At 47.0% G+C, this 71,642-nt stretch overlaps 4 protein-coding genes across 8 annotated transcripts; 1 reads left to right on the forward strand and 3 right to left on the reverse strand.

The window, feature by feature from the left end:
* The first annotated feature begins 27,423 nt into the window (after positions 1–27,423).
* On the forward strand, positions 27,424–29,200 carry LOC123136196 (protein CANDIDATE G-PROTEIN COUPLED RECEPTOR 7). The gene has a single exon (XM_044555518.1). It carries the CDS (start codon positions 27,501–27,503, stop codon positions 28,872–28,874), a length of 1,374 nt encoding a protein of 457 aa, XP_044411453.1. The 5' UTR covers positions 27,424–27,500; the 3' UTR covers positions 28,875–29,200.
* Positions 29,201–30,333: 1,133 nt separating this feature from the next.
* Positions 30,334–40,080, reverse strand: LOC123136202 (SAC3 family protein A). Of its 5 annotated transcripts, none has more exons than XM_044555528.1 (14): positions 39,666–40,080; positions 38,302–39,135; positions 37,526–37,726; positions 37,248–37,460; positions 36,853–36,951; positions 34,616–34,719; positions 33,787–33,952; positions 33,134–33,601; positions 32,855–32,995; positions 32,287–32,346; positions 31,787–31,917; positions 31,575–31,708; positions 31,280–31,485; positions 30,334–30,967 (listed from the first exon to the last, which is right to left on the reverse strand). In XM_044555528.1, exons 1-14 carry the CDS (start codon positions 39,717–39,719, stop codon positions 30,869–30,871), a joined length of 2,910 nt encoding a protein of 969 aa, XP_044411463.1. In that variant the 5' UTR covers positions 39,720–40,080; the 3' UTR covers positions 30,334–30,868. The 5 variants fall into 5 exon arrangements, with proteins under 5 accessions (XP_044411463.1, XP_044411469.1, XP_044411492.1 ...); XM_044555534.1 differs by having other exon boundaries at positions 37,248–37,448; positions 39,666–40,079; XM_044555557.1 differs by lacking the exon at positions 39,666–40,080 and having other exon boundaries at positions 38,302–38,667; positions 38,760–39,047.
* Positions 40,081–40,389: 309 nt separating this feature from the next.
* Positions 40,390–51,099, reverse strand: LOC123136230 (histone H4). Its single transcript, XM_044555565.1, has 2 exons — positions 50,715–51,099; positions 40,390–40,620 (listed from the first exon to the last, which is right to left on the reverse strand). The coding sequence occupies exon 1, from the start codon at positions 51,024–51,026 to the stop codon at positions 50,715–50,717; it is 312 nt and encodes a 103-aa protein (XP_044411500.1). The 5' UTR covers positions 51,027–51,099; the 3' UTR covers positions 40,390–40,620.
* A 2,683-nt stretch (positions 51,100–53,782) lies between these two features.
* LOC123136237 (BTB/POZ domain-containing protein SR1IP1-like) lies at positions 53,783–55,136 on the reverse strand. The gene is made up of 2 exons (XM_044555571.1): positions 54,672–55,136; positions 53,783–54,578 (listed from the first exon to the last, which is right to left on the reverse strand). The coding sequence occupies exon 2, from the start codon at positions 54,489–54,491 to the stop codon at positions 54,189–54,191; it is 303 nt and encodes a 100-aa protein (XP_044411506.1). The 5' UTR covers positions 54,492–54,578; positions 54,672–55,136; the 3' UTR covers positions 53,783–54,188.
* Positions 55,137–71,642: the final 16,506 nt, after the last annotated feature.

The following is a 71,642-nucleotide window of genomic DNA, read 5'->3' on the forward strand; positions in this document are numbered from 1 at the left end:
ATTCATGACAGATTTTGCTTTTATCTCAAACCTTAACATGCAGCTCATGAGCGAATGGTTCCGCAGCATCAATGCAATTAGGTAACACTTTTCCAGGGTTAGAATCAACAAAATCAAGGCACTTAGATAACTCTTGGTCCACCAAAGACATGATAAAGGTACATTCATGCTCACACGAAACTACAAGGGAAAAGTACCTTATCCCTGCAAAGAACCAAAGACCACAACACTAATAACCAACCACACAATCAAGCCAAACAAACAATTTGAATAGAGATAAATACACCGGTGGTCACTAAAGTTGAGGTGAAAGCACACTACGGTCACTGGACTTCAGAATACGCTTAATACGGTCATTGAATACGAGTTGCAGTGATTATACGATCACTAGCTCATCGTATTTTATACGCATGGCACTTTGTTGACTGGTCAAATAGTCATGTGCTCTCTCTGTTCGGTGGGACCTGTCGGATATCGGGTTCCGGCAAAACCCTTAAGGTTCGAACACTGGGGTGCGCACGAAGATCTCCTCCTACCGAATCTCGCTCTCAGCCTCGCCGCAATCCCTAAGGTAGATCAATGAACAACACAAGAGACATGAGATTTATACTGGTTTGGGCCACCATTGTGGTGTAATACACTAATCCAATGTGTGGTGTGGTGGATTGCCTCTTGGGCTGATGATGAACAGTACAGAGGAAGAACAGCCTCGCGAGGAGAGGTGTTCTTGTGGTGGTGTGGTGTGCGGATGAACTTAACTTATTCCTTTACTGTGGTGGCTATCTCTATATATAGACCCTGGTCCTCTTCCCAAATATTGAGCGGGAAGGGATCCCACAACGGCCATTCCGAAAGGGGACAACTAGTACAAGCTATCCTGACTAAAGGTGGTCTTCGACTACCAAAGGTGCTGGTGATGATGCCGTCTTGGGATCCACGGTGACCTCCATCCTGCCGCTCTGCTGGTCTTGGTTTTGGTCTTGTTGCACCGATATGGAAACCTTTGTCTGATGCATCGGTACTCCGCACCTGCACTTGCCCACTTTGCACCAAAGAGGAAACAAGGGCACTGCGCAGGCAGGCGCCCGACTGGTCTTGATCGTCATGGCTTGCGTCATAAGCACCTTGCGAGGTACCCCTCACCTTAATCTCTCTGCCTCCTCACGAGCCTGCCTGGCGAGGCCACTCCTGAGGAGGCCTTGTGTCGTCCGCCCCGCGAGGCTTGGCCCCTCACGAGGGTCTTGAGTGTTGGTTGGTGAAGACGGGCCATACTGGGCCACTGGCTGAGCCACACAGCAGGACACAGGCAGGCAAGTCTGGGGACCCCCATTCCAAGAACGCCGACAGTAGCCCCCGGGCCCAAGGCGTGCTCGGACTTGGCTTAGCAGCAAAGCCAAAGGGCAATTGCGGAGCGCCGTGGGCCCCAACAGCCTGCGGCCTTGGGTGACGCGTGGCGACTGATTGGACGTGGGCGTCTCCGCTTCCCCATGCTGCCTCGGCAACTGCCCGACTGACAAAAGGCTGGCGTGGGCAAGGCTTGTCTTCATTGCTCCCCTTCGCCTTGCTCCAGATCCCCTTTCTTGCTTCCTTACTTCCGAAATCTCCAGATCTGCTCCACTCCTTCCCTTTCAGCAAGCAATGGCGCCCCACAAGGTCAAGGTCGACGCGCTGCCGGCTTGGTATTCGCCGGCCCTAGATGCCCCCAATATGTCAGAGAAGAATCTCACCGCCACTGCTTGAAGATGCGTTGAGAGGCTGGGGCTTGAGCTCCGCCCAAGATGCAAGCGATAGCGCGTGGCTCCTGGAAGCCCCCAGCCCCCTCGTCCTGGTGGTGGTCGTCTTTCCTTCTTGGCGGCGTGGGCAGAGGAGGAAGGCCTGCGTTGCCCTGCGGGCGGTCCTCACGAGGCTGATCCCTCCAGGCCGCCTCGCGAGGCTGGTCCTGCCAACGATCCTCGCGAGGTCGGTCACGCCACTCCTAGCGAGGGCCACGATCGTCCCATCGTCCTCCGCCGCGTCCTCCTCCCCGGCCGTAGCCCCGGTCGTTGCGCTCGGGCATCGACCGAAGCGTCCTTCTTGAACGGCCCTCAGCTCTTGGCATTCATTGGTGTTGTGGGTGTGGCGGTTGTGGTGGGCGCAGAACGGTCGGTTGCCCTTGGACGACTCCGGTTGATCCCTGCCGCGCTTCGTGTCTGGTTCTGCTGCGAGCACGGCTGCTCCTTTGCGCTTCAGGTCCTTGGCCTTGGCCTTCTTCTCTTCTGGGTCAGCGGCTGGAAGCTCGAGGAGGAAGAGGCGTCCCTTCTCAGCCATTCCGCACTTGGTCGTCAGGTTGAACAGCTCCAGGGATGTGCACAACTCCTCATGGATGGCGAGCTCCACCTTCATCTTGACATCGTGGACGCCATCAGAGAACGCTGAGATGATGGCCTCGTCCGTCACCTTGGGGATCTTGAGGCGGGCGCTGTTGAAGCGTTGGATGTATTTCTACAGGGTCTCCCCGGGCTGTTGCTTGATGTGGCGCAGGTCACCCGTGGCCGGGAGGGCGGTCGTGAGTGCCCTGGAAGTTAACGATGAAATGGCTGCGCATCTCGCCCCAGGAGGAGATCGAGACGGAAGGCAGGTTCAGGAGCCAGGTGCGGGCATCGTCCTTGAGCGCCATGGGAAATCAGTTTGCCATGACCTTCTCCTCTTCGTTGGCCGCCTCGATGCCCAGCTCGTAGAGCTGCAAGAACTCTGCAGGGTCGGCTGTACCGTTGTAGCAAGGAGGCAGGTCTGGCTTGAACTTGCCCGGCCAAGCGACGCTACGCAGCTCGGTGGTGAAGGCGCGGCAACCTGTTGTGGCCACCGGAGCCCTTTGCTGACGCGGGGCTTGCTCCTGATGGTACCCGCGCACTGCCGCCAGGGGCAGCACGGGATTTTAACGCGTCGGTGCCGGGACGCGGTCTTGTCGTGCTGGTGCAGGAAGCACGGGAGCACCTTCTTGAGGTCGAGGGATTTCTTGACAGCTTCTTTCTTGTCGCGCAGGCGCTGGACGCGGTGGGTCACGTCCAGGGGTCGCGCGCCTTGGAGCCAGGGCGCCGTCTTGGGGCGGAGGTGGCGGAGGCGCTCCTTGAGCCGCATCGCCCATGCCTGATGGAGGGCGAGACAGCGAGAGGGACGGAGCGGGAGAGCCCCCTGCGGCGCTGACGAGCTCGGTGATGCGAGCGAGCCATTCTTCGTATAGGTCATCGACGGGGCAGTAGTGCAGGAGCTCACGTGCCAGGAGCAACGCGGCCTGCGCGTACGTGGGGGCGCGACGAGTGTGAGACGACGAACCAGCTGGGGTCAGCGATGGAGTGGCAGTGCGGCCTTCCCGCTGCACCGAGAGATGCAGCGAAGATGCTTGCTGCTCATTCCCCGTCGGGCTGGTGGCGGCATTGGTGGCAGGCGATGGAGAATGACGAGGAGGCCCGCCGATGGGAGCCGTTTGGGCGACGCGGGCGGCGAGAGCAGCCCGGCGCTCGGTGCGAGCTCGTCGAGCGTCTGCCATGGATGCGACGAAGCGGTGGGACGCAGATCAGCGGAAGGAAGATTTTGGCGCACCCCTACCTGGCGCGCCAAATGTCGGATATCGGGTTCCGACAAAACCCTTAAGGTTCGAACACTGGGGTGCGCACGAAGATCTCCTCCTACCGAATCTCGCTCTCAGCCTTGCCGCAATCCCTAAGGTAGATCCATGAATAACACAAGAGACACGAGATTTATACTGGTTCGGGCCACCATTGTGGTGTAATACCCTAATCCAGTGTGTGGTGTGGTGGATTGTCTCTTGGGCTGATGATGAATAGTACAGAGGAAGAACAACCTCGCGAGGAGAGGTGTTCTTGTGGTGGTGTGGTGTGCGGATGAACTTAACTTGTTCCTCTACTGTGGTGGCTATCTCTATATATATAGGCCATGGTCCTCTTTCCAAATATTGAGCGGGAAGGGATCCAACAACGGCCATTTCGAAAGGGGACATCTAGTACAAGCTATCCTGACTAAAGGTGGTCTTTGACTACCAAAGATGCTGGTGATGACGCCGTCTTGGGCTCCACTGTGACCTCCGTCCTGCCGCTCTGCTCGTCTTGGTCTCGTTGCACCGATATGGAAACCTTTGCCTGATGCCTCGGTACTCCGTGCCTGCGCTTGCCCCCTTTGCACCAAAGAGGAAACAAGGACACTGCGCGGGCTGACGCCCGCCTGGTCTTGATCGTCATGGCTTGCGTCATGAGCACCTCGCGAGGTACCCCTAGCCTTGATCTCTCCGCCTCCTCACGAGCCTACCTGACGAGGCCACTCCTGAGGAGGTCTTGTGTCGTCCGTCCCACGAGGCTCGGCCTCTCGCGAGGGTCTTGAGTGTTGGTTAGTGAAGACGGGCTGTACTGGGCAATGACTCGGTCAATGACTACGATGGCTAACCACTAAGACACAATACATTCAGATGGTTACATGTAGATCATTCCTTTATTTATATAAGCACCAACGCGTGCACACACGCAAAGACAGCATGCACGCGCACAACGCATGCACATCACACACATACACAACGCATGCACACGCTGATGGCTGGTGCGACGCACAACGCATGCACACTCGGGTGCATGGAGGTGTGCGGCGACGTGTGGTTCATCGTCCTACAATGCCTTACGCCATTTGTTGCAGTACCTTTTTGTCGGCGTTGCTCGTTGATTGAATGTCAGGACCCCGACTCAATGCCACATCGATCTAGCATGTAACACCTCATATCACTTTGCGGCCTCACGCACGGTATTCCCATGGGTATCACCTTACCTTTTTCCGGGACCGTTTGCGCCTTTTGGCACACGTATATGATAGTGTCGCTAGCATCCATATGATAAGGAGCCCGGGCTGACATGACTAGTCGTAAACCCAAAGTGGCACAGACTTACAGGGACAGGCATCCATGACCCAGCATCGAACGTGTCGGTCATCAGCAAGTGGGTCCGGGCTGTAGCTCTGGACTAGCAGGACTCCGGTAAACCGGGCTGTAGCGGGCTAACAGGACTCCGGTACTCAATGCGTGACATTTCCCCGAAGGGACAGACACTGGAACGAAGAAGGACACATGCCGGCCAGCCTAAGTGTTCCGGAGCAGTAGCAAGCTACCAAGGCTCAATGGAAACACTAGGAGACATTTCCCGGTAAGAGAGGCTACTAAAGATAAACAACTAGATAGTCAGATCCCACACATACCAAGCATTTCAATCATACACACAATATGCTCGATATGTGCAAATACAACAAGGCATCACAACATGACTCTACGACACAAGTAAGTATTCATTAGGCTCCGAGGAGCGGAATATTACAAACAGGGGTCTCATGACCCAACATTCAGAGCATACAAATCAAAGCACAAGCGGAAGCTATGATGTCTGAGTACAGACATCTATAAATGAAAAAGGCTAAGAAGCCTGACTATCTACCAGATCCTGCCGAGGGCACAAGATCGTAGCTGAGGTAACAAGCTAAACGTCGAAGTCCACGCGGAACTACTAGCGAGACCGAAGTCTCTCTGCAAAAACGTAAAATAGGCAAACGTGAGTACAAATGTACCCAGCAAGACTTACATCAGAACTAACTACATATGCATCATTATCAACAAAGGGATGGTGGGGGTTTAACTGCAGCAAGCCAGCTTTGACTCGGTGGCTATCCTGAACTACGACTGCAAGTCACTCTTTTGAGGTGGCGCACACGAGTCCACATATTCACCATATCAATACACCACTATGGATCCGCTCCCTTCTCCCTACGAGAACGCCATCCATAGCACTCACGCTTATCTTGCGTATTTTAGGGTATCCACTTTCACTTGTCTATGAACTGATATAAGCAACCCAGAAGTCCTTTTCCGCGGACACGGCTATTCGAATAGATGATGTTAACCCTGCAGGGGTATACTTCTTCATACATGTTTCCACCACTTAGCGTCTGCACACGACATGTGCTCGGCAGACTTCAAGCGAAAGCCGACGTGGGTGTAGACCAGGACCTACCTAAACACTCAAGTCTCTAGTCCAGGTTTATCGCCTATTCGGGTTCCATCCATGAGGAGATCTGGCTGGAGTTTCGCTCACAGCCCCAAACGATGTGTGCAGGGTTCCCGAGATACCTAACAGGTATCCGGTACACCCGGCCACGTGCCTACCGCATCACAGCCCACCCCTACGGTCAGCGCTGTCCACGGCCTCCAGCATACTACAAACACCAGAAACTACTTGCAACTCCTGGACAGAGGACTAGGGTGAATAAGAAGTCGAGCGGGGTCATATTTCAGGGCCCAATGTATGGTAGTAGCTGAATCATGGATCACAAACACAGAACTCAGTTCCTGAGGACGGCTTCAATGAGACAACCCACCATGTACTCCTACATGGCCTCTCACCGTTACCTTTTACCAAATCGTGTTCACACACTTAGCTCACACACAGTAGGACATGTTCACACACCTCTGATTCATCCCCGATGAATCAGACCTGACTCAACTCTAAGCAATAGCAGGCATGACAAACAAACATGAATGAGTAGGCACAACAGGGCTCAAGCAACTCCTACTCATACTAGTGGGTTTCATCTATTTACTGTGGCAATGACAGGTCATGCAGAGGATAAAGGGGTTCAGCTACCGCAGCAAGTAATAAATGACTCATTGTTGTTCTAATGCAGTAAAAGAGAGCAGGGCGAGAGAATAGGATTGTATCGGAATGAACAAGGGGGTTTTGCTTGCCTGGCACTTCTGAAGATAATATAGTTCTTCATCGGTGTCATCGAACAATCGTCGGAACGTCGTCTACTGAGAGGGGACAATTACCGGCAAACAAGAAAGAACACAATCAATGCGATGCAACAATATGATGCATGATAATGACATGGCAATATGCTGGTGTTTTGAGCTAATGCAGCTGTAAGCCAAATTAATTGAAGTGGAATTCAAACAAGGTTAAACTCCAACTCCAAATGTTCTTTCACAAATTACCCTAATCATGATTCATCCTATTCAGTGAGGTTAACTTGTTCAAACATGCATGATCATGGCATAAACAGATTCTTCATATTTTTCTGATCATTTTTCATATATAAATTATTTCATTCTGAGCTACGGTTGAATTTATATGATTTTTAGAAGTTTGGGGTATTTTCTGAAATTTCCTGTATAAAAATAAATCCAGAAAATACTTATTGCGTCAGCATTGCGTCACTATGACGTCAGCAGGTCAACAGACGCTGCTGCTGGTCAAACCTGACCAGTGGGGTCCACTGGTCAGTGACTGGGGCTGGTTAGTGCCAATGACAGGTGGGTCCGGTCAATGCCCACGTCAGCGAAGTCAACATGACATGTGGGGCCAGCCAACAGCCACGTCAGCGCGGTCAAGGCTGACGCGTGGGTCCCACTAGGTTAACCTAAACTAACAGGAAAATTAATCTAACCTAAACAGGCGCATGGGCCCACGTGGCAGTGGCTTAAGGGGTTGATTAGAGGGGTCATTAGCTGGCAGGGTTAGCGCTAATGATGGCCACATTGGCAGTCGCCGGAGCCTGGCCGGCGGCGACCAAAACGACGGCGGCGCGGCTCGGATTTGAGCTTCGGGCGGTGGTTTGGCGCGCTGAGCGCACCGGGGAGGAGCTCTTGCACTCGCGCATCTAATGGACCAGACGGGTGGTCACGGGGCAGCCGGAATCTCGCCGGCGACGAGCTTTGGCGGCGACCGGAGTTTGGCGGGGAGGGAAGAAGGAGCTACGGTGCACTAGAGGAGAAACCGGAGGGTGCTACGTGCTCCTAGGGGTTTGCTGACGAGCTCCGTTGCGAGCTTGCGCGGCTGTGGCCACGGCTATGCCATGGCCGGCGGCGAGATGCTTCGGTCATGGTTGGGGATCGGGGCTAGAGCACGCAAGGGACGATGGGGCAAGGGGGAATCGGGTTAATGGCTCACCGTGGAGCTGCAGGGATGGTTAGTGGGCTCGGGGGCGCGCCGTAGTGGCCGAATCGACGGAGGCATTCGGCGGCCGTGGTCGGGAAGAAACCGCGGCATCGTCTTGGGGCATCCGGGCTTCAGTGGTCGACGTAGAGGGGCTTCGGGTCCGGGCGGAGCTCGGGGTCACGGCCACGGTGCAAGGGAACGGCGGTGGGCGCAGCGGCAGTGAGCGGCGGCGGCGGGCTCCGTTCGGTCACGGGAGGGAGAGAATAGAGGGCGAGGAAGGGAGTAGAGAGTGAGGGAGAGGAGCGAGGGGCCACGGGGCGTCTCCGTGGCGTCGCTAGAGGGCTTGGGGAGGAAGCAGGAGGTGGCCAGGGGCAAGCGCGCGCGGGCGACACGCCTCTGTCCTTCTGGCGAGGGAGGAAGACGACAGGGGGGGAAGTGGCGGTGGGTTGGGCCGTGTTGGGCCGGTTGGTGGCGCCAGGTAAGGCCCAGGTACTAACTCTCTCTTGTTTTTCTATTTTTTTTCTTCCTCTGTTTTGATTTAGTTTAGCAACTAAATCATTTTAATAAATTCTATAGGTTTTTATGTGGCTTGCTAAAATATATACAAAGCCACTCACAAACTTCCAGAATTATTGGAGTCATATTTAATATATATTAAATATAAATCCAAAGCAAATATTTATTGGATTAATTCAAATGGCCAAAATAAATATCTCTGTGACTCCAAAAATATTGGTTTAAATTTTTACCTCTTACCAATATTTCTATGGAATAACAGGAACATTTTCTTGGACTCATTTGAGAAGATTTAAATGTTGGTTATTTTTAGAGGTTTCCTGAGGCTTTTGAAAATTCCTCAATTCAAATTTCATTTGAATTTAAACATGATGCACACATGGAAGCAAGCATAGGTCAGGCCAGAACTAGGGATGTGACAACTCACCCCCACTAAACAAGAATCTCGTCCCGAGATTCAGGCGTAGGTAAGATGAAGGGGAAAACGCAACTAACGCAATCTTCACGATCCAGGTTGCACTTCAAATGAACGTTGATTCAATCACCATCTTTGTCTTGTCGTCTTGCTCTGAGAACTCCAGCCAACATGACAACGAGAGGAGAAGGGAACTCTAGAAGGATCAATCTTCTCGAAGATCGAACAACTCAGGATCAACTCATGGGATGAGACATTGTCACATCTCTCGAGCTGAGACACGAAGCATACATCTGAGGAAATGGAGTGAGACAGATGATGAGGGCTCGCTAGGTAGACAACAATTCCACACTTACGAGGGTGGTGAACGGTTGTCAACGTAGCGAGGTGTTGAGTTGCCATGATACCTCGGCGAGACATCCTGGAGGAGGGTGATTCGTAGATTATTACCTTAAGTGGCAAAAAGAATTACCTTTGATTCAGAGATCATTGAAACTCTTTATACCAGCTTAAGGCAAATCACAATCGATCATTTGGAGGAGTTCGGTAGAATGACATACTCGGACTAGAGTGGATGATGTGGATTACCTTGTTGAAGACAACGTAATGGATGAATTTGCTTACCACCGGAAATGGAAGGGACCCATGGTAGAATGGCTCATTGGCGGTGCAAGCTGGGAACAAAATGCAAATGTTGGGAATGATTCTGGTAACTGGGGAAGAACCCAACAATAGAGAGTGAATTCACTGTTTGAAAGGTCATAGCATTGCCGAGGAAACTGAGAGCATCCCAGTTAGTGTCGATGATAACACCTAGCGCTTGTGCGTGCTCTCAAGAACTTGAGCATTTCCATAATCATCAAGATTTTACCAATATCCGTGTCAAGGATCCTGGCAACACAACTTGCTATCATGATGAATGATGATGGATGATGCAGATGCAAAGGAAGATAACACTTTCTCAGATTTCACCCTTGGCGGGGCCAAGGAAATAAAATCTGGATGATCGACCGAGAGACATTTAGCACTCCGCTTCTAATGCTCTCCTTAATGTGCTAGCATAATCCATTTATTGAAATGGTCTGGTATCTAGAACATCAAGTAAGGGTCGGACTTCGGAAACACAAAAATCCATAAGGAACAACTACTAGAATAAGTTCTACGAGATCCTTATGGGGAGGTGGCCAACTTCTTCAATCAAGATACTACAACAATAGGTCTTCCGGCGGGGTGTGTTGGCCACGACATTCACTTTACCGGTTATCGAGGGACCAATATTATAGTTCTTGGGAAATGTTCCAATCATCATATCTGCCTGAGATTCAGACCTGATTGGTGTCAGAGTATTCCAGACTCATCGAGTTTAGGAAGAAAAATGAAAGTTTGCAACACAAATCGACGAGATGACGTTGCGAGATTCTCGGGGAATGAACTACGATAGTAAGCTCCAAAACATGAGCTGGTTCTGCTACAAACATGTGAACACGTTGTCCCAGACAAACATGATCACATGGTAGTCTTACAATAAAACACTACCGAGTTCCGGTGGGGAACCATCATCGAGGATATCAAAGTCCTTACGTAAGGTATACTCTTAAGAAGGAGCTTCTTCTCCTTGAACAAATCAATCAGTGGCTTGGTGTACTAGGGATACGTATAGAATGAAGATGATCAGTCTATCAGACCATAGAATACTTCGCACATGCATGACTGACTTGGGATGATTCCAAAGAAAACAAAAACAATCTTTCTCGAACTCACGGCGACAACTTGCACCAAATGCACGTGAATCAGAGGAAGTCACTTCTTTTATCCAAGCATATTCTTCATGAATGAAACACGAAGATAATGCTTACAAAAGTTTCCAGTACTAGCTTAATGTTCAGCAAAATCATGGAGGAGATAAGGATGTTGTCAATGGGCTCAACAACAATTCATCCAGGTTCCCATGGAGATGGAATTCCATAACTATGTGAACAAGGTGATAGTATTGGTCAGACCCAAAAGACATAATGGTGTATGCTCGAGGGAAAATCCACGAGTAATACAACATTACGAACATCGTTGGTTCTGATTTGATTTGAGAATAGCCCATACTCAAATCAAAGTTTTGGCAAGACAATAGCTCCAACAACTGGTCTTGAGGATCAATTGATGAGGATATCATCTTTCTTCAACACACATACAAGACATCCCTTAAGATGAACTAAGTCGGACAAGCTTCCATCTTCCAACTCTCCAAGTTGTTGTTTAGCTTGACCAAAGCGCTCAGGGGTACCCAACACAGACTCTTGGAGAAGGGGTGGTTTACAAGGAACCAACTTGATCACGAACTCAACATAGCGGTCAGGTGACAACCTGGTAATACTTCCGAGAAGATATTCGGAAAATTACGAACCACCAATATGTTATTAAGCTCGAGAACGACCTTGCTTTTCAGGGCAAGACGATATAATCAACAGAGCAAGGTATTGACACAATCCCAACTCATTGATCAGAGGGTGCACCAGAAATAAGGACTAGGTAGCACGATCAATCTTAGAATGATGACTCAATAATCAGCATGCTAAGAATGAGGTTGTTGTCCATTTAACTACCAAGCAACGGAGTTGCTAGCAGTATTGATTTCACACACCATGATTCACTTGTCGGCATTCCGGTTACAATAACACAGGAACCGAGGAATGAACAATGATGGCAAGAAGTATCACTGTACCAAGAGTTCATAGGATGGTGTGCAATTCCTATAACAATCCCGATATAAAGATGGTAATACTCCAAGGTAGAGCAGAACAAAAGCTGGATTAGCAATTTGATCTGCGGAGCACAACTTCTTTGACCCGATCCTAGATATGGATGAGGTACTGGAGTTTGTTTCTCATAGTCATTCCGGAATAGAATGGTTCGACGGACCACAAGAATAATAAGCATCGATAACACGAATGCACAATTACTCTTGACTATCAACGGATAGATGAAGACTGGAATACAACTAAAGAGGGACAACTCAATGGAACATACCATTTTCTGAGTTGTGGATACATGGATTAGTATGCCGAACAAATTCAGCATATTTCTTCCGGATAACCCATGCTGAAAAGGAAGGACATGCAGATTCACAATGTGGAATGGAGAACTCATCAAGAGCACTCTGGTTGTGATCTTTTGGTTCAAAAGAACTCCTGCCAAGAATGGTTCATAATATTTGGAAGAAGGAAATACCACGGACCTCGAGGACTATCGCAAAGTTACTAATATCCTAAAGGAACTAGCAAACACTATCAACATGAAGTAAGTAGAGGGAATCTCGGGTTCAAAACCCAGGAATAGAATACCTACTACTAAGTAGCATCACGGAATGCTTTCGAGAATAAAGACCAGAATCATCACACTGGGACACAAATCATGGCTAGCTTACTAGGTGACTCCCTAAAACTCCTAGGGTCATAATAGTAGCTCCAACATATATACCGAGGCAACAGAGTACCTCAACCGGCGATTAGTGTGCTTATTCTGACCAAACGGACACCAAAACAGAGGGAAAGGATTTTGCAAATGCTTCAGACTATTTAGAAACCTGGGATGACTCGGACAGCATAACGGCTGTAAATGCTCAGAAAAGACTTGAGACATTCACAAAAATGGTGGCATAACCACTCGGAAGCACAATATCAAGGTTTCGAGATCAACAGTTAACGTACGGAAGTAGTAGAAACTGAACAGAGGCTTAAGTCCAACAATTCTATAAGTCTGCGGATTAGTAACACGTGATCCTGACAGAAAGAAGAGATAGCCTAGTTCCTTAACCCCGTAGGAAAGATAAGATGACTCAGATCAGAAGGGCATAAGGTATAAGGAGTAAAAAGAGCCTTACGTTCCATCCCACAATCAATTCCCTTATATAACTAAAGAATTTCTAGACTCAACTTCGACCAGTTTGGCTTGGTAATCCTACAGGCAGTCAAGCTCTGATACCAATGCTGTCAGGACCCCGACTCAATGCCACATCGATCTAGCATGTAACACCTCATATCACTTTGCGGCCTCACGCACGGTATTCCCACGGGTGTCACCTTACCTTTTTCCGGGACCGTTTGCGCCTTTTGGCACACGTATATGATAGTGTCGCTAGCATCCATATGATAAGGAGCCCAGGCTGACATGACTAGTCGTAAACCCAAAGTGGCACAGACTTACAGGGACAGGCATCCATGACCCAGCATCGAACGTGTCGATCATCAGCAAGTGGGTCCGGGCTGTAGCTCTGGGCTAGCAGGACTCCGGTAAACCAGGCTGTAGCGGGCTAACAGGACTCCGGTACTCAATGCGTGACATTTCCCCGAAGGGACAGACACTGGAACGAAGAAGGACACGTGCCGGCCAGCCTAAGTGTTCTGGAGCAGTAGCAAGCTACCAAGGCTCAATGGAAACACTAGGAGACATTTCTCGGTAAGAGAGGCTACTAAAGATAAACAACTAGATAGTCAGATCCCACACATACCAAGCATTTCAATCATACACACAATATGCTTGATATGTGCAAATACAACAAGGCATCACAACATTACTCTACGACACAAGTAAGTATTCATTAGGCTCCGAGGAGCGGAATATTACAAACAGGGGTCTCATGACCCAACATTCAGAGCATACAAATCAAAGCACAGGCGGAAGCTATGATGTCTGAGTACAGACATCTATAAATGAAAAAGGCTGAGAAGCCTGACTATCTACCAGATCCTGCCGAGGGCACAAGATCGTAGCTGAGGTAACAAGCTAAACGTCGAAGTCCACGCGGAACTACTAGCGAGACCGAAGTCTCTCTGCAAAAACGTAAAATAGGCAAACATGAGTACAAATGTACCCAGCAAGACTTACATCAGAACTAACTACATATGCATCATTATCAACAAAGGGATGGTGGGGGTTTAACTGCAGCAAGCCAGCTTTGACTCGGTGGCTATCCTGAACTACGACTGCAAGTCACTCTTTTGAGGTGGCGCACACGAGTCCACATATTCACCATATCAATACACCACTATGGATCCGCTCCCGTCTCCCTACGAGAACGCCATCCATAGCACTCACGCTTATCTTGCGTATTTTAGGGTATCCACTTTCACTTGTCTATGAACTGATATAAGCAACCCAGAAGTCCTTTTCCACGAACACGGCTATTCGAATAGATGATGTTAACCCTGCAGGGGTGTACTTCTTCATACATGTTTCCACCACTTAGCGTCTGCACACGACATGTGCTCGGTAGACTTCAAGCGAAAGCCGACGTGGGTGTAGACCACGACCTACCTAAACACTCAAGTCTCTCGTCCAGGTTTATCGCCTATTTGGGTTCCATCCATGAGGAGATCCGGCCGGAGTTTCGCTCACAGCCCCAAACGATGTGTGCAGGGTTCCCGAGATACCTAACGGGTATCCGGTACACCCGGCCACGTGCCTACCGCATCACAGCCCACCCCTACGGTCAGCGCTGTCCACGGCCTCCAGCATACTACAAACACCAGAAACTACTTGCAACTCCTGGACAGAGGACTAGGGTGAATAAAAGTCGAGCGGGGTCATATTTCAGGGCCCAATGTATGGTAGTAGCTGAATCATGGATCACAAACACAGAACTCAGTTCCTGAGGACGGCTTCAATGAGACAACCCACCATGTACTCCTACATGGCCTCTCTGTTGGAAATATGCCCTAGAGGCAATAATAAATAAGTTATTATTATATTTCTTTGTTCATGATAATAGTCTTTTATTCATGCTATAACTGTATTATCCGGAAATCGTAATACACGTGTGAATACATAGACCACAATATGTCCCTAGTGAGCCTCTAGTTGACTAGCTCGTTGTGATCAACAGATAGTCATGGTTTCCTGGCTATGGACATTGGATGTCGTTGATAACGGGATCACATCATTAGGAGAATGATGTGATGGACAAGACCTAATCCTAAGCATAGCACAAAGATCGTGTAGTTCGTTTGCTAGAGCTTTGCCAATGTCAAGTATCTCTTCCTTTGACCATGAGAGCGTGTAACTCCTGGATACCGTAGGAGTGTTTTGGGTGTATCAAACGTCACAACGTAACTGGATGACTATAAAGGTGCACTACAGGTATCTCCGAAAGTATCTATTGTTTTATGCGAATCGAGACTGGGATTTGTCACTCCGTGTAAACGGAGAGGTATCTCTGGGCCCACTCGGTAGGACATCATCATATGCGCAATGTGACCAAGGAGTTGATCACGGGATGATGTGTTACGAAACGAGCAAAGTGACTTGCCGGTAACGAGATTGAACAAGGTATCGGTATACCGACGATCGAATCTCGGGCAAGTAAAATACCGCTAGACAAAGGGAATTGTATACGGGATCGATTGAGTCCTTGACATCGTGGTTCATCCGATGAGATCATCGTGGAACATGTGGGAGCCAACATGGGTATCCAGATCCCGCTGTTGGTTATTGACCGGAGAACGTCTCGGTCATGTCTGCATGTCTCCCGAACCCGTAGGGTCTACACACTTAAGGTTCGATGACGCTAGGGTTATAAAGGAAGCTTGTATGTGGTTACCGAATGTTGTTCGGAGTCCCGGATGAGATCCCGGACGTCACGAGGAGTTCCGGAATGGTCCGGAGGTAAAGATTTATATATAGGAAGTCCTGTTTCGGCCATCGGGACAAGTTTCGGGGTCATCGGTATTGTACCGGGACTACCGGAAGGGTCCCGGGGGCCCACCGGGTGGGGCCACCTGCCCCGGGGGGCCACATGGGCTGTAGGGGGTGCGCCTTGGCCTACATGGGCCAAGGGCACCAGCCCCAAGAGGCCCATGCGCCTAGGGAACCCTAGAGGGAAGAGTCCTCGAGGGGGAAGGCACCTCCGAGGTGCCTTGGGGAGGATGGACTCCTCCCCCCCTCTTGGCCGCACCCCTTTCTTGGAGTAGGGGGCAAGGCTGCGCCTCCCCCCTCTCCCCTGCCCCTATATATAGTGGAGGGGAGGGAGGGCATCCATACCTGAGCCCTTGGCGCCTCCCTCCCTCCCGTGACACCTCCTCCTCTCCCGTAGGTGCTTGGCGAAGCCCTGCAGGATTGCCACGCTCCTCCATCACCACCACGCCGTTGTGCTTCTGCTGGATGGAGTCTTCCTCAACCTCTCCCTCTCTCCTTGCTGGATCAAGGCGTGGGAGACGTCACCGGGCTGTACGTGTGTTGAACGCGGAGGTGCCGTCCGTTCGGCACTTGATCATCGGTGATCTGAATCACGACGAGTACGACTCCATCAACCCCGTTCACTTGAACGCTTCCGCTTAGCGATCTACAAGGGTATGTAGATGCACTCTCCTTTCTACTCGTTGCTGGTCTCTCCATAGATAGATCTTGGTGATACGCGTAGGAAAATTTTGAATTTCTGCTACGTTCCCCAACAGTGGCATCATGAGCTAGGTCTATTGCGTAGATTCTTTGCACGAGTAGAACACAAAGTAGTTGTGGGCGTTGATGTTGTTCAATATGCTTACCGTTACTAGTCCAATCTTGTTTCGACGGTATTGTGGGATGAAGCGGCCCGGACCGACCTTACACGTACTCTTACGTGAGACAGGTTCCACCGATTGACATGCACTTGGTGCATAAGGTGGCTAGCGGGTGCCAGTCTCTCCCACTTTAGTCGGAACGGATTCGATGAAAAGGGTCCTTATGAAGGGTAAATAGCAATTGGCATATCACGTTGTGGTCTTGCGTAGGTAAGAAACGTTCTTGCTAGAAACCCATAGCAGCCACGTAAAACATGCAACAACAATTAGAGGACGTCTAACTTGTTTTTGCAGGGTATGCTATGTGATGTGATATGGCCAAGAAGAATGTGATGAATGATATGTGATGTATGAGATTTCATGTTCTTGTAATAGGATTCACGACTTGCATGTCGATGAGTATGACAACCGGCAGGAGCCATAGGAGTTGTCTTTATTTTTTGTATGACCTGCGTGTCATTGAAGAACGCCATGTAAACTTACTTTACTTTATTGCTAAACGCGTTAGCCATAGAAGTAGAAGTAGTCGTTGGTGTGACAACTTCATGAAGACACGATGATGGAGATCATGATGATGGAGATCATGGTGTCATGCCGGTGACGATGATGATCATGGAGCCCCGAAGATGAAGATCAAAAGGAGCAAAATGATATTGGCCATATCATGTCACTATTTGATTGCATGTGATGTTTATCATGTTTATGCATCTTGTTTACTTAGGACGACGGTAGTAAATAAGATGATCCCTTACAAAATATCAAGAAGTGTTCTCCCCTAATTGTGCACCGTTGCTACAGTTCGTCGCTTCTAAGCACCACGTGATGATCGGGTGTGATGGATTCTTACGTTCACATACAACGGGTGTAAGACAGTTTTACACAGCGAAAACACTTAGGGTTAACTTGACGAGCCTAGCATGTGCAGACATGGCCTCGGAACACGGAGACCGAAAGGTCGAGCATGAGTCGTATAGTAGATACGATCAACATGAAGATGTTCACCGACGTTGGCTAGTCCGTCTCACGTGATGATCGGACACGGCCTAGTTGACTCGGATCATGTAATCACTTAGATGACCAGAGGGATGTCTATCTAAGTGGGAGTTCATAAGATGAACTTAATTATCCTGAACATAGTCAAAAGACCCTTTGCAAATTATGTCGTAGCTCGCGCTATAGTTCTACTGTTTAGATATGTTCCTAGAGAAAATTATAGTTGAAAGTTGATAGTAGCGATTATGCGGATAGTAGAAAGCTTATGTCCTTAATGCACTGCTCAATGTGCTGAACCCCAAACGTCGTTTGTGGATGTTTCGAACATCGAACATACACGTTTTGATAACTACGTGATAGTTCAGTTGAACGGTTTAGAATTGAGGCACCAAAGATGTTTTTGAAACATCGCGAAACATATGAGATGTTTTGAGGGCTGAAATTGGGATTTCAGGCTCGTGCCCACGTCAAGAGGTATAAGACCTCCAATGATTTTCTTAGCCTGCAAGCTAAGGGAGAAAAGCTCAATCGTTGAGCTTGTGCTCAGATTGTCTGAGTACAACAATCACTTGAATCGAGTGGGAGTTTATCTTCCAGATGAGATAGTGATGTTTCCCCAAAGTCATTGCCACCAAGCTGCTAGAGCTTCGTGATGAACTATAACATATCAAGGATAGAGATGATGATCCTTGAGGTATTCGCGTTGTTTGACATCGCGAAAGTAGAAATCAAGAAGGAGCATCAATTGTTGATGGTTGATGAAACCACTAGTTTCAAGAAGGGCAAGGGAAAGAAGGGATGCTTCATGAAACGGCAAATCAGCTGCTGCACCAGTGAAGAAACCCGAGGTTGAACCCAAACCCGAGACTAAGTGCTTCTGTGATAAGGGGAACAACCACTGGAGCAGCATTACCCTAGATACTTGGTAGATGAGAAGGCTGGCAAGGTCGATAGAAGTATATTGGATATACATTATGTTAATGTGTACTTTACTAGTACTCCTAGTAGCACCAGGGTATTAGATACCGGTTCGGTTGCTAAGTATTAGTAACTCAAAATAAAAGCTGCGGAATAAACGGAGACTAGCTAAAGGTGAGCTGACGATATGTGTTGGAAGTGTTTCCAATGTTGATATGATCAAGCATCGCACGCTCCCTCTACCATCGAGATTTGGTGTTTGCGTTGAGCATAGACATGATTGGATTATGTCTATCGCAATACGGTTATTCATTTAAAAAGAATAATGGTTACTCTATTTATTTGAAGAATACCTTCAATGGTCTTGCACCTAAAGGAATGGTTCATTGAATCTTGATCGTAGTGATACACATTTTCATGCCAAAAGATATAAGATAGTAATGATAGTACCACTTACTTGTGGCACTGCCATGTAAGTCATAATGGTATAAAACGCATGAAGAAGCTCCATGTTGATGGATCTTTGGACTCACTCGTTTTTGAAAAGTTTGAGACATGCGAACCATGTCTATTGGTGTATATGCATGAAGAAACTCCATGCAGATGGATCATTTGCACTCACTTGATTTTGAATCACTCGATATGCAAATCATACCACATGGGCAAGATGACTGAAAAGCCTCGTTTTCAGTAAGATGGAACAAGATAGCAACTTGTTGGAAGTAACACATTTTGATGTGTACAGTCCAATGAATGCTGAGGCATGCAGTGAATATCGTTATGTTCTTACTTCACAGATGATTCGAGTAGATGTTGAGAATATTTACTTGATGAAACACAAGTCTGAATTATTGAATGGTTCAAGTAATTTCAGAGTGAAGTAGAAGATCATTGTGACAAGAGGATATAATGTCTATGATATGATCATAGAGATGAATATCTGAGTTACGAGTTTTGGCACACAATTAAGACATTGTGGAAATTGTTTCGCAATTAATACCGCCTGGAACACCATAATGTGATGGTGTGTCCGAACATCATAGTTGCACCCTATTGGATATGGTGCGTACCATGATGTCTCTTATTGAATTACCACTATTGTCCATGGGTTAGGCATTAGAGACAACCACATTCACTTTAAATAGGGCACCACGTAATTCCGTTGAGATGACACCGTATGAATTATGGTTTAGAGAAACCTAAGTTGTCGTTTGTTAAAGGTTTGGGGCTGCGACGCTTATGTGAAAAAGTTTCAGGATTAAGCTCGAACCCAAAGCGGATAAAATGCATCTTCATAGGAAACCCAAAACAGTTGGGTATACCTCCTAATTCAGATCCGAAAGCAATATGGATTGTTTCTAGAATCGGGTCCTTTCTCGAGGAAAAGTTTCTCTCGAAAGAATTGAGTGGGAGGATGGTAGAGACTTGATGAGGTTATTGAACCGTCTCTTCAACTAGTGTGTGACAGGGCACAGGGAGTTGTTCCTGTGGCACCTACACCAATTGAAGTGGAAGCTTATGATATTGATCATGAAACTTCGGATCGAGTCACTCCCAAACCTCGTAGGATGACAAGGATGCGTACTACTTCAGAGTGGTACGTAATCCTGTCTTGAAGGTCATGTTGCTAGACAACAATGAACCTACGAGCTATGGAGAAGCGATGGTGGGCCCAAATTCCGACAAATGGTTATAAGCCATAAAATCCGAGAACGGATCCATGGACTTTGGTGGACTTACCCGATGATCGGCAAGCCATTAAGATAAATGGATCTTTAAGAAGAAGACGGACGTGGATGGTAATGTCACCGTCCATGAAGCTCGACTTGTGGCGAAAAGTTTTTCACAAGTTCAAGGAGTTGACTACGATGAGATTTTCTCACTCGTAGCGATGCTTAAAGTCCGTCGGAATCATGTTAGCATTAGCTGCATTTATGAAATCTGGCAGATGGATGTCAAGACAAGTTTCCTTACTAGTTTTCGTAAGGAAAGGTTGTATGCAATACAATCAGAAAAGTTTTGTCAATCCTGAGGATGCTAAAAGGTATGCTAGCTCCAGCGATCCTTCTAAGGACTGGAGTAAGCATCTCGGAGTTGGAATGTATGCTTTGATGATGATCAAAGATTTTGGGTTTGTACAAAGTTTATGAGAAACTTGTATTTCCAAAGAAGTGAGTGGGAGCACTATAGAATTTCTGATGAGTATATGTTGTTGACATATTGTTGATCAGAAATGACGTAGAATTTTTGGAAAGCATATAGGGTTATTTTGAAAGTGTTTTTCAATGGAAAGCCTGGATTAAGCTGCTTGAGCATTGAGCATCAAGATCTATAAGGATAGATCAAAACGCTTAATGGTACTTTCAAATGAGCACATACCTTGACATGATCTTGAAGATGTTCAAGATGGACCAGTCAAAGAAGGAGTTCTTGCCTGAGTTGTAAGGTACGAAGTTAGGACTTAAAGCTCGACCACGGCAGAAAAGAGAGAAAGGACGAAGGTCGTCCCCTATACTTTAGACGTAGGCTCTACAGTATGCCATGCTGAGTACCGCACCTGAAGTGTGCCTTGCCATGAGTCAGTCAAGGGGTACAAGAGTGATCCAAGAATGGATCACAGGACAGCGGTCAAAGTTATCCTTAGAAATTAGTGGACTAAGGAATTTTTCTCGATTATGGAGGTGGTAAAAGAGTTTGTCGTAAAGGGTTACGTCGATGCAAGCTTGACACCTATCCGGATAGCTCTGAGTAGAGATACCGGATACATATAATGGAGCAATAATTTAGAATAGCTCCAAGTAGAACAGTTATTTGGATTAGCTCCAAATAGAGCGTGGTAGCTGCATCTAGGAGATGACATAGAGATTTGTAAAACACACACGGATCTGAAAGGTTCAGACCCGTTGACTAAAACCTCTCTCACAAGCAACATGATCAAACATAAAACTCATTGAGTGTTAATCACATAGTGATGTGAACTAGACTACTGACTCTAGTAAACTCTTGGGTATTAGTCACATGGCGATGTGACCTGTGAGTGTTAATCACATGGCGATGTGAACTAGATTATTGACTCTAGTGCAAGTGGGAGACTGTTGGAAATATGCCCTAGAGGCAATAATAAATAAGTTATTATTATATTTCTTTGTTCATGATAATAGTCTTTTATTCATGCTATAACTGTATTATCCGGAAATCGTAATACACGTGTGAATACATAGACCACAATATGTCCCTAGTGAGCCTCTAGTTGACTAGCTCGTTGTGATCAACAGATAGTCATGGTTTCCTGGCTATGGACATTGGATGTCGTTGATAACGGGATCACATCATTAGGAGAATGATGTGATGGACAAGACCCAATCCTAAGCATAGCACAAAGATCGTGTAGTTCGTTTGCTAGAGCTTTGCCAATGTCAAGTATCTCTTCCTTTGACCATGAGAGCGTGTAACTCCTGGATACCGTAGGAGTGCTTTGGGTGTATGAAACGTCACAACGTAACTGGATGACTATAAAGGTGCACTACAGGTATCTCCGAAAGTATCTATTGTTTTATGCGAATCGAGACTGGGATTTGTCACTCCGTGTAAACGGAGAGGTATCTCTGGGCCCACTCGGTAGGACATCATCATATGCGCAATGTGACCAAGGAGTTGATCACGGGATGATGTGTTACGGAACGAGTAAAGTGACTTGCCGGTAACGAGATTGAACAAGGTATCGGTATACCGACGATCGAATCTCGGGCAAGTAAAATACCGCTAGACAAAGGGAATTGTATACGGGATCGATTGAGTCCTTGACATCGTGGTTCATCCGATGAGATCATCGTGGAACATGTGGGAGCCAACATGGGTATCCAGATCCCGCTGTTGGTTATTGACCGGAGAACGTCTCGGTCATGTCTGCATGTCTCCCGAACCCGTAGGGTCTACACACTTAAGGTTCGATGACGCTAGGGTTATAAAGGAAGCTTGTATGTGGTTACCGAATGTTGTTCGGAGTCCCGGATGAGATCCCGGACGTCACGAGGAGTTCCGGAATGGTCCGGAGGTAAAGATTTATATATAGGAAGTCCTGTTTCGGCCATCGGGACAAGTTTCGAGGTCATCGGTATTGTACCGGGACCACCGGAAGGGTCCCGGGGGCCCACCGGGTGGGGCCACCTGCCCCGGGGGGCCACATGGGCTGAAGTGGGAAGGGATCCAGCCCAAAGTGGGCTGGGGCGCCACTTCCCTCATGGCCCATGCGCCTAGGGTCAAAGGGGAACCCTAAGGAAGAGTCCTAGGAGGGGAAGGCACCTCCTAGGTGCCTTGGGGGGGAGGGAATCCTCCCTTGGCCGCCGCCCCTTTCCCATCTAGGGCTGGCCGCACCCCTTGGGGGTGGGAAACCCTAAAGGGGGCGCAGCCCTCCCCTTTCCCTATATATATTGAGGCATGGGGCTGCCCATAACACGCGATTTGATCTCTCGTTGGTGCAGCCCTGCCCCTCTCCCTCCTCCTCTTCTCCCATGGTGCTTGGCGAAGCCCTGCGGGATTGCCACGCTCCTCCATCACCACCACGTCGTTGTGCTGCTGCTGGATGGAGTCTTCCTCAACCTCTCCCTCTCTCCTTGCTGGATCAAGGCGTGGGAGACGTCACCGGGCTGTACGTGTGTTGAACGCGGAGGTGCCGTCCGTTCGGCACTTGATCATCGGTGATCTGAATCACGACGAGTACGACTCCATCAACCCCGTTCACTTGAACGCTTCCGCTTAGCGATCTACAAGGGTATGTAGATGCACTCTCCTTTCTACTCGTTGCTGGTCTCTCCATAGATAGATCTTGGTGATACGCGTAGGAAAATTTTGAATTTCTGCTACGTTCCCCAACACTCTCACCGTTACCTTTTACCAAATCGTGTTCACACACTTAGCTCACACACACTAGGACATGTTCACACACCTCTGATTCATCCCCGATGAATCAGACCTGACTCAACTCTAAGCAATAGCAGGCATGACAAACAAACATGAATGAGTAGGCACAACAGGGCTCAAGCAACTCCTACTCATACTAGTGGGTTTCATCTATTTACTGCGGCAATGACAGGTCATGCAGAGGATAAAGGGGTTCAGCTACCGCAGCAAGTAACAAATGACTCGTTGTTGTTCTAATGCAGTAAAAGAGAGCAGGGCGAGAGAGTAGGATTGTATCAGAATGAACAAGGGGGTTTTGCTTGCCTGGCACTTCTGAAGATAATATAGTTCTTCATCGGTGTCATCGAACAATCGTCGGAACGTCGTCTACTGAGAGGGGACAATTACCGGCAAACAAGAAAGAACACAATCAATGTGATGCAACAATATGATGCATGATAATAACATGGCAATATGCTGGTGTTTTGAGCTAATGCAGCTGTAAGCCAAATTAATTGAAGTGGAATTCAAACAAGGTTAAACTCCAACTCCAAATGTTCTTTCACAAATTACCCTAATCATGATTCATCCTATTCAGTGAGGTTAACTTGTTCAAACATGCATGATCATGGCATAAACAGATTCTTCATATTTTTCTGATCATTTTTCATATATAAATTATTTCATTCTGAGCTACGGTTGAATTTATATGATTTTTAGAAGTTTGGGGTATTTTCTGAAATTTCCTATATAAAAATAAATCCAGAAAATACTTATTGCGTTAGCATTGCGTCACTATGACGTCAGCAGGTCAACAGACGCTGCTGCTGGTCAAACCTGACCAGTGAGGTCCACTGGTCAGTGACTGGGGCTGGTTAGTGCCAATGACAGGTGGGTCCGGTCAATGCCCACGTCAGCAAAGTCAACATGACATGTGGGGCCAGTCAACAGCCACGTCAGCGCGGTCAAGGCTGACGCGTGGGTCCCACTAGGTTAACCTAAACTAACAGGAAAATTAATCTAACCTAAACAGGCGCATGGGCCCACGTGTCAGTGGCTTAAGGGGTTGATTAGAGGGGTCATTAGCTGGCAGGGTTAGCGCTAATGATGGCCACATCGGCAGTCGCCGGAGCCTGGCCGGCGGCGACCAAAACGACGGCGGCGCGGCTCGGATTTGAGCTTCGGGCGGTGGTTTGGCGCGCTGAGCGCACCGGGGAGGAGCTCTTGCACTCGCGCATCTAATGGACCAGACGGGTGGTCACGAGGCAGCCGGAATCTCGCCGGCGACGAGCTTTGGCGGCGACCAGAGTTCGGCGGGGAGGGAAGAAGGAGCTACGGTGCACTAGAGGTGAAACCGGAGGGTGCTACGTGCTCCTGGGGGTTCGCTGAGCACGCTGACGAGCTCCGTTGCGAGCTTGCGCGGCTGTGGCCACGGCTATGCCATGGCCGGCGGCGAGATGCTTCGGTCATGGTTGGGGATCGGGGCTAGAGCACGCGAGGGACGATGGGGCAAGGGGGAATCGGGTTAACGGCTCACCGTGGAGCTGCAGGGATGGTTAGTGGGCTCGGGGGCGCGCCGTAGTGGCCGAATCGACGGAGGCATTCGGCGGCCGTGGTCGGGAAGAAACCGCGGCATCGTCTTGGGGCATCCGGGCTTCAGTGGTCGACGTAGAGGGGCTTCGGGTCCGGGCGGAGCTCGGGGTCACGGCCACGGTGCAAGGGAACGGCGGTGGGCGCAGCGGCAGTGAGCGGCGGCGGCGGGCTCCGTTCGGTCGCGGGAGGGAGAGAATAGAGGGCGAGGAAGGGAGTAGAGAGTGAGGGAGAGGAGCGAGGGGCCACGGGGCGTCTCCGTGGCGTCGCTAGAGGGCTCGGGGAGGAAGCAGGAGGTGGCCAGGGGCAAGCGCGCGCAGGGGCGACACGCCTCTGTCCTTCTGGCGAGGGAGGAAGACGACAGGGGGGAAGCGGCGGTGGGCTGGGCCGTGCTGGGCCGGTTGGTGGCGCCAGGTAAGGCCCAGGTACTAACTCTCTCTTGTTTTTCTATTTTTTTTCTTCCTCTGTTTTGATTTAGTTTAGCAACTAAATCATCTTAATAAATTCTGTAGGTTTTTATGTGGCTTGCTAAAATATATACAAAGCCACTCACAAACTTCCAGAATTATTGGAGTCATATTTAATATATATTAAATATAAATTCAAAGCAAATAGTTATTGGATTAATTCAAATGGCCAAAATAAATATCTCTGTGACTCCAAAAATATTGGTTTAAATTTTTACCTCTTACCAATATTTCTATGGAATAACAGGAACATTTTCTTGGACTCATTTGAGAAGATTTAAATGTTGGTTATTTTTAGAGGTTTTCTGAGGCTTTTGAAAATTCCTCAATTCAAATTTCATTTGAATTTAAACATGATGCACACATGGAAGCAAGCATAGGTCAGACCAGAACTAGGGATGTGACATTGAAGGCACCCGCGACCTCGGCCTTAGAGCATCGATGGAACACACACGACAGTGGGCGTCGAGAGCTTCATAGACTCGGATGGAGAGGAGACTAGACAACCGACGACAAGAGGCACAAGAGGCAGGGCGGGACCTAGGGCCATCGTGGCAAGTCGACGAGGTTCTTCGATGGGCTGATTCAGCAGGTGATCAAGAGCGGCCCCTGCGCGAGTGGGACTCCATGCAGGAGCGCATTGACGTCGACCATGTCACGTGGAGAACGTTGGCCACGGCGAGCAAAAGAAAAACATGAGTGTGTCGAGAGCGATGAGGGCTTGGCCACTGCTAGGCGTGTTATGGCGTTGGTCGAGACGACGTTGTTGTCCGGCTTGCATGCAGGGGCGGGCACACTAATATGCATACAACATACGCACGCATGCACACATTACACACTCACAGCAGAAAATCGAAAGAAAGAAAAATCATAGATAACACACACTAACATGTACGCGCGCACACATAGCAAAACCAAAAAAGAAAAACATCCTCGCATGTGTTGTCAACAAAAAGAAACTTACACAGAGAGAACAGAACTCAACAAAATTAAGATAGTGTCGCAACATGATAGCTTATGTCCCCCGCAAAAAAAAAACATGATAGCTTATGTGCTCTTTTAAACTATGGTCCTCGGTCTTTTAAGTCGAAATGATGACGGCCCAGATGGTTAGCGGCGCGTCCTTTAACGACCTCAGGCCTCAAGTTCGAGTCTACACCCACGCACTAAATTATTTTCCTTCATTTTGCTTTTATACTCACTGACACATGGGACCCATCGAGTAGGGACACACAGTGCGGTCCTAAGTGGCAAGTAAAATTTGACCGGTCAACCATATAAAATACAATGCTATACGGTGATCCAGTGACCGTATAATCATCGCAACTCGTATTTAATGACCGTATTGAGCGTATTCTAAAGTCCAGTGACTGTACTATGCTTTCACCTCAACTTTAGTGACCACAAGTGCATTTATCTCATTTGAATAACCTATTTTCACTTTCACACCGATAAAAAAGGAAGCAACATGGCAGTGTGCGGTACTTTTAGCGTAGATGAAGCGAGGGTTGTTTTCTATTGGTCTCGCCGACTTACTTCAAAACCTCTTTGAAACGAGGTGCAAACCTTAAAACCATCCAATTTTGTTGAATCAGAGCCATGTGGGAGAGTATGGGCAGGCGAGAGAAGATTTCTTACACAGATGATTCAATCTACTTTCGTCCTGTTTATTAGTCCCTTTTGTATTTTGGGTCAAACTTTAACCTTTGACTTAACTACCAAAAACATAAGTTCTATACCACCAAAATAGTACCATCGAAAACCTTTTTCAAATATGAATCCAACAAAATAACTTTTGTGACATACTGTTTTACTTGGTTGTCAAATTTGTGATCAAAAATTGGTATAAAATATAAAGATGCCCCGTAAACCAACACGAAGGTAGTACTACAAGAATAGGTGGATCTAAAAAGAAATGACACTTGGTGGATCTCAGATTCTCAAAATGCTACACAAGCCGTTCAGTCCTCCTCAGTGTGACCCCGAAGTGTACAAAAAACTTTCCCATCGCACCGTCGGCTACGACTGCCCAAGTCAACCTCCTACCGAACTCTCACCAATCGCGAGGCAGATCCAACCCCCGCCCTTCCGCCACATAAGATGGCCGTGCTCCGCTGCCCCGCTCCACCCACCGCCCACGCGCACACCGACACACTCCCACGCATTCCGCCCCCCACAGGCCACAGATCTCGCCATGGCCGACGCCGGCGCTCGCCTCCCGCTGCTGCTGCTCCTCGCCGCCGCGGGGGCCCTCCTCCTCGCCTCCCCCGCCGCGGCGGAGATCCGGGCGGAGTCCTTCCGGGAGGACCCGCGCCACGCCATCCTGTTCGAGAAGTTCGGCTTCTCCAAGACCGGGGCCGTCCGCATCATCCTCTCCGGCGCCGCCGTCTCCTCCTCCTTCGCGCGGGCGGACCCCAAGCAGATCGGCTTCTTCCTCCTCGCCGACGAGTCCCTCCTGCAGGCCGCCTCCGAGTCGCGGCCGCCGGCGGAGAAGCGCGCGGAGCCGGACGACCCGACCGGCGCCGACGAGCCCGACCTGTCCGGGTGCGTCCTCTCCAGCCCCTACGTCAAGAAGCTCTTCACCTTCCACGACATGGAGGGCGGGCACTACAACAAGTCCTTCCCGGTCACCCACCCCGACGAGTACAGCCTCTACTTCGCCAACTGCGCGCCGGAGTCGCTCGTCTCCATGAACGTCCGCACCGAGATGTACAACGCCAACCCGGACGGCTCCAAGGACTACCTCCCCGTCGGCCAGGCGCCCGTCCCGGCCATCTACGGCTTCTTCGCCTTCGGCTACGCCGCGTTCCTCGCCGGCTGGGCCTACCTCACGCTCTCCCGCGACCGCGTGGCGGCCAACCAAATCCACCACCTCATGTCCGCGCTCCTCGTGGCGCGCCTGCTCTACTGCCTCTCGGCCGCCGAGGACCAGCACTACATCCGCGTCACCGGCACGCCGCACGGCTGGGACGTGGCCTTCTACCTCTTCCAGCTCATCAAGGGCGTCATCCTCTTCGCGGTCATCGTGCTGGTCGGCACGGGGTGGTCCTTCCTGAGGCCCTTCTTGCAGGACCGGGAGAAGAAGGTGCTCATGGTGGTGATCCCGCTGCAGGTCATGGCCAACATCGCCGACGCGGTCATCGGGGAGACCGGGCCGTTCATGCAGAGCTGGGTGACATGGAACCAGATCTTGCTGTTCGTCGACGTCGCCTGCTGCTGCGCCGTGCTCTTCCCGGTCGTCTGGTCCATGCGGTCGCTCCGGGAGACGTCCAAGACCGACGGCAAGGCGGCGCGGAATCTGTCCAAGCTCACTCTGTTCCGGCAGTTCTACACCGTGGTGATTGGGTACTTGTACTTCACCAGGATCGTGGTGTTTGCGCTGAGGACCATTGCCAGTTACCAGTACCGGTGGGTGAGCGTCTTGGCCGAGGAAGTGGCATCAATGGCGTTCTACATGTACATGTTCTACACATTCAGGCCGGCCGAGAGGAGCAAGTACTTCTCTCTCGACGACGACGATGAGGAGGCCGCCGAGATGGTGCTCCGGGAAGAGGAATTCGAGCTATGAACATTTGTAATTTTCCGCAGCAATGCCGTGAGCGGCAATTGCCATGATTGCTCTCTTAGCGCCCTGTTTATCTGATCTGATCTCCCCTCTTGAGACTTTAGCACACTATTTATACAGATACCAGGTAGCAGGTATAGCTCATCGTCTTGTATGTACCGCAGGCCTGTAAGATCATATTTGTTCCTCTTCCCTTGTAGCTTCAATTTTTGCCGATGAGACGCAGGATACTAAACTGGATACGTGCAAAGAGGTTCTTGCTTGAAAAGTGCATAGGGAATTAATTGACCAAGTGTTACAGTTCAGGCAATGTTTGAAATTTGCTGCAATTTTGTGTGGTAATCAGTCATTTCATTCTTTGACCATTGCTGATCCTTGTGTTTGTCCGTTAACTCAACTTGATGTGATGCTGTATCTTATGATTTGCCACTCATTCCAACGGAGATACCATTATTCATTTATGGGTTATCCTCCTTTTCAAAGAAAAAGATCATTTTATTTTATTTTCTAATTGCAAACTACTCCCTCCGTCCCATAATACAAGATCGTTTTTCAGGCTAGGCAGTAGGAAATAAGTAGTACAAGATTGGGGAAAAAATGTTAACTGGGCAAACTTGAGGGGGCAAGGAGGTCTACTTGAAGAGGAAAAGCCAGTGACGGCTCCATGAAGAAAGGTCTGTTGAAGGAGAACAGTCATTTTTTCAGTGCCCTCAAACATCTTCCGGATTAGGTGTAATTCTATTTACAGATTTGCATTTCTGAAACGCATTGTGGTTGGGCATTGTTTGAGATCCTCGTGGAAACTAAAATGAAGCAAAGCACGTTACTGGCTCCAGTTGGGCGTGTCTAGCGCATGGTACACAACTTTGTTTGGCAATGCATCACTGTCCAGCTTTTCCCGTTTCTGTTCCAATGATACAAGCACCTAACGGCTTAAAACAAAGCATGAACATAAATAAAAGTTTGAGGGGACAGTGCAGTGCATGGAAGGGAGGAGGATACCGACATCGACATGGCAATGCCGTCAGTGAGCTCCGAATGATCCATTCCTAACCGTAAACTACGTACATCTCAGAAATCGGAAGATGATAGCAGTGCACAGGATATAGTTGGTGACGAGTAGAATGAGAGCAGGAGCTAGCGACACTTGCCTAAAAGGGCACTCCTAAATGGAGGCAGTGAGTAAACATAGGTTGGGTGCCGGCAATTAGGCCAGTGGTTAACAACTAACGCCAGTGACCTACACCGGAGGTCTATGATCTTACAGTTCTTGTTACAGTAGTACCATATACAGAGTTACCGTTAGCTGCTGCCCCTTGAGTTTTGGCGCTCCTTCACCCAACTCTCCATTTTCTAAGCGGCGGCAGCACCGTACGTCTTGTGTCGGCCAACTTTCCAGTCCAATAGCTACACCAGAATTCACCGACACGTGCGAAACTTCATCAGCATTCGACCGGTTCCGTTGGCAAAAAGAAAAACAGAGATGTTTTCATAAATTAAGAGACTGGCTGTGTCTGTGTTACAAGTAAACTTCAAAAAAAATCTTGTCGCCCATCTTTTCCCCTACACCTAGTATAGCGTATAAATTGCATGATACAAACACAAAATTATAGTCACTCTGAAACTTTTACAAACAAATATGCGGTTTCTGTAACATTTCCCTCAGAGAGCGGCCCGGCAGATTTTTTTTTATTTTTTTTTGAGTCCAGAGCGGCCCGGCAGATAAACGCGCTGGTCCGCAGGTAGCCGTGGCTCCTGTTGGTCAATGCTCCCAATTTGCAACTGCAGCCACCGAGTGCACAGGCCGATCCTCGCCAGGATGTGGCTTTCTATCCTTGCTCCGACCTTCCAGGCAAAGAAGCACTCCTGGGCTTCTCGAGCTGATCGATTTCATGTTCCCGTCAGTCGCACACGACAGCGTATTCTCATCCGAGCATGTGCAATGCATCCATATGCACCAAACACGTCGATGAGTCTACACAGCCATACTACACCTTCTACAATGTACGTGCAAAGAAGTCGTTAACTGCAAGTGACGCGTCACCATGTGCAACCGCATTCTCTGGCTCCGGCATGAAAAGCGTACTAGAAGAAGCCTGTGCAGCAATGTAATGTAATGCCGGGGAAAAAGTGCCGCATTAGAACATCAAAATACATTAAACCAATACTTTACATTTGCTAAAACGAATAAACTGTTCTCCTAGTATTGGACAGGGTTAGCAACATTTCAGCACAACACTGTAAAGCACTTCGTTAGCATGTTCTGCATTAAGTTTGTTATAGATAACCCCCCTGCACACTATGACAAGACAATAATCCAACTTTGCACAACTGAAGTAAAACATACCTTTGAGGAATAGCATTAAGATGTGTATAATGTATTACATTGTCCAGAGAGAGATCATTACCTTTGTGTCTATCTGCAATTCTCCACTGTTATCTACTGAAAGAACGGCACCATGTGCTTTTAACCATATTTCACATTCTTCCAACCTGTCCTCCCCATCTAGTAAGAATCCCAAAACCTGTGCAACATACCCCACAGGTACCGTGGGACGATATGATCTAGACATACATTTTATAGCCTCGAAACGCATCCTCTCCACATATAGATCTGTTGAAGAAGAGAGCTACAGACATCAAAACCTCTTACGGAAACAGAAATGGATTGAATTAACTTGGAAGGTGGTAAATTGCCCTTACCCATGAGGCAAGAGTTCAAGTTGGGTCCTTGCTTGTATAATTTGAAAAATATTACATAATTGCCAGATGAAACAGCAGCATGAACTGCAAGGGCATGCTTGACAGCTCCATCTTGTTTGGCTTCTTTTGATAAGCTGAAAATAATGTATATATCAAATTTAGTCCACTTATGAACTAAATAGGTTGCTATGGTGCTGTTTACAAAATGATACCTTGCCATTGATGACAACAGGTCTCGTTTGTTATTAGAGTGTAGCATGACGCAGAGCAAATTGTAGGCAGAGAATTCAAAATAGCAACCGTTGTTTCCCTCTCTATATAGCCTCTTCAGTTGTGACTGGCACTGAAAAAAGTTGCACATAGAAATAGTTTAAATTACGTCACTCATGCAGCAGTTGAATTACAAATATGTTCATTACAAAGCCACATCATCAAGTTCTAATGCCAATAAGTATTCCTGAACCATTACCAGAAAAGCAATATTTTTCTTTCTTTTTACGAGAGAGAGTAAAGCATACACTAGATAACCTGATAACTAGAAAAGCTCTAATAAAGTGTAACCAAACTTCTGATTGCTACTAATAGGAAAGCAAAACCCTTCTTGGGCATTCCGTACAACACTATAAAAAGTTGGTTGCAATGGCTAGCAAACACAACATGTGCACCACTGTTTGATACTTCGAAAGAATAGGATAAGACAAGACAAACTGACCTGGTTAAATTCAGGTAGATCACCAGCTTGCAGTGCTAAACGCGCATGAGTTTCATAAACCTGAATAAGAAATCTGAAGGTTAGAAATCAATGGATTGCTTAACTTATTTCCTAGTGCAGAACATTAACAAATATTTTCTTTTGGTCGTTTGCACGAGATAACTAATACTCCCTCCATTTCTGTATACAAGGACACTTTGTTTTTCGTGCCAAACTTTGACTTGTAATTTTGGTCAACAAAATATGGGTTATATGTCATCAAAATATATCATCGGATAGTTCTTTGGAATGTGCATCCGATGACATACTTTATGTGGAATATAACTCACTTTTTGTTGGTAAAATTAGGTTAGCCCGGTGCGCGTAGCTCCCGCTTGCGCAGGGTCCGGGGAAGGTAGACATAAAAAATATGAAGTGGCCTTGTATACAGAAATGGAGGGAGTATATCGAGTATGGTATCCTGACTAGCAACTTAAATAGACACATAGACATTGTGCATTTCTCAAGTTGCTGATATAATGAGGTCCACAGTTCCAGGCAACTGGATGCCATGAAAAACGAAGACTACCTTCACAGTCAGTTCATTCTGGATCCTCTGAACTGTAAGATCTTGGCGAATAGATTTCAGTTGATCACACTTGTAAAGATAATTCTTTTGAGATGTTTCAACCATGGAAAGCGCCTTCTCCAAGACATGTTCTGGTCTTACCTGCAAAGAACGTATTCAGATAAATAAGCAAACAAACAGTAGAATGGATAGACTGCCATCTAGAAATAAAATGTTGCACTGATGCTATCAATGCCTTTCGGTTTAGAGTTATGAAAGACAATTAGTGAGTGTTATTACCGTGGAAGGATCAGGCGCTGATGTGAGGCGTAAATATCGTTTCTCAATTTCTTGACATGTTCCCTTGACTGTCAGTGCATCCCAGTCCATATCCTCGACGGCCAAGCTGCTGCCATCTTTATAACTTCCAGTAACAAGAGCTGAAATGGGTCTTCTTGTATGTATACGAGCCATGGCATCTTTATTCACTGCAGAATTTCTTGACTTTGATGATGAATCCTTACTCTTCTCAAAACGCTTAGATCTGTGCTCCCTGCGTTTCTTTTCCTCTGGTGAGTTTGCTAATGCTGATGCATTGGCGTAATATTTGGTCAGGTCCTTCTCCTTATCACTATCACTTGAAGTGTTTCCATTTTGTACCACACTTGAATAACTACCCATCTTTTGCTTCTTGGAAAGCCGGTGGCTGATTTTGTTTGAAGGTGCGTGTGGAGACTGGAGAGACTTCCCTAAATTCCAACTGTTACCCTGCATTACAGGCAACTAAGTATTTCAGAGAAGGAGCTCGCTAAAACATAAATACAAGCATGTGATAATGCATAAATCGATAATGACGGTTTTGAAATTAGAGGCTTCAGATAGCAGTGCAGATTCCATGATGTACGTTCTGTTTGATGACAAAATTTTAACAAGAGCAGTATGCCAGTTCTCACCATCGTATTTTGGGCTTTCAAATTATTGTGGGCATTTCCATTCATCAATGCTTTTGCTAGTGGCTCCACCTTTTCAGTAACCTTTTCTTCCGGAACAGGCTCCCACCTACTTTTCAGTCGTCTTTTAGGGGTAGAAGATGTTGGCAAGGAACTTGAATTGTTTGCACTGGTACGAAGGACAAAAAAAATCAGAAATCTATGATCCTGCGAACCGCAGAAACAGAAAGATGGCCTAATAATGGAACTAGATGGCTTGCCATTTACCAAGCACATAAATTATATGCCAATTTATTAATCTTGCATGGATACCCTTCGGCAGTTAAGGAAATGATTTCCAGTAAACCCTTGAAATGTACCATAATCGGTTTATCTTCTCTTTTTTTCCATTAGCCATTAGGACCAGTTTGATTCGCAATCAGACAAGGTTAGATTTTCATGGTTATTAACTAAGTGAGACTTCCCTAGCTCCACTGTACAGTTCTTGCTTGAACTATCAGTGTTACAAATATCCAAGAAGTGCCGAAGCTCATCTAGTGGTCATTATACAATTATTAAAATAATAAAATGCTCTGGTATTTTCTTAGTTTGCAGCACTTCTCTAGGGTGTCAGTCCAAGATGATACCAAAATATGGAAATAGTTTGATCTGAAAAATGCAATTATTATAGAGGTGTTCAAAGCACAGCAGTATGGTAACACAAAAATCCGAAGCAACAGACCACAATATTGCCCTACCTAATGCATTTAGGTCTCAACAACACTGCATTGCCACCTTACAGGTTTAATCTATTTATTTATTGGCAGGGGTGGCATATAAGAGAAGCACATACCTTGTTTCGGTCATGGTCAAAAGGTTCTCTGGCAAAGGAATCAGCGGTTCAGTGTCCCAATTCTTAGTAAGGAGGGTTCCATTGCTAATAGCTTTGCTTGTGATCTGAAAATAAACATAAAGAAAAGAGAGAAACTGATATGACAAAACCAATCAAACAATTTCTACCATTCAAATGATGTAGCAGAAGCAAGAGAATCAATAAAGTCAAAAAAATGAAACAAGGTATTCAATCAGATGCCCAGTAACTGAAGCAACTTCAGTTACAGGACTGACATCAGGCATTTGCTCATGAATAGCAGCATAATCACTGAGACATCAAACATGCCAATTTCATTATGCATATATCATTAATATAGGGTGGATAGCACATCAGCTCTGTTATGGCTAAGGGCATGTACAATGCAAGTCCTTAGATGTGCTTAGAAAAAAGAACTGCTTTTTGTTGCAACCTAGGAAAGTTAAGGTCCTAATTTAATAGCATCAATGCTTGAGTAGGCATTGGTTTATTACAGGCGTGTAGGCAGATAACTATCCCATCTGACTGACATCTATAATACCTAAATAGTTCATCCCCACTATCCTATTTCTCTTGACATGCAGCCTATCCACCTCACCTCCATGCCATGTCAGCATTATTAAGCATTTTTTCATTTATATTAAGAAAACAGAATCGTGTACTACATGTATTTCCATGATGGCTTTTCTTTGACCTAGGCTGTACGAGCGAACAACCTGGCCATTTATTGTCACGCACTAACGCTTGTCTTCTCCTCTGCCCATTCTTTTCCTCCTCCATTCTCTTCAGTTCCCTCATCAATATATGATGATCCTCCTGTGAGCCCCTCTGCCTTCCGATCCTCACCACTGTTGTAGTTGTCATTGTTCCAGATTCCATCAAGGCTAAACACAAAGTGGCGGAAGCCCTGATTGATGACCGATGGCTTAAGGACATCGAATGTCAGCTCGCCGCTGGAGGTTTTATTTAGTTGATCAATCTATTGGTGGCGCTTCAGGAAGTTCAAATTAGCCCTGGTCATGAGGATGATTGCGTTTGGGTTTCTTGAGTCTGGTCGTTCGTCTTCCAAGTCACACTTCTCTATGTTGGGCCGCCGGCCGCCGCCCAGCGGACGGCACTGCCCCTGCCGCGCCCGAGGTAAGGCTGTCGTGTGGTGCCTGCGGCGAGCTCCTGACTCCTGAGCATGTCGGTCGAGCTATCGTGTTGCCGCCGAGCTGATTATCAACTTGGCGCGCCTCCTGAACTACAGTCTGTCCTCGCCAGCCGCAACGGCTGTCATGCCACTTGAGGTTATTGCTACTTGAGGTATGTACTCTGTAGGGTTATGATTATTTGTTTTTCTCTGCAGTTGTGATTTTGGTATTCCATACTTGAAGAAATTGCAATTCAATTGAAAGAAAAACTACCATTTAATTTCTCTATGGCATGCCGACATACTGCTTTCCTTAATGGCAGGCTAGCTTCTCTTCCCAAGAATGGATAATATATGTCACACATCTAAAGATTGTAATCCTTTCTCTAAGCATACCGGGTGTAGTTTGTTTTAACGTTGTAGACTGAAAGATGGTGTCTATAAGAGAACCGGTAGCTTTGATTATCTGCCCAATACTCTTATCTTGCTAATGATTCTTTTGGTTAATGTCGGCAAGTTCTAACTATGAAGTGTGGCTATGATATTTTAATTGCTCTGTGGCATGCCAGCATACTGGTTTATGAAATGGCAGCTTCTTTTCTCAAGAACACACACAGTTGAAGATTGGTTCTAGCCTACTATAACATTGTAGATTGAATGAAGGTGTCTGCAAGGGAAGTGCTAGCTTTGATTATCTGCCCAATACTATTTTCTTGCTGATGATTATTTTGGTTAATATTTCATTGGTTCTATTTACAAGATATTCAATATGTGTTATTCTCCAAAAATCTGACAAAATATATACTGCTAATAGTTTTAAATCATTTTTATGGCGTGGATTCTATCCTAAAATCACTTGATCACTTTCGTATAAATATGTCTTTTCCTTTTTATAAAATAAAAACAATAGGAAGTTATTATTATTCATAGCAATGATTGATTTGGTTAATTGTCTCATATGTTCTCAATCATAAACTTTGAGCTACTAATTCCCGCTGCAACGCGCGGGGGATCATCTAGTTGATAAAATGATGGCGACTTTTACAAATGGTGGAAACTAACAAAAGCCAATAAAAAGAGACTTCACCTGTTGTATCATGGTTTGGCAAGCAGCCCTCTGGGCCTCATCCTTGCAACGGCTAAGATTCCTCATGGCATAATTACGCAGCGAAAAAGGGAGGGATCTCTAAACATGGGATGAAAAAATGTTGGTGAATACGAATACCACAAAATATGACCTACCGCAGTTGTGGAGTTATAAACATAAGATTTACAGCATTATTTTGTTATCCTGGTTTTAAAAATGATGAACTGGTGCACTTCCATAAACACTGAACAAATTTAAGTAAGACGGTCGGGATTAACCAATTAAGATGCACTTTAGGCCTTCATATGGTAATAACTTACCTTGTGATTCAAAAACAAAGACTAAGCCCATAATAGGTACAAACAACGACAAAAAAAAGGAGAGGAGAAAATTACAGTGTCTGAACCATTTTGAACTGCTTTGCCATCATTCTTCGGCACAGAAACACTAACATAGGCAGGTTTCTTTGCCAAATCAGCACCTACAATTTTCTTCTCACTCTTTGGTATTACCATAGAGAAACCAGGAGCAATTCGAGGAATGATCGGAATCTGTGTTTTGTTTTCGCTACTGTAAATACCTGTCGTCAAAGAACCCTGCATATTTGGCTGAAGGTTTATCAGAAAACATGGTTGATTGAGAAAATATTTGAGCTTAAACCTTTTGAACCTACACTCTTCTGTTGATCACCATGGTTGTTCAAAGGTACTTGATTCACATTCATATTGTTTTGTGGGTATGCTGGTGCCTGGCTGGCGTAGTAGTTCTGAGACACTGGGACACCTGGTGCCTGATAGGCATACTGGTTTTGGAACCCTGGAGTTACTTGCGCTTGTTGGACGTATTGATTTTGAGGTTCTGGAACGCTTGGAGCCTGTAAAGTAGTAAAACTTAGGTGAAAAGCAATTCTCTTACCATGATGGAAACAATGCAAATAACATGCTACAATTCACATGCCATGCTACTATTATTTATCAACTCGCACTTCAAGGGGTTCAAAAATAGCATGTCAAAGGCCCTAAAGACGTAAAGGCGACAAAACTCTCAAAAAGGAAGGGGCATTTTATAGAAAAAATGAAGGGGCGTTGCAATAGTCCCAACAAAATTGAGAACCGAGCAAGCGCTCGGTTGGCAAGAGTGCACGGATGTAAGCTCACCCACTCGCATTCGGTCCGCAGGGTGTCTCGTTTCTACCTAACAACGTATATACAGGTAATGGAGGGAACTTCCCCCTTTAACCACCTTATTTTTAAGTCCCAATAGAACAGCTGGAGCCATTTTTTGTTTCCAGAGTAACAAACAAGGCTAGACAAACTAAAGCTTATGAGAAATCATTGTCCAGAATAACATAGTTAGACAGACTAAAACTTGTGAGAAACAATTGACGGAGTCTGATGGAAAAAGCTATATACGGTAACTAATAATTTATAGTGAAAGGAAGCAACATACCTGTACAGGAGGTGCAACAGAAGCGCTTGAATTACTTTTCCATGGCGTAGTACCCGGCGGAGGTGGCTCCATACTAGGATAAGAGTAACCAGAAGTGGTGTTAACGACTGTATTATCTATGTTGCTGCTCCCAGCAACTGGATTGCCAGCAGGAGTTGGCACAGAGTGATTGTAATAGTATGGCCACTGGTTGTACTGTTGCTGATATGAGAAAGAATTGGCAGGCACTGCACTGGAACTTTGGGCTGCATTGGTATCAGAGGATGGGTAGTTCTGGTATGACTGGGCATAATTGTTTCCTGAGCTTCCATCATTACGAGTGTCGGTCTGATAATAATAGTTGGTGGTTGCATATCCTGGCGCAGTCTGGTGACCACCAGCATTGTAATATGTGTTACTTGTAGGATCAACGTAAGACCCAGAATTCTGAAATGAAGTAAGAGGCTGATAAGCTGCACCTGAATGTTGGTTTGCTCCTCCTTGCTGCACAGAACAACTATTTGTTGCTTGTGGGTAGTTATAGTAATAGTTTGCATATTCTGCAGGATTGTAGCCATGCTGAAGTGAACTTGAGTAAGGCACATGAGAATGACTTGCATTTGTCAAGCCCATAGTCGACTGTACAGCAGGAGGCGCACTGCTTGCCACATTTTGATTATCTCCTGAAACCGATACATCCCTCTGTGGATCATAGTATACTGCATCTTGACTTTGATTGGCCACTGGATAGTTCCACGAACCTGCTGCTGCTGCGCCAGTTGTAGTGGACCATGAATGATCCCCAGAAACTAAAGGCGGATAAGCAGGCTGGTTTGTCTGGCCTGTGCCGCTGACCTGCCATTAGCAAAGAAAATTAATCATCATTCAGATAGATAGATTCTAATGGGCACCGTGACCAACTACAAAAGGGTTGTCCTCAGTGCGGCGTTAATCTAAAAGGCAAGTTCGGTTTTGCGGAGGGTATAAAATGTTTTAGTTGTGCATCGCAGCATTGGTGAAATAAATTAACTGAGTAAGTAGCACCAGCCCACGACGTACTTATACACACTACTGCAGCAAGGCCATTGAATAACCTCATGTAAGGGGAAAATTGGCACAAAACACGACAAAACAACACTTGCATGAGCTACAAAAAATCAGCTAGAATCATTTTATTTTTCCAAGCCACAATCGTCAACTTAGTTGGAGCACGTCTTATGCACGCAATTAATTGCACAGCACATCATCACAGGGCTGAATCCTCTACAACTGCCGTGATAAGAACATGCCAATGCACGGAGCTTATGGCAGGAACCAAACCATCCGTAATACACTTTCTCTGAAAATACTAAAACAGAAATCAATAGGCGGGTCACGTGGCATACCTCGACGCGCGCGGCGTCGGATCCGGCGGCCGGCGCAGCTCCGTGGCTGGCCATCGTCCCCGCGCCCGAACCAACCCTAGCGGCAACAAGGTCAACCGCCGCCGCCGCGGCCGTCAGAGACGACGAACAGAGGAGAATCGACGGCGGACGAATTGAATTGAAAAAAAAACACGGAGAGATCGGGTCAACGGGTTGGTTCAGCGGGGAGGATTCAGGGGGAAATCGAGTGGTCGGGATTGAGGGGAGATTTTCGGGGGGTGGAAGCGGCGATGCAGAAAGCGAGGGTGGGAAGAGGAGGATGCAGAAAGCGAGATGTGGGAGAAAGGAGCAGCGAACTTTTTTGGTTGCCCTTTTCGGATGCGTTGCGCTGCGGTTTGGTTGGGTGTCGTAACGAGTTCGTCGGAGACGGATGAGAGGGGAGAACGTGCCGGAGACGGAATGAATAACCGCGGCGCTTGCGTGAACGGGCCGTGGGCCTTCGATAGATGGGCCTGCGGCCTGCTTTATTTGAGCCCGGCTACTGTTTAGCAACTCTGCCTTCTTCGGAGAAACAGACTCTCCGGAGATTCAGTTATCAGAGAGATGTTTAGCAACTCTGCCTTCTTCGGAGAAACGGACTCTCCGGAGATTCAGTTATCAGAGAGATGTGGGGAGATTCAGAGAGCCGTAGGAATTCATTCAGGAACAGGACAGTAAATCATAACATCCCATCGAACTCGCGTCATTTGCACGGGAAGACGATATATATTCGATCTCATGACTGGGCTCATGGAGCTACAAGGTAACTAGAGACATTCTGCGATAGACAGATGGGTGAACAGGCAACATTTGTTCCGGCTACAGCTACTGAACGAAAGATATGACAGTTTTCTCGCGTCTGCAGGCTGCAGCCACGGCGGGGCGGAGTTGTTGGCTGAAGGCGAGGAGGCGACGGGTTGCGGACGGAGATTGACGCCTAGCCGCCGAAGCCGTAGAGGGTGCGGCCCTGGCGCTTGAGCGCGTAGACGACGTCCATGGCGGTGACGGTCTTGCGGCGGGCGTGCTCGGTGTAGGTGACGGCGTCGCGGATGACGTTCTCGAGGAAGATCTTGAGCACGCCGCGGGTCTCCTCGTAGATGAGCCCCGAGATGCGCTTCACGCCGCCCCTCCGAGCGAGCCTCCGGATCGCCGGCTTGGTGATGCCCTGGATGTTGTCGCGCAGCACCTTCCTGTGGCGCTTGGCGCCGCCCTTGCCGAGCCCCTTGCCTCCCTTGCCGCGCCCGGACATGGCTGACGATCTCTGTTTGGTTCGAGCTGCGAGCGGATGCGGGTCGAGGGAGCGGTCGTGGATTGTGGTGTTCTGATTTGGGGGAAGGAGGGGAGGGGATTAAAAGGGGTGGGAGGAAGGCGATGCGTGCCAAAGAATTGCGAAGGTCGAGACCGCGATCCGGGTATGGATGCCGCGGATCCGTGACGTGGCGGGAGTCTCGGCGCGGTAGATTGGCGGGGCGCGCCTGAAAATTTTCGTTCCGTGACGCGCCAGCTCGAAACCTTTTCCGCTCGTTGCCGCGCTGTCTGTGCGATTCCTTGGTGCGAATTCAGTTTCGCTTCTGTGGTGCTCGTGCGCGACGGCGCGAAAAATGAAACGGCAACGGAGTGTGCCTAGTCTAACAGTGGCTCTTACAAGCAGATTGTCTGACGTTTTCGAAAATTCAAGATTGAATCAGTGAAGGATTTTCAAAAGTCGTTGGTGTCAACTGCACCAATGGCTAGGGGCTCACGTAGATTGATCGTAGAGAGAGCGTGCCGGTTCCCAACAAGTGAAGTGAATTGGATTATCATTGGCACTCTGTTTCTTCCGAGCGATCGTCATCTCCGAGAAATACTAGAGTTAGAGAAGAGGAAATGGGTGTGAAGTTACACACTGATACTCCCTCCCCCGGTGAAAAGTGTGCATATAGATTTTTTTTTTTTGACTAATTGTGAAGCGGGTAAAAAATGCATTGGGAATAGGGGTGGGGACTTTTGAACCGAAAACCGAAAAACCGAACCGAGCCGAACCATATTAACCGATTTATCTATTAATTCGGTGATTCGATTTTTTGTTCGGTGGGAAATTTTAAGGCTGTTCGGTGTTTGGTTTCTGTTCAGTTTCCAGTGTCCAAAAACCGAATACACCGAAAAAACCGATATGTACGATACCCCATGCAATACCTTGTTTTCGAAAGTGCAGCGGGGGCGCGTCCTCTGGCAAATACTTGTTGGTTGTGGCAGACGTCAGGCCAGCCGCTAGATGAGTTTCGAATCTCACAATTTAACTAGTACTCGTAGGAGTATGTATGCATGCCCGGCGCTTGGTTATGAAAGTAACTAGCAATTAGTGTATCAATTAGTGCATTAGTTGCTTAGTTTACACGCATCACACATATTCTTCCGTACATAATACATGTAACGCCCCATGTGATTTTACACTTAGTTATGTTCACTAGTTTGCTTGACCGAATAAAGCACGGACTGATGTTAAGGTTGCTAGCTCTTGTGATATATACTGATGAGTGCATGTATTTTGGTTTTCCGGTTAACCGAATAGACCGAGCCGATATATTATGGTTAATATGGTTCGGTTTCTAAATTTTGTGTGATTAATTCGGTTTCCATTTTTTCAAAACCGAAATTATAAAATACCAAATAAACCGAACCGTATTAACCATATAAACCGAATGCCCAGCCCTAATTAGGAAGATGCAAATAGTCCTGGCCATCTCCGGCCCGGCCCTGTCGGCCCGCCCAGGCTCGGCCCTAAAATCCAGGGCCTAGGCCCGATGGGCTTGCCCGTGGGCCGGGCTTGGGCCTGAGTTTTGAGCCCACCAACAAGGCTTGTACGAGTTTGGGCTTGGCATATTGGCATTTTAAGAAAGAGGCCCGGCCCACGGCCCTAAGCCCTAAGGACTTTTCAGGGCTTTTTACTATATGGGTCGGGCTTGGGCTTGAAAAGTAGGCCCGATGGTAGGGCCTGGACCTCAGTTTTCTGCCATGTTCTTTTTTAGGCCCGGCCCATGGCCAGGCATAGATGCAAGCCATCATCTCTCTCCTGTTTAAATATCCAACCCACAATGAACTAAGTGCATGTACAAATTAAGGAGGCCATGTGTAGAATGTTATTGGTCTTATTACCGTCTGATGAGAGAAAAGCATTTTTTTCTACTTTAAAGTGCATTGGGAAGATAGAAGTACACTCTTTTGTAGACAAAATTTAAAGCCAAACATACACTTTTTACTGGACAATTTTTTGCATTGGAACTGACTGATTAGAAACGAATAAATACACACTGTGGGACATAATTTAAACTTGTAAAGGCATGCATAAAAAACGCGGAATTGACATTTATATAGGAACACGGTGACTCTAGTGTTCCCTTCACTCTATAACAACATCCTGAACCGCTGTATTGGGTGCCTTAGAGCATCTCCAACAGTCGCCGAACGCGTCGCGCGTAAAAAATGGCTTTAGTACGCGCTCATCGTCTGGTTTGGCGCGGCGCAGCGCCAGCTCCAGCAGCGCGCGCGCCGCTCCAACAGCCGCGCAAAAAATTGCAGCATGCGCTCATTCTAGAAACTAGGATGTATGCATTGGAAGCATAGAAACTAGATAGATTGCATAGATTTTTTAAATGATACAAAGGTATTTTACATCAAAAACATAGATTGCATAAAATAAAAACGACAAACGATAAAAAACTAAATAGATAGCATAAAAAACTACTCTAAGTCGCTATCATCATCATCATTATCATCCTCGGCGGTGTTGTCCGAGGTATCTAGCCATATGTCCAACCAACGATCATCGTTCTCCGTGAAGAACGACCTCCCACCTGCTGCAACGAGATCGGATTGCGCGTTCGCCAACGCCTTCCGCGCGACGCATGTCCAACCGCGCCTCGTGGCGCCTTCGCGTGTCCTCCTCGCGACGCCTTGCCCAGTAGACTTGCTCGTAGGCGACGTCCTCCGGGTGGCGCCGGCGCCACTCCGCCATGACCCGCTCGTCCTCCTGGGCGACGAGGAGGCGGCGCTGCCGCTCGGCGTGCTCCGCACGGTCTTGTGCCGTGTTCAGACGAGGCGGCGGGGCGACGTCGAGCGCCTGCTGGAGCGTGTACACATCTTGGAAGTTCATCTGGCTGCGCGGCCGGCCTATGCGCCACGCCACCGCGTCGTACGCGCGGGCGGCCTCGCGCGCCGTCCCGTACGTGCCGAGGCCGAGCCGGAGATCGCCGGAGCGTATCTCCGCGTAATAGCCGCCGTTGGGGCGCAGGCGGACGCCACGGTAGCCGAACGCTCCTCGGCGGCGCGGCGGCATGGCGACGCGGCGGTGGCGGGGCGTTGGGGCGGTGGAGGCGCGTCGGTGGCGTGGCGCTGGAGCGGCGCGTGGCAAAGAGGGAGAGGAAGAGGAGAAGAGGAGGCGTGGAGAGGCGCGTGGCGCGCCGCACTTTATAGGCGTGCCGGAAGCGGTGCGCAAAAGATGACGCGCGAGCTGACGCCTTTTCGCGCGCGCGTGTAAACGGTTCCCGCGCGTGTGATTTTTCCCGCCACCGCTGGAGCGCGGCAAAACGCCCCGCGCGCGCTAAAGCTGTGTGTACCGCGCACGCGCGTCGTTTCGTGCGGCCGTTGGAGATGCTCTTAAAAAGCATGGTTGTTCTACTCTGTACCGGACTGGGATCCTACGAATCGGGTAGATACAGCACCAACAACTTCATGCTGCTCGGAGCTTTTCACGGAACTTGTCGTTTTTATTCTGCTTCAGTTATCTTGCTGCCCATACTTGATAGTGATTTTTTCCTCTTTTTTCCATACTAGTGTATACGTAGTATATTTTTAGCTGGAGAGCCAAATTTTGGTTGTGTTAATATTGCAAAATGAGAGGGTCTTTTTTTTTTTTGACTGTGGAGAGGGTCTTTTGTTGTGTCAAGTACTTTTGTGTCTGTCTCTTCAGAGTGTGTCGCGTTCTTGTATCAGGTGCTCACTTTCAAAAAGATGTTCCTGAAGTTGTTGATGTTGGGCTGTGGCAAAGCTGTTGGCATCAAAAAGAGAAGACTGAAATCTTTACATTGAGTGTAATCAATCAAAATATCGGTTTAACCTCCTATGAGCAGACATCTTTTATATATGAGTCCCGCTTCGGTACAACCCCCTAGAAAACGTATAAAGGGCAGTATAGTCTTTTCACAAGGTTTCTTACTTTACATGTATGATACCCGCGAATATATACGCCATACGTACCCCTGACCAGGCTGGCCCATTAAGGTTTCCGCATTATGCAACAGTATGACAGCGATCTACTCCCTCCGTTCCTAAATATTTGTCTTTTTAGAGGTTTCAAATGATGACTACATACGGAACAAAATGAGTGAATCTACACTTTAAAAAATGTCTATATACATCCGTATGTGGTGACCATTTAAAATCTCTAGAAAGACAAATATTTAGGAACGGAGGGAGTATAGTCTTTTCACAAGGTTTCTTACTTTACATGTATGATACCCGCGAATATATACGCCATACGTACCCCTGACCAGGCTGGCCCATTAAGGTTTCCGCATTATGCAACAGTATGACAGCGATCTACTCCCTCCGTTCCTAAATATTTGTCTTTTTAGAGGTTTCAAATGATGACTACATACGGAACAAAATGAGTGAATCTACACTTTAAAAAATGTCTATATACATCCGTATGTAGTCAAAGCTGTTGGCATCAAAAAGAGAAGACTGAAATCTTTACATTGAGTGTAATCAATCAAAATATCGGTTTAACCTCCTATGAGCAGACATCTTTTATATATGAGTCCCGCTTCGGTACAACCCCCCTAGAAAACGTATAAAGGGCAGTATAGTCTTTTCACAAGGTTTCTTACTTTACATGTATGATACCCGCGAATATATACGCCATATGTACCCCTGACCAGGCTGGCCCATTAAGGTTTCCGCATTATGCAACAGTATGACAGCGATCTACTCCCTCCGTTCCTAAATATTTGTCTTTTTAGAGGTTTCAAATGATGACTACATACGGAACAAAATGAGTGAATCTACACTTTAAAAAATGTCTATATACATCCGTATGTGATGACCATTTAAAATCTCTAGAAAGACAAATATTTAGGAACGGAGGGAGTATAGTCTTTTCACAAGGTTTCTTACTTTACATGTATGATACCCGCGAATATATACGCCATACGTACCCCTGACCAGGCTGGCCCATTAAGGTTTCCGCATTATGCAACAGTATGACAGCGATCTACTCCCTCCGTTCCTAAATATTTGTCTTTTTAGAGGTTTCAAATGATGACTACATACGGAACAAAATGAGTGAATCTACATTTTAAAATATGTCTATATACATTCGTATGTGGTGACCATTTAAAATCTCTAGAAAGACAAATATTTAGGAACGGAGGGAGTAATATATAGACAAGAATAAAAAGCAATCACATAATGATTCGAACCTCGCACCTCTAGCCCACAGAGGAAAGTTGCAAACCAGTCACCCTGTGAAGCTTTGGTAATAAAATCTGAGCGCGCCCCTTAAAGAGCTACTACGCAGAATATGAAAACACGAGCATTTCTGAAATAAAAAACAAAAAATCAAACATTTTGAGAAGTCGTGAATATTTCTTTTTAAAAAAGAAGGAAATCTGGAATTTCCGAGTTTTTGTGAAAACGTGAATGTTTTTAGAGTTCTGAGAAAAAATCCAACATGACATCGTTTTTTAAACAATCAGAACAAGTTTTAGAGAACATGATTTTTTTGGAAAGCTCTGTACATTTTTAAAATACTAAAGAACTTTTAAAAATGTGAATATTGTTTTGAAATGTTTGAAAAAAGTCACAAACATTTTTTAGAAGAAAAATAAATATGAAAATAACGAACAAACAAAAAAGAAAAAAAAGAAAACAATGAAAAAGAAACACAAAGCAAAATAAAAGGAAAAAATAAAAAGAATAAAACTGGAAACACGGTAAAATAAAAGTAGAAAACTAGAAGGTTCCCAAGTTGGGGTGGGGGTAGTTCCTACGCTATCTGCAGAAATGGCTGACCCAAACTCGTCTCTCGGCCGCTTGCCTTATGCGAAACAGGGGCAATCTGAAGTATTTTGCTGCTTTTCTCAAAGAAAAATCTTTATTCTTCCCTTCTTTTTCTACTTTTTTGTTTTCATTCTCTTTCTTCGTCAATTCTTTTCTATTTTTACTTTATTATTATTTTTGAAATCTTTATTTTTTTAAATATTGTTTGCAATACCAAACTAGCCATACAATGATGAAAGGCGTTCAAACCTTGCATGCATGCTTTCCATGGGCATTCCCACCTTGTTGAAAAAGTTGGGTCATTTTAATATGTCCAAAAACAGACGATATTCATCGGAGGGTGTTCGGGTAAGGCTAGAAGGGCCCATTTGAAAGCACATTTTTTTCGACGACCCTCAAATGATCCAAATGCTTTCCATCAGCTTATGTGACCAACAATGCATCATACCAAGCTTTTTGGATTTTTGACAAGTTTTGCATTTTTTGGAGTTTTCTTGATGACAAGAGCCGCTAAAATGATCGGAAGTGTCGCATCGTGTAAACACGTCAGAACTTATTAATACCTAACATGAATGGCTCATATGTCTGTGGCAGGCTGCATAAAAAAGTTGGGGTCATTTATCCATAATACAAAAAAACACCATTTGAAAAGTGTGTGTCACATCAAGCCTCACTGAGCATGTTCCTTTTCCTAATTGATTGCTTCTGTTAATTGCGATTTTGTCATTATCAATCAATATGAACATTTTCCTATGTCCTAACCATTTATTGAAATTGCTCGACAGTTTTGAAATTTCAAATTGTGTATGAAAAATTTACAAACTTGATTTTTTTCCAAAAGTGTTATAAAATATCAACAATTGACGAAAGTTGTAAGGCATGTACTTTTTAAAAATTTATTATTTTTTTATTAAATGCAAAAATTTCTAAATTTGTGAACTAAAAATACAAAATGTGAAATGTTGTGAAATTGCAGAGAATTGTTATTGTAAACTATATTTAAAAAGAGATCTAGTATTGTAAACAAATTTTCAAATTTTTGAACAAATTTCTAAAAGAAGAATAAAGTTCAAGAAGGAGAAAAATGAATTAACAAAAAAGAGAAGAAAATCCAAAAATATATAGAACAAAAATTGCTTATGAACAACAAAACGAAAACATGTATTCAAAAAATGTTCGTAATTCTGGAAAAATGTTTGTTTTTCAATGCTTGAAATTTTGAAATAATATTTGTGTTTGTCAGTACACGACACATCTTCCACAAACTTGCTGGGATCGAGTCCTTGCGGTCGCCTATTTCAACGCGAATAGCCCACCGGACAGAATAAATCACTAAAAAGGAAAGTGGGAGCTCCATCCCTACCACTCCTGGCCTTTACTGGCACAAATAGTACGCCAAATCATCTGAACAGCAATAATCTGCATTTGTCTAAAAAAAGCAATTATTTGCATAGCCGCAAAGGTATCGTATATGATCATTTGCACAGACCAAATTCCAATATTTCAAAATAAAAATGATCGGTAGCATATTTTCTCGGGAGTAACGGAAAATCCCGTTTCGACCCGTTTCCGAAAAATTCGTCCGAGAAAAACAACCTAGTTACAGTACATCAAATATATATGATGATACATGGCGCTGCATATGTAACACCAAAGTTTGTTTGTCCTACGGGCAAGCAACATGTTCACTGCCCGTCAAGGTTCCGGGTTTGATACTTAGTAGCCTGCATTATTTTTTGATTTTCGGTACCCCGCTACAGGATACACTCACTAATGGGCCGGCCCATGGCGGACTTTCTCTGGGTTGTCTTTAATTTTAAGCTCGTGCGACGTATTTCTAAGAAAGACTATCCTACCCTTTATTATGAAGGGGTATTAACAGATCTCATCCGTTGATGTGATTTAGGGGGTTGTACCGAAGCGGAAGTGTTTATAAGTATACTTTTTTACGGGGTATATATAAGTATACTTCAAAGCCGAACAACAAGAGAGGTCATTAATTTGTTGTGAATGGCAGTATCAATCTAACTTGGTATGCTTGCTCCATTGCAATTTTGACGGAATTATGGTTGAATTCTGTATCATGTCTTCTCCTGACAAATTAGTATTTATCTGAGCTGATTTGGATATCTGAATACAATCCGCAAGAGATCCAATACATCATTGGACCTCTTGATCAAATGAACTCAAGGATGAAGTTCCTGTCACTACGAAGAGATATCGTGTATCTATATCGGTGAGTCCGCAGATGGAAGCAAAAGCACAAATGTTGATCCTGATTAACTTATACTAGCAGTTAAACGAACCACATCGTGAATTGGCCACTATGAGATAGTTGCACATTACAAGTCAGACAACAAATTTCTGCACCTAGAACTATGGATTTGGTCGACCGTAGCAACTCAATCTAGAAATTGATGTACGAATGGCAGACTAATCCCAGTCGAACTTCCGCTCCATGCCCACTAGGTGTTCGAATTCGACGGAATTCCCCAAGGTATATTTCTTTCCCTTTTGTTGTGACATAGGAGTAGATTGTGATGGAAGATGTCAAACTTTGTGTTATGTTTGATGAACAGGTGTGTTGAATTTGAGATTGTGAATTGATGAACCATGTAATAATTATGCACTATTTTTGTGTTTTATTTGTTTCAGACTTATTTGACATGAGTTTGATATTATTTGTTTCAGATTACTTAAAAATGTTTGATAGTTGTAGAAAAATATTGGTGCCCAAAAATCTTCTCTCTCTCCTACCCTAAAACCATTTTTAGGGCCTCAATTTTTATGTCGTCAAAGATGCTTTAAATGCAGCACCAAGAACTTCGTACGCTGAAGCTTTGGGGAGGAACTTGTCATCTCTATCTCTACGTTACTTCAGTCATCTTGCTGCCCATACTTGATACTAGTGATTTTCCATTTCTTTTCCTCATCGGTGTACACGTATACTCCCTCCGTTCCGATTTACTTGTCATGGTTTTAGTTCATTTTGAACTAAAACCACGACGAGTAAATCGGAACGGAGGGAGTAGTTTTTAACAGGTCTTTTTGTTGTGTACTTCGGCATATGCTTGTATCCTACCTTCAGACTGTTTGCACCACGTTTCTGTTCAGTCGTGTCATAATAGGCGCTCCTGAAGTTGTACATGCCAGTAAAAGGAGCAGACTTCCTTACGTAAATTGTTTTTCAAAGCCCATTACTGTTCTGACGGAATGATGATTTTGCAATCTGTATTATGTGCTCTCAAGAGAATATAATTATTCCTTTATTCGAGTTGTTATTTGAGCTGTTCTGGAAATTGGCACACAATTCACAGGACCCTTGAGCCAAAAGATCAGTAATCGTCAAGATTATTTTTTTTTAGGATTAGATGATTCACAAATCATAAGTAGGTCGCTCCAATTCGCCCCTTTTTATCTGAAATGTCGTGAAAGAAGCATTCGTACAGTGACATGACACCTACTGTTACTATTGGATCTAAGCTATACTTCCCTAAAGCACCAGGCGCTCATGTTCCCATGATTCGAGATGTCATTGTGTCACTCCTAATAAGCATTGTAAAATTAGCAAAACTAAAAAGGATCATTCTACTGATAAGCAGGTTACGGAACAGAGTGCTGCAAATAAATCCAGAGGAAATGCTGCTATTGGATTGTACTGAACGATATCATGATTTGCGCTGCCAATTTGTTCATCTGAAATGCGACACATCGTGAGATCAATCTCACACGAACTTTCACAAGAAAATAGAAGAGGGGAACACAGCATTTGCACATAATTCACGACAAGGGATGCGGGTTTCAGTTCGAACTCTGGATGCAAACATCTTCATTACAGTACATAATTTCATGATCCAGCTAAACAGACAGAGGAAATGGGAAACAAGGCGGTTTCCATCTGAGATTTCTTGAGCGCAACACTACTAGGAACGGGCGGACTAACACAGCGGAATCTGCAGGCGGCGACGAGGACTGACGACCATCTGGCGCGGCCTAGCCGCCGAAGCCGTAGAGGGTGCGGCCCTGGCGCTTGAGCGCGTAGACGACGTCCATGGCGGTGACGGTCTTGCGGCGGGCGTGCTCCGTGTAGGTGACGGCGTCACGGATGACGTTCTCGAGGAAGATCTTGAGCACGCCGCGGGTCTCCTCGTAGATGAGGCCGGAGATGCGCTTCACGCCGCCCCTCCTCGCCAGGCGCCGGATGGCCGGCTTGGTGATGCCCTGGATGTTGTCGCGAAGAACCTTCCGGTGGCGCTTGGCGCCGCCCTTGCCGAGCCCCTTGCCTCCCTTGCCGCGCCCAGACATGGCTGACGATCCTCTTGGAGCTGCTGCGCGAGTGGGATTGAGGGAGCGGTGGTGATGGGTGCTGTGATTTGCGAGAACGGGGGAAGGGGATTTTAAAGGAGGCGAGAGGGGTGGGAGGACCGGAGGAGGCATGTGCCTGCCGTTCGATGCGGATGGATCGGACGGTCGATACGGCGATCCGAGGGAGAGTTGCCGCGGATCGATGACCTGGCGGGCGGTGCCGATCGGTGAGTGGCGGGGTGTATCGCAAATTTCGTCAGATCAGGCGCCAGCTACATATTTCGGCTGTTGGGCGGCTGCTCGTGGGGGTTGTGCGTTTTTTCCATTTTGCAAATTACCTCAAAAAACTAATCAAGTACTGTTATGTTGTTGCTAAAAAAAATATTGTTATGATTTTTTTAGGGTCGCGCTAACTGCCACACGTGTGGCAGGAAGAGAGACGCACCACACGTCTCTAATGTAAACAAATTGCCACGTCATCACATGCATGCATGCAGCAATCTTTTTGAATTTTCAGTTTTTAAAATATTTTATCTCTTAAACGAAAAATCCGATTGAAAATTCGTTTTCACCATTAAATCCCTCGCGATGAGATCTTCGAAACTAGATCTCATGTTGATATGTTTTGATGAAATTTTTTTTGGATTAAAAGTTGCCATGTCTATTGCATATGAATTGTCATGATGTTACACTGAAGTTGCCATGATATGTTTCAGCTATTTTCTTCTACATTTAAAAGTAAATTTTGACATTTATAAAACGGGAAATTAAGAAACTAGACTTGCCATGAACCATAAACTAAAATTGCCATGATACATGCACGTAAAATTGCCATGGTTCATACAAAAAACAATTTTCATGGTCAAAGTACTGGAGTTGCCATCATCAAAATACTAAAATTGCCATGATCTACAAACTAAAATTGCCACATGGCAACTTTAGTTTAAGCCCTATGGCAACTGCAGTGTAAATATCGCGGCAACTTCTGGCAAAAAAAATTCGTCGAAACATATCAACATGGGGTCTAGTTATGAAGATCACGTCGAGACAGATTTAATGGTGAAAACGGATTTTTAGTTCGCTTTTTTATTTAGAAGATACAACATTTTTAAGTCGAAACCAAAAAAAATTCTGCTGATGTCATCTATTCATACGTGGCAAAATGAGTGGGGATGGAGACGTGTGGGCGTTAACATTTCCGTTTTTTTAATATGTTGTGATTGCAAACTCTCTCTCTTTCTTTTACTAGCTAAATACCCGTGCGTTGCCACGGGACAACATAACAATGTTGCACTGGTTGTATTTGTGCCGGCAGCTTCATCTCTTCTTCCGTTGGTTCAAAATTTTCTCGACGCACATCTTATTTATCTTACCCCAACGAGACAAACTTTGCTCTTCCTCCGCCACTTTTATCTCGGTGTACTCCTTGCTTAGCTTCGGTGTCATTCCACTACTTTGTTCCATATAGTTTCACTATGACATGATAAAATAGCTCTTACTTGTAATTTATTATTTTTATGAATTGGTAAGGCTCATATGTAGGTGCATGTTTTTCAAGTATTTGGATTTTGGACTACCATGCCATTCGAATAAATGCTTTATGTGATTTTCTTGAGCTGAAGGTATTGTCATTGTCTGGTCAAAGCAAGCGTTGCATAAAGCCATAAACATACTGGTTTTGGAAGATGAAAACAAAAGATACATGAATTCTTCAATCTGATAATGATATATAGAAACTTGAAGAGAGTTCCATCAGTACATGCTTGCCCACCAAATGGAATTTTAACCAGAGACATGTGAAAAATAATCTAAGTGCATATTGAATGCCATATCATTTATTTACAAAGTCATAGGGTGAAGTTTTCGTACCAAGTATTGAACCAATTGGTCTTTCTTTCAAAATTTGTTCACAAACTCCAATGTTTTTCTCCCACTTCCCTCCATTCTTGGCAATCATCATGTCTTTCTCCACATGTAAGTCCCATCCGAAACACAAATAGGTAAAGTTTGATAATGGTCTTCATCTTCTTTCATTGCTTCTCTGTCCGGTCTTCATATGCGCCTTCGGCTTGCAGTACCTTCTTTCATATGTGTGCACTTCTTCCAACTCCAAAGAGTTCTAGTGAAGAATTAAGAGACCTTAATCTAACCTCTCTCAATCTGGAGTATTTCCTAGAGCAGCCCACAGGAGTGCCTCCTCCCTTCTTCTTGGACTCCTCAAACGCGCCAACATGCTCTCCCCAGGAGAACAGGAGCTCTCACCCACAACCTCCTCGACGTCGTTGTAATCACTTGGTCGCCTGTGTCAATGACCTTAGGGCGTCGCTGGTGGGAGGTCAAGGAGTGTGTGATGTCGGTGGAGGTGGATCTACAGCATGAGAATTCCACATACAATCAAACCTTGAACATACAGAGTATCATGCCTTCCATATATCAAAATTTCGATTAGACATGTCTTAATTACATCTCAATAGTTATAACAAATAGGTAGATAATGGATATGCAATTCATTATACATATTACACGAGACTTCGATCAGATAGTCCTCCTCACCTTCTACCAATTTCTTTGCTTGTGTTCGCTGTCGTCCCTGCTCAAACAAAAATAACAGGTCAGTGCAAAGAGGGGGAGGTGATGTGCCGCAGAGAGTTGAGAAAAATATCTAATAGATAACACAAGCAAAAGCTTCAAGGTCTATAGTAAACCCCACGGAACAGTGGCAAATAAGCCTTTGATTTCATCAAACATGGGGTGAGTTGAATCAACAAGCGAACCATCTACAAGTTCTCTCTTCCTCAACTAAAAAGATGTACAGAATGACTTACATTTCAAGAACTGAATTTTACCCAAGAACTGAAAATCATGTCACAGGAACAATGGCAAATAAGCCTTTGATTTCATCAAACATGGGGTGAGTTGAATCAACAAGCTAACCATCTACAAGCTCTCTCTTCCTTAACTAAAAAAATGTACAGAATGACTTACATTTCAAGAACTGAATTTTACCCAAGAACTGAAATCATGTCACAGGAACTATCAAAGTTTACGCATGAGGTTCAACCAAAGAGTGCGCTTAAACTCCCACCATCCAGCTCGTTGGCCCACCAGTCATCCACGGGGTTGGGCGCCACGCCCACACTATCGTAGCCACCGTCCAATACCTCATGACTGCCGACGCCGCAGGTCATGGTCGCTATGGCATCGATGCACCTTGTCGGACGTCGGGAGGAGCTCCACGGTCCTGGCCTTGCGGAGCGCGGTGACCGCGTCCTCGAGGCTCGCCAGCGCCACCACCTCCAGGTAAGCCTCGGTCCTGCCAATGAGGTTCCCGGGCTTGCACTCCTCGGTCATCTCCAGGTGCTCGGCGGCGCAGCGCAGCATGGAGACATTGTCGGTGGTGATCTCGAAGTTGATGCCGTAGCAAAACTTGATGACGAGGTCAAACGCCTTGGCGTCGCCGGGCATGCCCGTGATCTCGAGGTGGGTCACCCTGGACCCATTGGCCCCTAACACCAGCTTCCTTATGTAGCCGCATTCAGATGCCAGTGGAAGCTGCAGAAGTTTTCATTAGAACTCAGGACTTTTGCCGATTCCATGCGATTTCTAAGCGCGCGGTAAGAATCGAAGTTTGGGTTGGTTGGTTACCTTGTGCGGAAGCTGCTCTCCCAAATTGGTTGGTTGGATTGAGAAGGGATTAGGGAGAGAGGAAGAACCGACGATAGAGGGGTCGTGGTGACGAGGCTCAATGTCCGCCGCCGCCTCCACCGCCGCAACTCGCGTAACTCTCCTCCTAGAACTCCGTCACCGCCTCCACCGTCGTGGCTGATACCACCACAAACCCCCTCGCCTCCATCGCACTGGCCGTGGTCATACCACCCCGTCCAAGGGAGGTGACGATCCCAACCATGGCTGCCATGCGGGCATGGCCAAGGAGGCGGCCATGGCGAAAGGTTCATGGGTGGGGCGGCATATAACAGATGGGGTAGAGGGAGGTGCAATCAAGGAATAAGGGGCCATCCGGTGGAGAGGGAGGCGTCGGGTGGTCGTCGGAGACGGGGCGTCCGGGGCGCTGGGTGCGGATGGTTCCTGTTTTGGGGGAGGGAGGATACAGATCGGCAGGTCGGGGAGGAGGTGGAGAACGTGCGTCGTTTCTTTTTTTTTAGCTGTCGAACGTGGGCTTTTTCAGGCGATTTTTTTTGTGCGTGGATTTTCCAGTTGTGCGGAACTGTACGACGTGGGGTGGAAGAGTTTGATTGAACCCGGTTACTTGCCTCTGGTTTTCGGAGGGATTGAAAAAAAATCGGTGGAAGGATGTGGCTGAGAGGATGTATCGATTGCCAGAGGAGGGGGTGGAACGAGGTCGAACCATCACGACGTTCGATTCTCCTTTAATAGTAGAGATGTGTTTGTGACTTGGAGCCTGAGCGTGTGCATACAATATCAACACCCAAACTTAAGCTCCCAGTTTCTAATTCGCTTGTAGTTTATCCAACACGTTACGTTGATTTTACTTAAAGAATATCTCTACTGCAATTTTTGGGGGTAATTTTTTTTATCTATCCATCACCAATCATGGCAGGTACAACAAACACCATAAAATAAAATGGCGTCGATATTGAATGAATGCTAGGCCCAATAATGCACAAACGTACACATTGATCTTGCCAGGAAGGGCGTCGTGTCTTGAAATATTCTTTGCTTCTTGTCATGGTAATACCGCGGCAGATGACAGGGGGTGGCTAATCATGGATGGGGCCAGAAGTACATCGTCGGGTCATGGAAGCAGGAGTGAGCACAAACTCGGACGGACACGAGATGTACCCAGGTTCAGGGCTCTCCTAAGAGATGAAACCCCTATTACTGCTCTGCGTGCTCTCCGCATGATCACTATATCACAAGGTATATAATGGTGCTCCTAGAGCTGTTTGGCTAGAGGAGGAAGAAGGACAATGCTAGCTCTCTTCTCCCCTAGCTGTGGTGTATGGAAATGGTGAGGGAACTAAGGTTGGAACCCTTAGCATGGGTGTGGCCCGGGGGGTTTATAGGCCAACCCCCCAGGGATACAATGGTAATCTAGACGGGTGGTAGGTCCCGGCTGTCAGCGTCTATGGAGGTCGGGTTCTCCTCCGGCTCCTGGGGCCCGCCTCTGGTGGGCCCTACCGGCTGCCGAGGAACCGATCCCTCTGCACGAGTCGCCAAACTTTGGCAGAAATCATACTTCTACGTCTGGAATCTTCGTCAAGTCAACTACATCAACCTGCCAGCCTTCGTGTCCGGGCCGCCTGTTGGGTCGCGCGGCAACTAGCAACAACAGCCGCCCAAGCGCCTATCGACCCATATCATCAGCGTCCTCGCCCGGCTAGAAGAGATGACCAGCCGGGAGGGGCTCAAGTCGGCCGACCTGTTAACTAGCTTTGTCATGCGCCAGGTGTCGCCCCTCCAACTTCGGCCGCACCTCATCAGCCAGATGAGCGACCACCGGGATCCCTACCGGATGTCCACCAAGGAGATGCCGAGGGTGGAGGTGGCCCGCCATGTCAACTACTTCTCCAACTACAAGCTCAGTGAGGAGGAGTGGCACATCGGCAAGGAGCCCTACAGTTGGGCCAACCCGCCCCCAGCGGTAACTACCAAGTCCGGCTGCTTCATTTACAATGCTCTTTGTTCCTCCGTCTTGACTAGCCGGCTTTTGCAGCAGCGCTTCCCAGGCCAAGGCGCGTCGACTGCTGACCATGAGTGGATGACAGACCGCTAGGATAGCGACGTCGATGATCCCGAGCTGGGGACAGCCACCATGGAGGAAGGCGGTGAGGAGGAGGTCACCGGAGGAGGCAGCAGAGGAGCAGGCGGCCCCGAAGCAGGTGGCTCCGTGGGAGGCGGTGGATAAGGAATGAGTGACGTCCGGTCTTGTCTAGACGACGACAAAGATGTTGAGGAGCGGTGTCCACCTAGGGAAGGCGCGGGAACAGGAGCCAGACCTTCTACGCCACGGCCGGCTGCTGCACCCGGCGGGCAGAAGCGTCGCCTGGCAGGGAGGTATGGCAGCAACCCGGACAAGAAGGCCAAGCCGGCGGACACCACCAGGTGGCACGAGGCCCAGAAGGTGGCCGACGCCCGGAAGGGGCCCAAGCCCATGTCGTTCACGTCTGGGTAAGCGTGCTTGATGCCCTGGCTTAATGTCTTTTTTTTCTTGGTGTGCTTTCTTATCTTTGCTCTCTTGTTGAGCAGGACGGCCTTTGCCACCACGCGGGCTCCATCCGCCTCGCTGATGGACCCAGTGGACGTCTCCGCGGATGCTCGCGTCCGGATCCGGCTGCTGCCCTTCGGGAGGCAAAGGAGAGGAACGTGTTGGAGGCGCGCGAGGAGTAGGAGGCCGCTGTGAAGGCGCGGGTCGACGCCCAGGCGGAGGAGGTGGCGCAGGCGGAGGCCCAGGCCGCGGCAGAGGCGGGGGTGACGACGAAGGCGCAGGAGGAAGCCACGACGAAGGCACAGGCGGAAGCTGACACGAGGGTTACGACGGATCCGGATGGTGGCAAGGTCCCGGAGATCGTCACCCTCAAACAGCCGGAGGTGGAGATGGCGGAGAACATGACACCGCCTGGGGCGTGCAGGGCCGACCAGTCGGTGCTGGAGCTTGTGGTGCCCAACACCATCTTGCTAGAATCCCGTAACAGCCACGTAAAATTTGCAACAACAAAGTAGAGGCCGTCCAACTGGTTTTTGCAGGGCTTGCTGTGATGTGATATGGTCAAGACATGATGTGATATAAATTGTTCTATGAGAAGTTTTGTAACAGAGTTATCGACAACTGGTAGGAGCCATATGTTTGTCGCTTTATTGTATCCAATGCAATCGCCATGTAATTGCTTTACTTTATCACTAAGCGGCAACGATAGTCGTATAAGCAATAGTTGGCGAGACGACAACGATGCTACGATGGAGATCAAGGTGTTGCGCTGGTGACGATGGAGATCGTGAAGATGCTACGATGGAGATCAAGGTGCTGCACAGAAGAATTACATCCTGGAAGCACCGCTAGGTGTACCACCCGCGCCAGCAACTGCACACATTGTGAATGCCTGGCAGACGCGTGTTGATGACTACTTGATAATTCAGTGTGCCATGCTTTACAGCTTAGAATCAGGACTTCAAAGATGTTTTGAACGTCATGGAGCATATGAGATGTTCCAAGAGTTGAAGTTAATATTTCAAGCAAATGCCCGAGTTGAGATATATGAAGTTCCCAACAAGTTCTATAGATGCAGAATGGAGGAGAATAGTTCTGTCAGTGAACACATACTCAGAATGTCTGGGTACCATAACCACTTGACTCAGTTGGGAGTTAATCTCCCTGATGATAGTGTCATTGACAGAGTTCTTCAATCACTGCCACCAAGCTATAAAGGCTTCATGATGAACTATAATATGAAAGGGATGAACAAGATAATTCCCGAGCTCTTCGCAATGCTAAAGGTTGCAGAGATAGAAATCAAAAAGGAGCATCAAGTGTTGATGGTCAACAAAGACCACTAGTTTCAAGAAAAAGGGCAAATGAAAGAAGGGGAACTTCAAGAAGAACGGCAAGAAAGTTGCTGCTCAGGAGAAGAAACCCAAGTCTAGACCTAAGCCTGAAACCGAGTGCTTCTACCGCAAAGGGACTGGTCACTGGAAGCGGAACTGTCCCAAGTATTTGGTGGATAAGAAGGATGGCAAAGTGAAAGGTATATTTGATATACATGTTATTGATGTGCACCTTACTAATTCTTGTAGTAGCGCCTGGGTATTTGATATTGGTTATGTTGCTCATATTTGCAATTCGAAATAGGGGCTACGGATTAAACGAAGATTGGCTAAGGATGAGGTGATGATGCGCGTCGGAAATGGTTCCAAGGTCGATGCGATCGCCGTCGGCACGCTACCTCTACATCTACCTTCGGGGTTAGTTTTAGACCTGAGTAATTGTTATTTGGTGCCAGCGTTGAGCATGAACATTATATATGGATCTTGTTTGATGCGAGACGGTTATTCATTTAAATCAAAGAATAATGGTTGTTCTATTTATATGAGTAATATATTTTATGGTCATGCACCCTTGCTGAGTGGTCTATTTTTGTTGAATCTCGATTGCGATGATACACATGTTCATAATATTGAAGCCAAAAGATGCAAAGTTGATAATGATATTGCAACTTACTTGTGGCACTACCGTTTAGGTCATATTGGTGTAAAACGCATGAAGAAACTCCATTCTGATGGGCTTTTGGGATCACTTGATTATGAATCACTTGGTGTTTGCGAACCATGCCTCATGGGCAAGATGACTAAAACTCCATTCTCTGGAACAATGGAATGAGCTACTGACTTATTGGAAATAATAGATACCGATGTATGCGGTCCAATGAGTGTTGAGGCTCGTGGCGGGTATCGTTACTTTCTTAAGTTCACAGATGATTTGAGCAGATATGGGTATATCTACTTAATGAAGCATAAGTCTGAAACATTTGAAAAGTTCAAAGAATTTTAGAGTGAAGTGGAAAATCATCGTAACAAGAAAATAAAGTTTCTACGATCTGATCGTGGAGGAGAATATTTGAGTTACAAGTTTGGTCTTCATTTGAAACAATGTGGAATAGTTTCGCAACTCACGCCACGTGGAACACCACAGCGTAATGGTGTGTCCGAATGTCGTATCTGTACTTTATTGGATATGGTGCGATCTATGATGTCTCTTACTGATTTACCGCTATCATTTTGGGGTTATGCTTTAGAGACGGCTACATTCATGTTAAATAGGGCACCATCAAAATCTGTTGAGATAACGCCTTATGAACTGCGTTTTGGCAAGAATTCAAAGTTGTCATTTCTCAAAGTTTGGGGCTGCGATGCTTATGTGAAAAACCTTCAACCTGATAAGCTCGAACCCAAATCGGAGAAGTGCATCTTCATAGGATACCCAAAGGAAACTGTTGAGTACACCTTCTATCACAGATCCGAAGGCAAGATATTCATTGCTAAGAATGGATCCTTTCTAGAGAAGGAGTTTCTCTCGAAAGAAGTGAGTGGGGGGAAAGTTGAGCTTGATGAGGTAATCGTACCTTCCCCCGAACTGGAAAGCAGTTCATCACAGAAATCAGTTCCAGTGGTTCCTATACCAATTAGTGAGGAAGCTAATGATGATGATCATGAAACTTCAGATCAAGTTACTACAAAACCTCGTAGGTCTTCTAGAGTACGGTCCACACCAGAATGGTATAGTAGAAGTCATGTTACTAGACCATGATGAACCTACAAACTATGAGGAAATGATGATGAGCCCAGATTGCGCAAAATGGCTTGAGGCCATGAAATCTGAGATGGGATCCATGTATGAGAACAAAGTGTGGACTTTGGTTGATTTGCCCGATGATTGGCAAGCCATAGAAAATAAATGGATCTTCAAGAATAAGACTGACGCTGACGGTAATGTTATTGTCTACAAAGCTCGACTTGTTGCGAAAGGTTTTCGACAAGTTCAAGGAGTTGACTATGATGAGGCTTTCTCACCCGTAGCGATGCTTAAGTCTGTCCGAATCATGTTAGCAATCGCTGCATTTTATGATTATGAAATTTGGCAGATGGATGTCAAAACTGCATTCCTGAATGGATTTCTGGAAGAAGAGTTGTATATGATGCAACCAGAAGGTTTTGTCGATCCAAAGGGTGCTAACAAAGTGTGCAAGATCCAGCAATCCATTTATGGACTGGTGCAAGCCTCTCGGAGTTGGAATAAATGCTTTGATAGTGTGATCAAAGCATATGGTTTTATACAGACTTTTGGAGAAGCCTGTATTTACAAGAAAGTGAGTGGGAGCTCTGTAGCATTTCTAATATTATATGTGGATGGCATGTTGTTGATTGGAAATGATACAGAATTTTTGGATAGCATAAAAGGATACTTGAATAAGAGTTTTTCAATCAAAGACCTCGGTGAAGCTACTTACATACTAGGCATCAAGATCTATAGAGATAGATCAAGACACTTAATTGGACTTTCACAAAGCACATACCTTGATAAAGTTTTGAAGAAGTTCAAAATGGATCAGTTAAAGAAAGGGTTCTTGCCTGTGTTACAAGGTGTGAAGATGAGTCAGACTCAATGCCCGACCACTATAGAAGATAGAGAGAAAATTAAAGTCATTCCCTATGATTCAGCCATAGGTTCTATCATGTATGCAATGCTATGTACCAGACCTGATGTGTGCCTTGCTATAAGTATAGCAGGAAGGTACCAAAGTAATCCAGGAGTGGAGCACTAGACATCGGTCAAGAACATCCTGAAATTCCTAAAAAAGACTAAGGATATGTTTCTTGTTTATGGGGGTGACAAAGAGCTCATTGTAAATAGTTACGTTGATGCAAGCTTTGACACTGATCCGGATGACTCTAAGTCGCAATCTGGATACATATTTATATTGAATGGTGGAGCTGTCAGTTGGTGCATTTCCAAGCAGAGCGTCGTGGCGGGATCTACGTGTGAAGGGGAGTACATAGCTGCTTCGGAAGCAGCAAATGAAGGAGTCTGGATGAAGGAGTTCATATCCAATCTAGGTGTTATACCTAGTGCATCGGGTCCAATGAAAATCTTTTGTGACAATACTGGTGCAATTGCCTTGGCAAAGGAACCCATATTTCACAAGAGAACCAAACACATCAAGAGATGCTTCAATTCCATCCGACATCAAGTTACAGAGGGATACATAGAGATTTGCAAGATACATACGAATCTGAATGTTGCAGACGCGTTGACTAAGCCTCTTCCACAAGCAAAACATGATCAGCACCAAGACTCCATGGGTGTTAGAATCATTACTATGTAATCTAGATCATTGACTCTAGTGCAAGTGGGAGACTGAAGGCAATATGCCCTAGAGGCAATAATAAAGTTGTTATTTATATTTCCTTATATCATGATAAATGTTTATTATTCATGCTAGAATTGTATTAGCCAAAAACTTAGTACATGTGTGAATACATAGACAAAACATAGTGTCCCTAGTATGCCTCTACTTGACTAGCTTGTTAATCAAAGATGGTTATGTTTCCTAACCATAGACATGTGTTGTCATTTGATAAACGGGATCACATCATTAGGAGAATGATGTGATGGACAAGACCCATCCATTAGCTTAGCATTATGATCGTTACAGTTTCATTGCTACTGCTTTCTTCATGACCTATACATGTTCCTCAGACTATGAGATTATGCAACTCCCGAATACCGGAGGAACACCTTGTGTGCTATCAAACGTCACAACATAACTGGGTGATTATAAAGATCCTCTACAGGTGTCTCCGAAGGTGTTTGTATGGTTGGCATAGATCGAGATTAGGATTTGTCACTCCGTGTATCAGAGAGGTATCTCTGGGCCCTCTCGGTAATGCTCATCACTATAAGACTTGCAAGAAATGTGACTAATGAGTTAGTTGCGGGATGAAGCATTATGAAATGGGTAAAGAGACTTGCTGGTAATGAGATTAAACTAGGTATAATGATACCGACGATCGAATCCCGGGCAAGTAACATACCGATGACAAAGGGAACAACGTATGTTGTTATGCGGTTTGACCGATAAAGATCTTTGTAGAATATGTAGGAGCCAATATGAGCATCCAGGTTCTGCTATTGGTTATTGATCGTAGATGTGTCTCGGTCATGTATACATAGTTCTCGAACCCGTAGGGTCCGCACGCTTAACATTCGATGACGATTTGTATTATGAGTTATGTGTTTTGATGACCGAAGTTTGTTCGGAGTCCCAGATGATATCACAGACATGACGAGGAGTCTCGAAATGGTCGAGACATAAAGATTGATATATTGGAAGGCTATATTCGGACATCGGAATGGTTCCAGAGAAGTTCAGGTATTTTCCGAAGTACCGGGAGGTTACCGGAACCCCAGGGAGTTGATGGGCCTTAGTGGGAAGGAGAGGCAGCGGCCATGAGGTGGTGCACGCCCCCCAAGCATAGTCCGAATTGGACAAGGGGTTGGGGGCGCGACCCCCCTTCTCCCTTCCTTTCCCCTTCTCCTTAAGGTGGAATCCTACTAGGACTTGGAGTCCTAGTAGGACTCCCCTCTCCTGGTGCGCCTAGCAAGGGCCGACCGGCCTCCCCCTCCTCCCTTATATACAGGGGTAGGGGGCACCCTAGAACACACTAAGTTTTGCCTTAGCCGTGCGTGGTGCCCCCTTCACAGTTACACACCTCCATCATATCGCCATAGTGCTTAGGCGAAGCCCTGCGCCGATAACATCATCATCACCGTCGCCACACCGTCGTGCTGACGTAACTCACCCTCGTCCTCAATTGGATCAAGCGGATGAGGGACGTCATCGAGCTGAACGTGTGCTGAACACGGAGGTGCTGTACGTTTGATACTTGGATCAGTTGGATCACGAAGACGACATTCGACTACATCAACCGCGTTACTAAACGCTTCCGCTTTCGGTCTATGAGGGAACGTGGACACACTCTCCCGTCTTGTTGCTATGCATATCCTAGATAGATCTTGTGTGATCGCAGGATTTTTTTTGAATTGCTACATTTCCCAACAGGAGCGACCAACCGGACTCGGCCTAACCCAACGCTGACTAGTGACCAGCTGGAGACCACGTCAGCCGCCGCCGACAACCAGGCCGAGACCCAGCAGCCAGAAGCCCCACTATCCGGAGCTACGCCTGCTGCCGACTAGTCCATGCAGCCTGAGGGGCCATCCACCTAGATGGCCTGTTATCTTTTTTCAAGTTTTTTCTGTCTTCGTGCTTGAAAACAATGTCAGTTATGCCTAGTTCCACCCATTGGGGGTGTAATTTTAAACTTGACGAATGTTAGCCTTGGGCTGTTTTTGCAATGTATAAAGTTTAAATCCCCACATTCTTGCATGTGTTGCCGGGTTCTAGCTTGAGTTTGCTTTTTCTCTCTTTGGCATTTTCGTTTGCCGCCTTCCTTTGGCCGCTTCCTTGCCAGCCGGGCAACCATGCTGCGGTCTGTGGCCTGGTCAGGGACTTGGCCGTTTAGAATGAGCAAGCTACTTCAGCCACTTAGAGCGTAGTTGGTCGAGCAAGAAGCTGGCTTGCCGGCTGCTGAGCAACCGGACGAGGGAGGCGAAGGGCCAGCTTGGCTTAGAGTCAACATTCTCCTTAGTCGTTTTTCGTGTGGACAACATTTCCGACCTTTAGCTCTTGCCATCCGGACAATCGCGCTGTGAGCTATGGCCGGGTCAAGAAAGGGCTTTGGCGTCGGCACACTACTAGGCGGCTCCGGGTGGTGCTAACTTAAGCCAAGGCGGCGAGCCCCCGGGCCGGCTGGCCGAACCCAGGCAAGGCAAGAATATAAAAGACTCAAATCATGGCATAAGATTATCTCATAGATAAAAAGGTAGCCCCCAGTGCATCTCAGGGGATCTAAGGTCTTTACTTAATACAAAAGGCAGTGTGGTACATATGCTTGCTTTAACTGTAAAATGGATGAAGTAGGTTTGCGTTCCATGGCCACTCCATCTCTTCGCCGTATGTGATTCGCTTGTGTGCCCTAGGCTTTTGGGCGTCGATGAGGTAGTACGAGTCGTTGCCCAGGGCCTTGCTGATGATGAATGGGCCTTCCCAAGGAGTTGCGAGCTTGTGTTGGCCGACTGATCGCTGGATCAGGCGGAGCACAAGGTCGCCTTCATGGAATGTACGCGGCTTGACCTTCTTGTTGTGGTAGCGGTGCAGGCTCTTCTAGTAGATGGTGGACCGGCTGCACGCCAGCAGCCGGGCCTCTTCCAACAGATCGACGCCGTCTTCTCGTGCATCCTTTGCTTCCGCCTCGGTGTACATGGTGACACAAGGCGAGTCAAACTCGATATCCGTGGGGATGATAGTCTCGGCCCCGTACACAAGGAAGAAGGGCGTGAAGCGGGTTGATCTATTGGCCATGGTCCAAAGGCTCCAAAGGACGGCCGGGAGCTCCTCGATCCAGCAGCAGGACGAGCACTCCAGCGGCTCGACCAGTCGGGGCTTGATGCTAGACAAGATGAGGCCTTTTGCTCGCTCCACCTGGCCGTTTAACTACGGGTGGGCAACGGACGCTAGGTCCAGTCGGATGCCCTGGTTTGCATAAAAACGGGCCAAGCACCTTTGGCGAAGTTGGTGCCGTTGTCGCTGATGATGTTGTGGGGAACGCCGTATCGGATGGTGATGTTGGCGATGAACGTGACGGATGTTGGACCATTCAGCTTCTTGATTGGCTTGGCTTCAATCCACTTGGTAAACTTATCCAAGGCAACCAGCAGGTGTGTCATGCCGACGCATGCTATCTTGAACAGGCCCACAATGTCCAAGCCCCACACGGCAAACGACCAAGTGATGGGGATGGTCTTGAGGACGGAGGCCGACTAGTGTTGCTTGGTGCTGAACTTCTGGCACCCCTTGCACTTCCGGACCAACTCTTTGGCGTCGTCCAAAGCAGTCGGCCAGAAGAAACCATGACGAAAGGCTTTTGCTACGAGAGCTCTGGAGGCGGCATGGTGGCCACGTTCTCCCTGGTGAATGTCTCTGAGGATCTCCATGCCCTTCTCCGGATCCACGCACCGCTGATAAATGCCAGTCATGCTGCACCTCGCGAGCTCGCCATTGACAATGGTGTAGGCTCCTGCCCGACGTTGGATCTGCCGGGCCAATACTTCGTTGGCTGGTAGCACGCAGATCACCAGATAGTCACAGATAGGTTGTGCCCAAGACGGTGCTTCTACCACTGTGAAGACGGCAACTGAGACTAGGGTGGTCGGGCTCGGAGGCGGTGGGCTGGAGCCGACCACTCCTGATGGCGTCTATGAAGTCCCCAGGCCAACTGCAGCAGCCCCCGGGCCGCTTGCTAGAGTCTCTGGGTCGGGCGCTGGTGCTGCAGCCCTCTGCCGCCTGCTGAAGTCCCCGGGCCGACTGCTGAAGTCCCCGAGCCGGGTCAGTAGGCACGAAGATGGACTCAGATTCCGGCGAGGGCTTGATAGATGGCTTGCGCAGGCGCTCAAGGGAGACACGGGCTGTTGGGGAATGTTGCAGAAAATAAAAAAATTCACGCTTCACCAAGATCAATATATGGAGTTCATCTAGCAACGAGAGAGAGGAGTGCATCTACATACCCTTGTAGATCGTGAGCAGAAGCGTTCAAGAGAACGGGGTTGAGGGAGTCGTACTCGTCGTGATCCAAATCACCGATGATCCTAGTGCTGAACGGACAACACCTCCGCGTTCAACACACTTACGGTTGAGGAAGACGTCTCCTCCTTCTTGATCCAGCAAGGGGGAAGGAGAGGTTGATGGAGATCCAGTAGCACGACGGCGTGGTGGTGGAAGCAGCGGTGATCTCGGCAGGGCTTCGCCAAGCTCAGCGAGAGGGAGAGGTGGTACGGGGGAAGAGGGAGGCGCCAGGGACTAGGGTGCGACTACCCTCCCTCCCCCCTCTTTATATAGGGGGCCTAGGGGGTGCGCCGGCCCTGGAGATCCCATCTCCAAGGGGGGCGGCGGCCTAGGGGGGGACTTTCCCTCCAAGTCAAGTGGGGCGCCCCCCACCCCTAGGGTTTCCAACCCTAGGCGCAGGGGAGGCCCAAGGGGGGGCACACTAGCCCACCAGGGGCTGGTTCCCTTCCCATTTAAGCCCACGTAGCCCTCCGGGATAGGTGGTCCCACCCGGTGGACCCCCGGGACCCTTCCGGTGGTCCCGGTACAATACCGGTGACCCCCGAAACTTTCCCGGTGGCCGAAACTGGACTTCCTATATAAAATTCTTTACCTCCGGACCATTCCGGAACTCCTCGTGACGTCCGGGATCTCATCCGGGACTCCGAAAAACTTTCGGGTTTCCGCATACTAATATCTCTACAACCCTAGCGTCACCGAACCTTAAGTGTGTAGACCCTACGGGTTCGAGAATCATGCAGACATGACCGAGACATCTCTTCAGTCAATAACCAACAGCGGGATCTGGATACCCATGTTGGCTCCCACATATTCCTCGATGATCTCATCGGATGAACCACGATGTCGAGGATTCAAGTAATCCTGTATACAATTCCCTTTGTCAATCGATACGTTACTTGCCTGAGATTCGACCGTCGGTATCCCAATACCTCGTTCAATCTCGTTACCGGCAAGTCACTTTACTCGTACCATAATGCATGATCCTGTGACCAAACACTTTGTCACATTGAGATCATTATGATGATGCATTACCGAGTGGGCCCAGAGATACCTCTCCGTCATACGGAGTGACAAATCCCAGTCTTGATCCGTGTCAACCCAACAGATACTTTCGGGGATACCCGTAGTATACCTTTATAGTCACCCACTTACGTTGTGACGTTTGGTACACCCAAAGCACTCCTACGGTGTCCGGGAGTTACACGATCTCATGGTCTAAGGAAATGATACTTGACATTGGAAAAGCTCTAGCAAACGAACTACACTATCTTGTGCTATGCTTAGGATTGGGTCTTGTCCATCACATCATTCTCCTAATGATGTGATCCAGTTATCAACGACATCCAATGTCCATAGTTAGGAAACCATGACTATCAGTTGATCAACGAGCTAGTCAACTAGAGGCTCACTAGGGACATGTTGTGGTCTATGTATTCACACATGTACTTTCCGGATAACACAATTATAGCATGAATAATAGACAATTATCATGAACAAGGAAATATAATAATAATCATTTTATTATTGCCTCTAGGGCATATTTCCAACACGGGCTGGTATGGCCTGCCGGCTGGAACCAATGCAAGCAAGGGCGTCTGTCACGTCATTGTCGGCTCGTGGTATGTGGAGGAACTCGCACCCGTCAAAGTGCCCGCTCATCTGCTGGACGAGGAAGTGGTAGTTTGTCATGTTGGCGTTGTTGGCGTCCCAGTCTCCAGACGACTGCTGGACCACCAAGTCCGAATCGCTGTAGCATAGGATGCGGGGGATGCCGATCTCCTTGGCTAGTCGAAGCCCAAAGATGAGATCTCATACTCGGCTACGTTGTTGGAGGCGGCGAAGTGGATCTGTAGTGTGTACTTCAACTTGTCGCCTTTCGGAGAGGTGAGGACGATGCCGACTCCTAGGCCGGTGCACATCTTCGAACCGTCGAAGTGCATCCACCAATGCATAGAATCCAGCGCTGGAGGTAGGTACTGGGACTCGGCCCAGTCGACGAGGAAGTCGGCCAGAGCTTGGGACTTGATGGTGGTGCGGGGCTGGTAGAGGATGGTGTGGGGAGCTAGCTCAATGGCCCACTTCGCCACCCGGCCTGAAGCATCTCGGTTGCCCATGATCTCGGCAAGGGGAGCGGTGCAGACGACTGTGATGGAGTGCTCTTGGAAGTACTGCTTCAGCTTCTTGGCGGCAAAGTACACGCCGTAGCACATCTTCTGATAGTGGGGTAGTTCTGTTTGGAGGTGGACAAGACCTTGCTTAGGTAGTATACTGGCCTCTGGACCGGCTGCACCTTGCCGGCTTCTGGGCGCTCGACCACGATCACTGTGCTGATGACTCGGTGGTGGCAGCGATGTAGAGGATCATAGGTTCCTTAGCAGCCAGAGTTGCCGAGATAGGCGGCGTGGACATCATGCTCTTGAGCTGAAGAAAGGCTTCGTCCGCCTGGCCGTTCCACTTGAAGCAAGTGGTTTTCTTCATGAGCTGGCACAAGGGGAGCGCCTTCTCACCCAGTCGACTGATGAAGCGGCCGAGGGATGCCAGGCATCCGGTGAACTTTTGGACGGCACACAGCTTGGTGGGTCTCTCCATTCGCTCGATGGCCTTGATCTTCACGGGGTTGCACTCGATGTCGCGTTCAGAGACAAGGAAGCCAAGGAGCTGGCTGGATGGTACTCCGAAGACACACTTCTCCGGTTTGATCTTGATTTGAAAACAATGTAGATTTTTAAAGGTCTCCTTGAGATCCTTCATGAGGGTACCACGCTTCTCCATCTTCACCACAATGTCATCTACATAGACATGGGCACTACGGTCGAGTTGTTTCAGGAGGCACTTCTACGTGCAGCGTTGGAAGGTGGCGCCAGCATTCTCAAGCCGAACTCATGGTGATGTAGCAGAAGGTGCCGAATGGTGTGATGAAGGCGGTCTTCAAACGGTCGGTTGGATCTAGCTTGATCTGGTGGTAGCCGAAGTATGCGTCCAAGAAGGACAACAACTCGCAGTCGGCCGTGGAGTCTATCACTTGATCGATCCGTGGCAGAGCAAACCGATCCTCGGGGCAGGCTTTGTTGAGGCTTGTGTAGTCAATACACATGCGCCACTTGTTGTTCTTCTTCAAGACGAGGACTGGGTTGGCAAGCCAGTCTGGGTAGAACACTTCCATGACGAAGCGGGCTGCCAGAACCCGAGTGATTTCTTCACCAACGATCCTTCTCTTCTCTTCTGATAGGCGGCGGAGGGGTTGCTTGACCGGTTTAGCATCCGATCTCACATGGAGTTTGTGCTTGGCGAAATCCTTCGGAACACCCGTGAAAGGATCGAGAAGAGGTGTCTAGAGGGGGGGTGATTAGACCCTCAACAAATAAAGTCGGAAGTTTTTAAGTTTTTCAAGTTGAGGTGGTAGATTAACACAATTTCAAGCCTACACAACACAATTCAAGCAAGCATGCAAAGAGTATATGAGCAGTGGAAAGTAAAACATGCAACTTGCAAGAAAGTAAAGGGATGGGATTGGAGTGTGCAAAGGCAATTGGAGACACGGAGATTTTTGGCGTGGTTCCAATAGGTGGTGCTATCGTACATCCATGTTGATGGAGACTTCAACGCACGAAGGGTAACGGTTGCACGAGTCCACGGAGGGCTCCACTCACAAGGGGTCCACGAAGAAGCAACCTTGTCTATCACACCATGGCCATCTCCCATGAAGGACTTGCCTCACTAGGGTAGATCTTCACGAAGTAGGCGATCTCCTTGCCCTTACAAACTCCTTGGTTCAACCCCACAATCTTGACGGAGGCTCCCAAGTGACACCTAACCAATCTAGGAGACACCACTCTCCAAAAGGTAATAGATGGTGTGTTGATGATGAACTCCTTGCTCTTGTGCTTCAAATGATAGTCTCCCCAACACTCAACTCTCTCTCACAGATTTGGCTATGGTGGAAAGATGATTTGAGTGGAAAGCAACTTGGGGAAGGTTAGAGATCAAGATTCTTGTGGTTGGATTGGGATATCTTGGTCTCAACACATGAGTAGGTGGTTCTCTCTCAGAAAATGAATGCTGGAAGTGTAGGCACGTTCTGATGGCTCTCCTCACAAATGAAGAATGGGTGGAGGGGTATATATAGCCTCCACACAAAACCTAACCGTTACACACAGATTCCCAAACTCGGTGAGACTGAATGGTAAAACTTGGTCAGACCAATTCAAGTCAAAATGTGAATGTTAGAGTTTTCAGTGGGACCGACAAGGTCCATTCTGTGGGACCAATGTGCAGGGGTTAGGATAAAACCTCAACTCAGTTTTACCGATTACTCAAACTCGGTGAGACCGATTTTGGTAATAAGCAAACAGAGGATTGGTCAAGCAAACTCGATGGTACCAACTGAACAAACTCGATTAGACCAAAAATGTTACAATAGATCACATAGAATTTGCAAGCCCATCTCGGTGAGACCAAAGTGACTAGGGTTTGGCAGTGGGTGGATTAGATGAAACTCGTTGGCGCCGGATAGACAAAATCGGTGGGGCCGAGTTTGACATTTAGGTTTAGGACATATGTGGATGTGAGAAAGTGGCTGAGGGTTTTGGAGCATATCACCAAGCACTTTGAGCAAGCAAGCCATTAAGCAACACCTCATCCCCTTTTAATAGTATTGGCTTTCCTATGGACTCAATGTGATCTTGGATCACTAAAATGAAAATGTAGAGTCTTGAGCTTTTGCCAATATTTGTCCTTAGCATCTTGAAGGGGTTCCACATCCTCTTGTCCATGTCCATGCCACTCCAATGTTAAACTCATCTGAAATATACTAGGTAGAAATATTAGTCCAACAAGAGATATGTTGACATAAATTACCAAAATCACCCAGGGAATACTTGTGCTTTCAATCTCCCCCTTTTTGGTAATTGATGACAACATACATCAAAGCTTTAGATAAAGATATAAGGAAATAGCAAGTAAAGCTTTGGAAAGACATGCAACATGCATTATCTCCCCCTACATGTATGCAGTCATGTGATGATATATCATAAGAGTATGAGAATGCATAAACATGTCAGAGCAAGAAATGAGTTACATGTGTCTTGGCTATGTGCATCAGAGCAAATGATATAGATACTGGAAATATACCTTCATGTTTATGAATCTCTCTTGCAAAAAAATTAACCACATCAAGAGATCTTCATGCACATGAGTGTGATGCATATACTTACCTTGTGGTCTTGAGCTAGCTTTGAAGAAGATGTACCTGGGTAAACAAGGTTAGATAACACAAGAACATCTACTAGACAGAGCAAGAACTAAAGAACACAAGAATACCAAGACATGTAGAGTGTGAGTACTAGGTACTCTATTTGGTTATTGACATGTCCCCAAGAATAAATATATGCAATGAATTCCA

Source organism: Triticum aestivum, chromosome 1B (genome assembly GCF_018294505.1).
Source record: "Triticum aestivum cultivar Chinese Spring chromosome 1B, IWGSC CS RefSeq v2.1, whole genome shotgun sequence".
Taxonomy (NCBI): Eukaryota; Viridiplantae; Streptophyta; class Magnoliopsida; order Poales; family Poaceae; genus Triticum; species Triticum aestivum.

What these genes read in the sequence shown, in the direction of transcription:
- LOC123136237 (XM_044555571.1), bottom strand. Translation starts at nt 54,491, where the DNA reads ATGCCCGGCGACGCCAAGGCGTTTGACCTCGTCATCAAGTTTTGCTAC.
- LOC123136202 (XM_044555528.1), bottom strand. Translation starts at nt 39,719, where the DNA reads ATGGCCAGCCACGGAGCTGCGCCGGCCGCCGGATCCGACGCCGCGCGC. An exon ending in CTGTTGCACCTCCTGTACAG is followed by an intron (nt 37,727 to 38,301) that starts GTATGTTGCTTC and finishes ACTACTTTACAG; the next exon opens with GCTCCAAGCGTTCCAGAACC. An exon ending in CAGCGCCTGATCCTTCCACG is followed by an intron (nt 32,996 to 33,133) that starts GTAATAACACTC and finishes CGTTCTTTGCAG; the next exon opens with GTAAGACCAGAACATGTCTT.
- LOC123136196 (XM_044555518.1), top strand. Translation starts at nt 27,501, where the DNA reads ATGGCCGACGCCGGCGCTCGCCTCCCGCTGCTGCTGCTCCTCGCCGCC.
- LOC123136230 (XM_044555565.1), bottom strand. Translation starts at nt 51,026, where the DNA reads ATGTCTGGGCGCGGCAAGGGAGGCAAGGGGCTCGGCAAGGGCGGCGCC.